This window comes from Nicotiana tomentosiformis, chromosome 3, assembly GCF_000390325.3.
Source record: "Nicotiana tomentosiformis chromosome 3, ASM39032v3, whole genome shotgun sequence".
In the NCBI taxonomy this organism is placed as follows: Eukaryota; Viridiplantae; Streptophyta; class Magnoliopsida; order Solanales; family Solanaceae; genus Nicotiana; species Nicotiana tomentosiformis.
The window spans coordinates 127,851,369-127,923,457 of NC_090814.1; the positions used below are offsets into that span (position 1 = coordinate 127,851,369).

The following is a 72,089-nucleotide window of genomic DNA, read 5'->3' on the forward strand; positions in this document are numbered from 1 at the left end:
TTATAATTTTAAATTGGGTAGATCATTGTTGTGCATTTATTAAATTATTTTATCTTGTTATATATTCTTCATCATTGATCTGAGATATATATCTTAAATTTGTTTGACCTTTTCCTGCTAATTGTTATACCTGTTTAGTTAAAACTTGGTTTCTTTTATTCTGTGCATTATTTGAAGGGTGATTTTCTTTAAATCAAACATTATTAATATGGAGTATTTGACATTTTAAATTTGATATTGAAGCAACGTATTAAAGATTTTGAAATATTATTTTCCTGAATTATTTATTCTTGAATATTTTGTAAGATTTTTGTACTCATTGTGATGGAGCCGTGAGCTCTTTATTGTAGAAAAATATTGTTGTTGAATTATTTTGGCAAGTTATATTATTTGAGCACTTGAGGTGCAAATTGATATATTGTGATATTGATACGCATGCGGTGGTATAAAGTCTGGGTATTAAAACGCATGCGGTGAGATAAGGATGGCTTGATACGCGTGGCTAGTAGGGGGAACTACTAGAAATGACCGTGTTTTTAGTGTTGTTGGATGTGATTTGAAGACTCGACTAAGTTCGTATGATAATTTAGGACTTGTTGGTATTTTCGGACGGAGTCCCGAGTACCCCTAGTGCGATCCGGATCGAAATCCGATCAATTTTTAGACTTAGGCAAATTCTGAAATTTTACAGCTTCTGGTGTCATCGCACTTGCGGAGGGACTGACCGCAGGTGCGGACTCGCACAAGCGAGCTGTGGCTCGCAGAAGCGGACGAAGGGCTGCCCAGTTGGAGCCGCAGATGCGGCTCATGTTGCGCAAAAGCGCTTGCGCATAAGCGAGAGGAAGGGCGCAAGTGCGGGCAGGTCCGCAGGTGCGATAGAATTTTCCGCACCTACGAAGGCGCAGATGCGGTCCAAAGCTCGCAGAAGTGAAGGCAGCTGGGATGAGTAATTTCCGCAGATGCGGTATTTCACCGCAGATGCGAGATCGCAGGTGCGAAAGTACTGACCAGATTACAAAAACAGAGGGGTTCCGATATTTTTGTCATTTGGACATTTTCAACACGGTTTTGGACGATTTTTCAGAGAGAATTCACGGGAAAATTTGAGGTAAGTCACCTGTGATCATTGTTAGTCAGTTATATTGGATTATCATTGAATATTTCTAATAGATTACATGGTGAAATTAGAGGATTTGGGCCTAGGGATTTCAAAATGAAAATTTGAGATTTGGAGGTCAAGTTGATGTCGGATTTTTGTAAAAATGGTATGGTTGGACTCGTAGTTGAATGGGAGTTCATATTTCGTAACTTTTGCCGGATTCCGAGATGTGGGCCCCACGGGCTATTTTTGAGTTAATTTTGGATTTTATTGAAAAATATAGTATTTTCTTAGGGAATTGATTCTATAATTTTTGTTGACTGTATCGAATTAATTATGACTAGATACGAGTCGATCGGAATCGAAAAATCAAGGAAACAGCATACTACTTGGTGAAATTGGAGCAAGGCGAGGTAAGTGACTTGTCTATCCTTGTGTGGGGAAATTTTTTCCTAGAATTGATATTAATGTGATTATTGAAATGTGTTGAAAGTCATGTACACGAGGTGACGAGTGTGTACACAGGCTAAATGTGAAAGATTATAATTTTAAATTGGGTAGATCATTGTTGCGCATTTATTAAATTATTTTATCTTGTTATATATTCTTCATCATTGATCTGAGATATATACCTTAAATTTGTTTGACCTTTTCCTGCTAATTGTTATACCTGTTTAGTTAAAACTTGGTTTCTTTTATTCTGTGCATTATTTGAAGGGTGATTTTCTTTAAATCAAACATTATTAATATGGAGTATTTGACATTTTAAATTTGATATTGAAGCAACGTATTAAAGATTTTAAATATTATTTTCCTGAATTATTTATTCTTGAATATTTTGTAAGATTTTTGTACTCATTGTGATGGAGCCGTGAGCTCTTTATTGTAGAAAAATATTATTGTTGAATTATTTTGGCAAGTTATATTATTTGAGCACTTGAGGTGCAAATTGATATATTGTGATATTGATACGCATGCGGTGGTATAAAGTCTGGGTATTGAAACGCATGCGGTGAGATAAGGATGGCTTGATACGCGTGGCTAGTAGGGGGAACTACTAGAAGTCATGTGGTGTGATAAGGATGGCTAAAACGCGGGATGCTATTTCGGAAAAAATATTTTCTTTCAAATAAATTGTGAAGGCTCCCGCGGTGAGATAAGGAAATGAGATATTGTGAATTTGTTTATGATTTGGGACTACGAGGCGGTGCCTCGAGAGTGCCCTTGTTGATATTGATTTATGGCCGCAATTGCCTTGATTATTTGTTGTGATTTTCTTAAAGTTGAAAGGAAATTCGGTTTTGTTTCCACGAGATATTATTTGCCATTATTTTGCTTAATTAAATGGTAACACACTACTTGATTCATTTCCAATATCATTTTATTTTTCTATATTGTTAAATATTTTACCATGCCATTATTATATTCCAGTAGGGCCTCACCTGACCTCGTCACTACTCTACCGAGGTTAGGCTTGGCACTTACTGGGTACCGCTGTGGTGTACTCATACTACGCTTTTGCACATCTTTTTTGTGCAGATCCAGGTACATCTTGCCAGTCTAGATGTCAGTGAGTTACCTGCGCACGGATACTTCGAGATATATCTGCCAGCGTTCGTAGACTCCGGAGTCCCCTTCTATCATTTTTTATGTTGCTTCCTTATTTTTCTTTAGACCTTGATACATAGAGACACTGAGAATAAACTTTTAGAAGCTTGTGACTTATTTCTACCTGGTTTTGGGAGTTATAATTATTTGAATTATAGTTTATTTATTTCAGATATTTATGATTATTCCGCATTGATAGGCTTACCTAGTCTTAGAGACTAGGTGCCATCACGGCCTCCTACGGAGGGAATTTGGGATCGTGATAAGTTAGTATCAGAGCACTAGGTTCATAGGTGTTATGAGTCACAAGCAGGTTTAGTATAGTCTTGCGGATCGATACAAAGACGTCTGTATTTATCTTCGAGAGGCTATGGAATTGTTAGGAAATATTCACTTCTTTGATTCCTTATCGTGCGCCTTTGTTGATTTCAAAGTTCTAAACAATTGTCTTTCTATTCTCTCACAGATGGTGAGTACACACACAACTGGATCTAATGATCAGACACCCGCGCCCCCTGTTGGAGCCGCAAGAGGCCGGGGACGGGGCAAAGGCCGAGTCAGAGGCCGAGGAAGACCACGTGGTGCTGCCAGAGCACCTGCACGAGCTGCTGCACCAGAGCCAACAGTAGCTCCAGTTAGAGAGCAGGCACCTGAGACGCCTGTTACTACTCCTGCACTTCAGGAGACTCTTGCCCAGTTTTTTTTAGCATGTTTGACACTTTAGCTCAGGTAGGATTATTTCCACTTGCTCCTGCCACATCTCAGGCTGGGGAGGAGCGCAGACTCCCGCCGCCCGTACTCTAGAGTCACAGGCCCAAGTTGACCATGCCCCAGAGGTTATACCAGTGCATCCAGTTATCCCAGTTCGGCCTGAGATTAGGACAACAGTTTCAGACGGGGAGCAGCTTAGGCTCAAGAGGTATAAGAAGTACCATCCTCCCACTTTCAGCGGTTTAGCTTCAGAGGATGCTCAGGGTTTTCTGGAGGAATGTCACCGTATCCTTCGTACTATGGGTATTGTGGATTCCAGTGGTGTTTCTTTCACGGCATTCCAGATTAGAGGAGCAGCCTACCAGTGGTGGCGGCACATGAGTTGGATAGTCCGGCTGAGGCAGCTTCACTTACTTGGACTCAATTTTCAGATATGTTCTTAAGGGAGTATATTCCTCAGAGTCTTAGAGATGCATGACACATAGAGTTTGAGCAGCTGCGCCAGGGTTCTATGACCGTGTCAGAATATGCGGTCCTATTCAATGATTTGGCTAGGCATGCACCAACTTTAGTTGCTACTGTTCGAGAGCGGGTTCGCAGATTTATTGAGGGTCTTCACCCTAGTATCAGATACAGTATGGCCCGAGAGCTAGATATGGACATCACATACCAACAGGTGGTGTCAATTGCTAGGAGATTGGAAGATATGCGGACTCGGGAGAGGGAAGATAGGGAAGCTAAGAGACCCCGAGATTCTGGCACATATAATAATTCTCGTGCCCCAGTTGCAGCCCGTCATGGTAGAGGTTATGTGAGCCGTCCTATTCATTCAGCACTTCCAGCTTCCAGTGGTATTCCGACTACTCCCAGACCTCAGGTTCCATATTATGCACCACTAGTGTCTTCTGTACCTCCTGTACGGGGTGCTTTCAGTGGGCAGTCTAGTCGATCAGGCCCGAGCCAGTCCAGTAGCCACGTCCTCCGAGGGCTTGTTTTGAGTGTGGTGACACTCGTCATATTATGAGAGATTGCCTCAGATTTATGAGGGGTGCACCTCCACAGATTTCTCAGGCCCCACCTATTCCACAGGGTCCTCAAGCTTCTCAGGCCATGATTACTGCACCAATTTCCACTCCACCTGCACAGCCAGCTAGAGGTGGAGGTCGGGCAAGTAGAGGTCAGCCTAGAGGGGGAGGCCATGGCAGATATTATGCCCTTCCTGCTAGGACAAATGCCGTTGCATCCGATTCTGTTATCACAGGTATTATTCCGGTCAGTCATAGAGATGCATCAGTCTTATTTGATCCAGGCTTCACTTACTCTTATGTGTCATCTTATTTTACCCCGTATTTGGGCTATCACGTGATTCCTTGAGTTCTTCTGTTTATGTATCTACACCCGTGGGTGAATATATTATTGTGGACCGTGTGCCTCGGTCGTGTTTAATTATTATCAGTGATTTTGAGACCAGAGCTGATTTATTATTGCTCAATATAGTGGATTTCGATATTATTTTGGGCATGGACTTGTTGTTGCCCTATCATGCTATTCTTGATTGTTACGCCAAGACGGTGACGTTGGCTATGCCAGGTCTACCGCGGCTAGAGTGGAGAGGTACCTCGGATCATGTTCCTAGCATGGTTGTTTCATTTCTTAAATCTCAACGAATGGTTGAGACGTGGTGTGATGCGTATCTGGCCTATGTAAGAGATGTTAGTATTGATACTCCTACCGTGGAGTCAGTTCCTATAGTAAGGGATTTTCCCGATGTATTTCTAGCGAAATTCCGGGTATGCCACCTAATAGGGATATTGATTTTGGTATTGATTTGTTACCGGGCACAAAGCCCATTTCTATTCCACCATACCGTATGGCCTCAGCATAGTTGAAAGAATTAAAAAAACAGTTACAAGAATTGCTTAATAAGGGTTTCATTCGGCCTAGTGTATCGCCTTGGGGTGCTCCTGTCTTATTTGTGAAGAAGAAGGGTGGTTCTATGCGGATGTGTATTGATTACCGCCAGCTGAACAAGGTTGCCGTGAAGAACATGTATCCATTGCCACGTATTGATGACCTATTTGATCAGCTTCAGAGTGCCAGATTATTCTCTAAGATCGACTTACTCTTCAGAGCAGCTAGCTCAGGTATATATTCGCGAGATTGTAAGACTTCATGGTGTGCCGGTATCTATCATCTCTGATCGGGGTACACAGTTTACCTCACGGTTTTGGAGGGTAGTACAGCGTGAGTTAGGTACTCAGGTAGAGTTGAGTACAACATTTTACCCTCAGACGGACGGGCAGTCCGAATGCACTATTCAGATACTGGAGGATATGCTTCGTGCGTGTATGATAGATTTTGGGGGTGCTTGGGATCAGTTCTTACCACTTGCGGAGTTTGCTTACAACAACAGTTACCAGTCAAGTATTCAAATGGCTCCGTATGAGGCCTTGTATGGTAGGCGGTGCCGGTCTCCAGTGGGTTGGTTTGAACTGGGCGAGGCTAGACTATTGGGTACAGACTTGGTTCAGGATGCCTTGGAAAAGGTTAAGTTGATTCAGGATCGACTTCGTACAACCCAATCTAAACAGAAGAGTTATGCGGATCGGAAGGTTCATGATGTTGCATTCATGGTTGTTGAGCGGGTATTACTCCAGGTTTCGCCTATGAAGGGTGTGATGAGGTTCGGGAAGAAGGGCAAGTTGATCCCTAGGTATATTGGGCCTTTTGAGATTCTTGAGAAAGTTGGAGAGGTGGCTTATAAACTTGCACTACCACCTAGTCTCTCTACGGTTCATTCGGTATTCCATGTTTCCATGCTTCAGAAATATCACGGCGATCTGTCTCATGTGTTATACTTCAGTTCGGTTCAGTTGGACAAAGATCTATCTTATGTTGAGGAACCAGTGGCTATTTTGGATAGGCACATTCAAAAGCTGAGGTCAAAGAACATTGCTTCCGTGAAGGTTCAGTGGAGGGGTCATCCGGTCGAAGAGGCGACTTGGGATACTGAGCATGATATGCGCAGTGTTATCCACACTTATTCACCAGCTCGGGTATTTCTTCTAACTTCGTTCGAGGACGAACGTTTGTTTTAGATGTGGAGAATGTGATGACCTAAAATGTCATCTTTAAATTTAATAATTAATTATGTATTCTAAGACCTTGAAAATCACTATTTATCATTACTCGACTTGCGTGCGCAATCCGTAAAATTTTTCGGAAAGTTTTCATGCGAAAAAATGAATTAAAATGTGAATTAGAGCTTTAAAACTCAACTGGGTTGACGTTGGTCAATATTTTTAGCAAACGAACTCGGATCAGTATTTTGACAGTTTCGGTAGGTCCGTATCGTGATTTGGGACTTAGGAGTATGCCCGGAATCAAATTCCGAGGTCCCTAGCCCGAGATATGGAATTTTGAAGAAAAATTAAAAGTTTAAATTCAAATAGTGACCGGATGTCGAATTATGTGCAAACGACCCCGAAAAAGAATTTTGATGATTCCAACAGCTCTGTATGGTAATTTCGGACTTAGGAGCGTGATCAAAATTTTATTTGGAAGTCCGTAGTGAAATTAGGCTTGAAATGGCTAAAATAGGAATTTGAGTTTGGAAGTTTGACCGGGGAGTTTACTTTTTGATATCGGGGTTGGAATCCAGTTCTGAAAATTTTAACAGCTCTGTTATGTCATTTATGACTTGTGTACAAAATTTGAGTTCAATCGGACTTGATTTGATAGGTTTCCACATCGAATGTAAAAGTTGGAAATTCTTAAGATTTATTAGGCTCAAATCTATGTGTGATTCGTGTTTTTAGCGTTGTTGGATGTGATTTGAAGACTCGACTAAGTTCGTATGATAATTTAGGACTTGTTGGTATTTTCGGACGGGGTCCTGAGTACCCTGAGTGCGATCCGGATCGAAATCGAATCAATTTTTGAACTTAGGCAAATTCTGAAATTTTGCAGCTTCTGGTGTCATCGCACCTGCGGAGGGACTGACCGCAGGTGCGGACTCGCACAAATGAGCTGTGGCTCATAGAAGCGGACGAAGGGCTGCCCAGTTGGAGCCGCAGATGCGGCTCATGTTGCGCAGAAGCGAGAGAAGGGGGCAAGCGCGGGCAGGTCCGCAGGTGCGATGGAATTTTCCGCACCTGCAAAAGCGCAGATGCGGTCCAAAGCTTGCAGAAGCAAAGGCAGCTGGGCTGAGCAATTTCCGCAGATGCGGTATTTCACAGCAGATGCGGGACCGCAGGTGCGAGAATTTTGTCCGCAGGTGCGAAAGCACTAACCAGATTACAAAAACAGAGGGGTTCCGATATTTTTGTCATTTGGACATTTTCAACACGGATTTGGGCAATTGTTCGGAGAGAATTCACGGGGAAACTTGAGGTAAGTCACATGTGATCATTGTTAGTCAATTATATTGGATTATCATTGAATATTTCGAATAGATTACATATTTTTTGAGGTGAAATTAGAGGATTTGGGCCTAGGAATTTCAAAATGAGAATTTGAAATTTGGAGGTCAAGTTGATGTCGGATTTTTGTAAAAATGGTATGGTTGGACTCGTAGTTGAATGGGCATTCATATTTCATAACTTTCGCCGGATTCCGAGACGTGGGCCCCACAGGCCATTTTTGAGTTAATTTTGGATTTTATTGAAAAATATAATATTTTCTTATGGAATTGATTTTATAATTTTTGTTGATTGTATCAAATTAATTATGACTAGATACGAGTCGATCGGAATCGGAAAATCGAGGAAAAAGCATACTACTTGGTTAAATTGGAGCAAGTCGAGGTAAGTGACTTGTCTAACATTGTGTGGTGAAATTTTCCCTAGAATTGATATTAATGTGATTATTGAAATGTGTTGAAAGTCGTGAACATGAGGTGACGACTGTGTACACGGGCTAAATGTGAAAGATTATAATTTTAAATTGTGTAGATCATTGTTACGCATTTATTAAATTATTTTATCTTGTTGTATTCTTCATCATTGATCTAAGATATATACCTTAAATTTATTTGACCTTTTCGTGCTAATTGTTATACCTGTTTAGTTGAAACTTGGTTTCTTTAATTCTGTGCATTATTTGAAAGGTGATTTTCTTTAAATCAAACATTGTTAATATGAAGTATTTGACATTTTAAATTTGATATTGAAGCAACGTATTAAAGATTTTGAAATATTATTTTTCTGAATTATTTATTCTTGAATATTTTGTAAGATTTTTGTACTCATTGTGATGTTGCCGTGAGTTCTTTATTGTGAAAAAATATTATTGTTGAATTATTTTGGCAAGTTACATTATTTGAGCACTTGAGGTACAAATTGTGATATATTGTGATATATACGCATGCAGTGGTATAAGGTCTGGGTATTAAAACATATGCGGTGAGATAAGGGTGGCTTGATATGCGTGGCTAGTAGGAGGAACTACTAAAAGTCATGCGGTGTGATAAGGATGGCTAAAACGCGGGATGCTATTTCGGAAAAAAATATTTTCTTTCAAATAAATTGTGAAGGCTCCTGCGGTGAGATAAGGAAATGAGATATTGTGAATTTGTTTATGATTTGGGACTACGAGGTGGTGCCTCGAGAGTGCCCTTGTTGATATTAATTTATGGCCGCAGTTGCCTTGATTATTTGTTGTAATTTTATTAAAGTTGAAAGGAAATTCGATTTTGTTTTCACGAGATATTATTTGCCATTATTTTGCTTAATTAAATGGTGACACACTACTTGATTCATTTCCAATGTCATTTTATTTTTTTATATTGGTAAACATTTTACCATACCATTATTATATTCCAATAGGGCCTCACCTGACCTCGTCACTACTCTACCGAGGTTAGGCTTGGCACTTACTGGGTACCGCTGTGGTGTACTCATACTACGCTTCTGCATATCTTTTTGTGCTGATCCAGGTACATCTTACCAGTCTAGACGTCAGTGAGTTACCTGCGCACAGAGTCTTCGAGGTATATCTGCCAGCGTCCGCAGACTCCGGAGTCCCCTTCTATCATTTTTTATGTTGCTTCCTTATTTTTCTTTTGACCTTGATACATAGAGACATTGAGAATAAATTTTTAGAAGCTTGTAACTTATTTCTACCTGGTTTTGGGAGTTGTAATTATTTGAATTATAGTTTATTTATTTCAGATATTTATGATTATTCCGCATTGATAGGCTTACCTAGTCTTAGAGACTAGGTGCCATCACGACCTCCTACGGAGGGAATTTGGGGTCGTGACATGCGTGCCCCAAGAAACTCCGGGCGCCCTTCACAGAAATGGGTGGAGGTAATTTTTCAATTGCCTTCACCTTTGCCTTATTAATTTCAATGCCGCTCCTAGACACTCTGTGACCCAACACGATGCCTTCATGTACCATAAAATGATACTTTTCCAATTAAATACCAGATTTGTTTCTTCACAACGGGCCAACACCTTGCTCAAATTCTTCAAACAATCATCATAAGAAGACCCAAAGACTGAAAAATCATCCATAAAAACTTCCATAAATATTTCCACCATATCAGTAAAAATAGCCATCATGCATCTCTGGAAAGTAGCTGGTGCATTACAAAGACCAAACGGCATTTGCTTGAAGGCGAAAGTGCCATAAGGACAAGTAAAAGTGGTCTTCTCCTGATCCTCCGGGCATATGACGATCTGGTTGTACCCCGAATAACCATCAAGGAAGCAATAATAATCATGCCCCGCCACTGTCCAACATTTGGTCAATGAATGGAAGTGGGAAGTGGTCCTTGCGGGTCGCTTTGTTGAGCCTTCTGTAATCAATGCAAACTCTCCACCCCGTCACAGTGCGAGTAGGAATTAGCTTATTTGTTTCATTCTCAACCACAGTCATCCCTCCCTTTTTAGGCACACATTGAACTGGGCTAACCCAATTGCTGTCAGAGATAGGAAAAATGATACCTGCATCGAGACACTTAATTACTTCCTTTTTCACGACTTCCTTCATGATAGGATTTAATCTCCTCTACTGCTCAACACTTGGACGGTGTTCATCTTCCAGAAAAATTTTATGCATGCAAAACGATGGACCGATTCCCTTGATGTCAGCAACTGTCCACCCTATAGCCTTTTTATGCTCGCGAAATACTCTGAGCAATTTTTCTTCTTGTACATTAGCCAGGCTGGATGAGATAATTACTGGAAATATTTCAGAGTTCCCCAAATAAGTATAGCGCAAATGTGTTGGGAGGGGATTTAATTCTAGCTTTGGAGCTTCCTCAATAGATGGCTTAGGAAGGGTCAGAGTAACAAGCCTGCCCAACTCCTCAAACTTCCCAAACCCATGGACATAATTGCATGATGTACCAAGTACTTGTTCAATTTCGCCCATCATCTTATCTTCAATGTCTTCTTCATTCCCAATCAAATCTCGTTCAAGAGGATCTATGGGGCTCATATAAGGAACCAATGACATAGCATTGCTTTCCACTACAGAAATCATGGATAACTCTTCATAATGGGCTGGCAATCTGAGTGATTTGTACACATTAAATACCTCCACTTGATCACCTACTCTCATCGTCATCTTTCCTTCGCATACATCAATAATAGCTCGGCCTGTGGCTAAGAATGGATGCCCCAAAATAAATGGGACTTCCTAATCAGGCTCTTAGTCCAAGATAATGAAATCAGCAGGGAATATGAAAGATCCCACTTGAACTAACGCATCTTCAATCACTTCTTCCGGATGAGCAAGGGAGCGATCAGCCAACTGTAAGATTATCGTTGTTGGGCGCGGATCACCCAAACCTAACTGTCTGAACACAGATAGCGACATCAGATTGATGCTCACTCCAAGATCACACAAAGCTCGCACAACTACATACTTACCAATCGAGATTTGGATAGTGAAACTACCTGGATCTTTCAATTTCTGAGGTATCTTGCTTTGGATTCTAGAGCTACATTCCTCAGTGAGTGCCACAATCTCGAATTCAGTCAGCCTCCTTTTATTTGTCACTATGTCCTTGATGTATTTTGTATATTTGGGCACTTCTTGCAGGATGTCTACCAGTGGAATATTTATTTGCACCTGCTTCAAAATAATCAAGAAACGCTTTATACGGGACATTATCCTTTACTTTCTGCAATATTTGAGGGAACGGAGGTGTGGCCTCACAACTAATGGTGGGGGTTGCTTAGCCACCGCCTCTTCAGCTGGCTTCTCAGACTCCTTTGATGTTTTCTGATTCTGACTCTATAGTGGCCAGCTTCTCATTAAAGGTCACTTGTTTTCTCTTTTTCGATTGGACTTCTTCTAATTGTCTCCCATTTCTCAATGAGACAACATTAATAGATTCCTTAGGATTAGCCTCAGTGTCACTTGGAAGATCTCCAACTGGTCAAGTATTTTAGGCACTAGCAAGCTGTCCCATTTGGCACTCCAAATTTTTCATTGTTGTGGCTTGGGCTTGCTGGTCAGCCATCAATTTCTTCATCATTTCCTCAATATGACTTGTTGAGTTTGCCTGTTGTTCAGCCTGAGGTGGTCTATATTGTTGTTGAGGTGCTTGTGGTCGGTATTGATTTTGAGCACCTTGGTTTCCACCCCAAGAGAAGTTTGGGTGGTTCCTCCAGTTGGGGTTGTAAGTATTCACATATTGGTTTGTCTGGCCCCTATTTTCATTACGCACAAAGCAGATAGATACTGGATTAACTGAGCATAAGTCGCTCGTGTGACCCTCTCCACATACTTCACAAAACACTTGAACCTATTGCACTGGTTGAGCTTGTTGCTTGTTAATAACCAAGGTCATCGGATTGACTTGGTTGGTCAATGTAGAAATCTGCGCTGATAATGCCGAGACGACATCTAACTCGAGAATCCGTGAAGATTTTTGCATCGTGTGTCTGCTCATTTCTCCTTGCCAATCTGGATTGCTTTTGGAGAATTTGTTCAATAATGCATATATCTCATCAAAGCTTTTCTCCAACACTTGACCTCCAGCTGCAGTATCTACCACAATTTTTGTCTCAGGATGTAGCCCTTCTATGAAAGTGTGAGCTAACACTTCGTTTGTCTGATTATGATGAGGAAAATCTCTGAGCAACCCCTTGAACCTCTCCCAAGCTGAGTATAGAGACTCCCCCACTTTCTGTTTGAAAGCAACTATCTCACTTCTGATCTTTGCAGTTTTGCCTGAAGGGAAGTACCTTGCCAGAAATTTCCTTGCCAGATCATTCCCATGATGTAATAGAATTAGCTGGTTCTGCCTTTAGCCATCGCTTTGCTTCGCCCAACATAGAGAATGGGAAAAGTGTGAGCCTCACATAGTCTAGAGTGACCCCATTAGTGATGTAAGTATCACTAATCTCCAAGAAGTTCAGGATATGCTGTTGTGGATCCTCGTGTGGAGGACCCATAAACTGCCCAATCGCATGAAGTAGCTGGATCATGCTCTGTTTCAACTCAAAGTGCCCAGTGATTCTGGGCTTCACAATGCTGGAGGTGACATTAGCAATGCTGGGCATCGCCACCTCTTGAACAGTCATGTGTTGCTCATCTTCCATGTTCACAGGAAATTGAATTAGCGCCTGAAGATTATTTGTATCCTTTGCTTTCCTCAACCTCCTATGAAATGTTCTCTCAGGTTCAGGGTCAAAGCCTTTAAGTCTGTCCTGGCTTCTGACCCTGTGCATTCAATCGAAATTCCTGAGATCAGAGCAACAATCAAGTAACGTTAGACTTGACGAAATAAACAATTAAAGCAAAAACTAGAAAGTAGTCGATATCCAAGTACCCGACAACGGCGCCAAAGACTTGTTGGTTCCCCAAGAGCACACGCAAGTATACGTGGTCGTACAAGTAATAAAATGATAAGTCGAGTATCGAACCCACAGAGACTTGTATCAACTACCCACTAAAATCACCAAGATTGTTATTTAGTCAAGCCAAAATCGAGTTCAAGAATGTGATTATACTAAACTAAAATTCGAAGGAGTAACTAAATTATCAAGTAGCAAAATAATTGTGGTGTATTCAGTAGAGATAAATATTCTAGGGTTGTGATCGATTCACCAATCCTATTGTGTTCTAGTTAAGTCTTCCTTTCATACAATTCACTCATGGTTGCCAATTAATCGAATAATTTCTCTCATAGCCTTCTCCCGAAGTACTACTCGCCTATTCAAAATAGATTAACGTCTATATTCCTATGAAATCAGTCTATCAAGAACGCATTAAGATTACGATATTTAATTAAGCACGGTGATTAGATATATTCCTATCCTAACCACAAATTCGCTCCCCCCCCCCCCCTAAGAGTTAAGATCATGCTCTTTTCAATTTTTCTCTAATCTAAACATGGCTTTCCCAAGCATAGCATAGATAGTAAATAAAACCTAACTGCTGGCCAGACAATTAAGCAATTAATCATAGAATTGAAGAAACAACCATATATTAGTAAATTGTAATCAAGGTTAAGTCAACGTAAAACAACAATATTCATGGCTAAATCACAAACCCAGAATTATGGGTTTTAGCCACTCATGTTCGTAGTAATAATTTTTCAAGTATTTTGCATAAATAAATTATAAAGAAAAGATAAAGGGATGAAGAATTTTATGATTTTCTCCTCCAAAAGTTGTTCACGTGATGTTCTTGCCTCCGGTCGCAAAACTAACTCCTCTAAAAATGGTGTTTAATAACTATTTATATGTGTAGGGAAAAGGCCCAAACGAAATAACCAAGTCCAAGACCAAATAGGAGACAAAATAGACTTTAAAAATCCGGAACACGCTCGCTGTAGACCGTGCCTCGCGACCTCTAACGCGAGCGTCACCTCGCTGTTCACCAGGCGACGCGAGCTCTAACGCTCTCTTTTCACTGTGCGAAGCGATAAGTTTCACGAGCAAAATTTCTTGCTACGCTTGTTCTGTTTCTGCTTCATTTCAGTTCCATCTGCTTTGCCTAACTTTTGCCAAATTCACGTTATTGTCTTTCCTTTCCAACTCCTTTGCATTGTTTCTTTAATCATTGCTTAATTTACTGCTTAGTTTCACTTTATCACTTCTTAGCTTTCTTCTTTGCTCCCTATCATATTGTTGTAGAGCATGAATTAGACATTAAATATTTACTTTGCTCAAATTTCATCTCTAATGTACCTACACATAACATAGACTCAATTAAGCACAACTATAGTATAGTTTAGCATTAAACTCCCAAAATATAAGGTAAGTAATGCACTAAAAATATATAATTATAGTCAAACATTAATTTACTCATAATTGAGGTATTTGTAGTCTTCAAGAAGAATTAGTACTAAGGATAAAATATGAAATAAATAATTAATCTAGTTTTGAACTTATAAAATGACAAATAATTTCATACAACTATTTTTAAAAACCACGATAGATAATTTGAGACGGGAGGAGTACTTATTTAAACCAACTAAAAACCAAAAAAGGATAGTGGCCTTTCATTTTTTTAGAAAATAGCAACAATATAACTTTCTTATTTAGGAAAGAAACCCAATTAAAGGAGGGCCACCTGTCCAAGATTGCGTTTCTTAAGGAATTAAGGGTGTGTTTGGTATGAAGGAAAATATTTTCTAATTTTTACATGTTTGGTTAGCTTAAATATTTTAAAAAATATTTTTCTCGTCAATTCATTTTCCTCCAATTGGAAAATATTTTCCTCCAACTGCATAAATTTCAACGTTGTTTTGCGTAAAAAATTAAAGCAACACATTAGTTCTTTTGGGTTTGTGTGAAATTTTAGAAGAATAATTAAATTGTTGAATAAAATAGAGTCTTGAAAACGTTGAGTATTTTGGGGGGGGGGGGGGGGAGGAGGGGGGAGGAGGGAGGGGGGAAGGAAACATGAGGGCTTAGGGGAAGGGGGTGAGGAGAGTAACATAAAAAAAATATTTTCCACTCGTTAACCAAACACTAGAAAATATGTTTCGGAAAAATTTTTTCACTCACCAACCAAACAAGAAAAAATAAGTGATAAAACCACTCATTTTCCTTGAAAACATTTTCTAGGAAAACATTTTTCATGGAAAATATTTTCCTTCTTACCAAACACACCCTAAAATTAAATTATAATTCTTCTCAACATTGAACCGTTTAGATTGGCTTAAATAGTCAACATTCATATCAGCCACCAAAATTTGCCCAATGAAAAAAAAAAGTTAGTGCCGCCATATCCAATAATCAAAATATACACTTGGCTACTCTCAATTGATCCAAGCAATAAAATTTAACTAAACTCTGGTTTAGTTAATTAACTCTAGAGTTGACCACTAAACTCTGGATTAGGCTTACCCCTGTTTCTTTTGTTCCAACACAAAACCATGAAATGAGACATCTTTACTTGGCATAAGAAGATTGGTTCTCATTGGAAATTAGGGAATAAAATTAGGCATAGGTCAGGCCTTTGAATTCTCTGTCATTTGCTTTTTAGGACTTCCCAAATCTTTAAAAGTACTTTTCTAAATATATGCTACTTATAATAATTGACTGCTTTATGCATTGCCTAACTATCAATTTATATAAGAGAGTGATGAGTATTTTGTTTTCTAGAATATGTTATAATACTTTTAGGTCCAAAGCATACTGCAATGATCTGCAAATCGCTTATGCAGTATTAAATTAGGTTTTAGTATACTACGTGGCTTATGTATCATTACTTCTTTCTATTTGTGGATGCAAATTGCCATGTTCTCATGCTCACAAGTGTCACAGCTTTTTTAGTGTTTGACCAGAAATTAACTAAGCACGATCAATCAAATCTCAAGTTTTCTGAATTGCTTGATGCTGTTAGTATAGTTTGACTTCTTCTTCTACTACTTTTTTTTTTGGGTTGAGAAATAAGATTCATCAGGCGGAGCCAGGATTTCAAGCTAACGAGTTTGGAATTCTAATCCTTTTAAGTTACTAGTTTTAAATTAATAATTTATACATATTCAATAATATTTTAAGACAAATACAAAATTTAAACCAAATCTACTAGCTCTGTCCCTGAGCATAGTAATATAATTTTCTCTAAGCGATTATGGATTCAACTCTTATCAACATGCACATAAGAGTTTTAACTTTAAAATTTATATTCTTCTTATATCAGTAGCAGCATGCCATGGTGTATTCTAGACCAATGTTCGACTTTTTATATTAATACTACATGATGTGTGCGAACAATAATCAGCATTTTTCTAACAACTTATAATAACAATAATGATAATGATAATGATGGTGGTGGTGATACTATAATCATAATGATTATCATCAACAACAACAATAGTTTTGGCACCCTCGAGTTAAATAAGTTGCATTCAAGTCAAAGTAAGACTTGGAAAATCTTGGATAACCTCAGAAGGAATTAGGAATATACCAAAATCGCTACAAATAGTAGCTCTTGCTGATCTCATGAATCATGGTCTCCTGTAGTCCTAATATGAAACATATCTACAAGTCTCTTATAAATTAACCAGTATTAATTATATCATGCACTGGAGGAAAATTCATCAAGCTCTCGTAATATATTGCAAAAAGGAGAGAATTATTAAAACAGGAAATTAATTTTTATTTTTTAATTTCAAACTACTAATGCGCTTGTATACCTAAACTTTCAAAGTGACTCGATTAGTTAACTAGTCATGATTTATTGAAAGGAATTTCATAATTCAAGCGACATTTTGTATCTATTGGCAACTAATACCAAAAAATAATTTCTTCATTACAATAATGTTCTGAAAAAATGGCTTATATTATAGTACCAAACATATATGTTCAGTTCTCAGATCTATGAAGGAGCTATTACTTACTGCTCTACCACAACTATTATTTTTTTCCATTATTTTGCGAAATAAATTAAAGGAACATAACCAAGTCTTGAAGAGACAAATAACTAGAAATGGTGGCGACCTGTATTTTTAATTTGAATCAGTTTCATGTGTTGGCACCCGCGCTTAATGCGCGCTTCTGATTTTCTTTTTATTCACTATTGCACTTGATAAAAGCAGCATAATTTGAGTGTTTGGTCCAACTAATCAAACAATGATGTCACTAGTTTATTTAAAAATTCCCAAGACCCTATCCAATTCCAATCCCCGCAAAACTTGGAGGCTTTCGCCTTAATTTACATTTTAAAAAAACCCCTTACGTTTATATGGTTGAAAATGGAGTATCTCAGAAATTAGTTTAGTAAGAGTAGCAACTAGAAAGGCCTGAAAGGAAAAGTTGACTGAAGAACATGAAAGGGATAGTGATCGAGTATATTTGTCTCTAATATATATATATATATGAGTTTTAATTTTTATTCTTGTCACTTTTTAAAAATATTTTTAAGAAGATATTTTCTGGGGTTTAATTATTGTCTGCATGTTTTAGCTTTTGAGGCCATTCATAGAGCTTGTTTTCTTCTTCTGAGCTATAATTGGTGGCGGCTTTGCTTTGAAAAATAGTTTAACTTATATGAACTTAGATAAAAATATAAAGATTTTTTCAATTGGTTGTAATAGGTAACTTGCTTATTTTAAAAATTATATGTAAGTTTCTATAAAAGATTATCTATATATATCTTTGAGTGACCTGACATATGAAAATTTCTTTACGCTTACATGCCCTAATTATGCATGATATAAAAACCAGTTTGGGAAAAAAGCTTCTACTTAGAGGAATTAATAGCGGAAGATCATGACCCATTAATCATGTCATGAACAAGAATGTCGCCTCCTAATTATTCTTCTGAGTTCTATTCTTGTCAAGATTTTAGGATATTTTTTGTAGTACATTATCATATGATTGATCCCTTTTTGCCCTTTTCTTATTCTATGAGTATATATTTAAAGTCATTTCAAGTTAGTTCTGTGGCTTAACTCAAGAAACGTGCAATATCAGGGTTGGCCCTTTTCTTTGGGTTACTTTATCTCCCTTCTTTTTTGCCTAAAAACCAAAAAAAAGTTGCTGGTCATTGTCATAGATTTTTGTTTTTGTCCTTGTCTTTGCGTCACCGTGTTGCTAGTTCTTTTTTACTTCTTAGGATTACAAAAGTTTGTTAACAAATCGCAAGATTTCAATCTGATGAAAAATTTAATCGAAGACAGAAAACTCATTGTAATTTTTTTGTTGAGGCTGCAGAGAAACATATTGCTAATGTTGAAAAAGGCAACACTTGAGATAGGTTCAATGCTCAATTGGGTGTAATTTGATAACAATGAGAAAATGTTCAGAGTAAACTGTTTAACGTATTAACTACAATATTCACAGCTTAACACAATGTTTGGTTGGCCTCATTATACATGCACTCATAAGTTATAATATGAGGATCTGTGTATTATTTTGTGAGGGATATAATACGGAATAAGAGTGCATGTAATAGCAATATATGGATCAGAGTAACTACAGATCTACGAAACAAACTCTTGAAGTACTCCCCGCAATCCCGACATTATTATTCACCGCAATGTAGGTGTTTTAATCTTGAAGTGATGGGCTGGTTAGCTAACACTTGTATTATCCCTGTAAAATCACCCAGATAGAGAATAGGCCTAGCAGAATTGATTAAGTAGAAGAAAACAACATCTAAATCCAGGGCCCTGCTGCTGATGCTTCCCTTCGTTGCCACTTTCTGTTTCACTTTGCGACAGAAGAACAAATCCAAAACAACTGCTATTTGAGACGTAACTGTCTCTATGTCACAAATTGGCCAATTGAATGGGTCCCTTGTAAGTTGTAACCTGAGGAGACCCTCCATCATCTTAGTGCATCAAAGCCTAGACATATCTGATTGGGACTTTTGGATGATTAGAGGTAGCGTTGGCAAGGGCAGGGGCAGCCCGGTGCACAAAGTATCTCGGGTTCACCCAAGGTCCGGGGAAGGGCCGCACCCAAAGAATATAATGTAGACAGTCCATCATAATGCAAGCATTAGAGATAGCAGCGAAGGAAATAAAGAGGAGCTATGGACAAGGAGTATCTGGTAAGTGGATAAATTCTTGAATACTTTTTTAAGATATTAAATGCTTCCATTAGTAGAAGTAAATATAATCCTTCCTTTTCCCTCCTTCAACAAGAATAATTGTCACATTTTCTTGTTTATCTAAGAACCATACACAAATGTAAATGAATACCAATACCACAACAGAGAAAATGAAATTGGTTATAGTTAAAGTCCACCCATAAATTGTAAATGCACTTAACCAATTTCATTTTCTCAAATGTGACAGAGAAAATGAAATTGGTTATACTTAGGGTAGACTGTCTACGTCACACCCCTAGGAGTGCGATCCTTCCCAGACCCTGCGTGAATAGGGGATGCTTTGTGTACCAGGCTACCATTTTTTTGATACTAACTTGAAAGAGATGGAACAACACCATGCCCAAATTATCCGAACAGGAGTAACCTAGAGCATCTGTCTCATTGGCAAAATGTATCATGTTTTGCGCAGTCTCAGGGCACGGCTCTATGGGTTATGCTACCTCGGTTTCTGAACAGGGCCGTGCCCAAATTCTTTCTCTGGTGTCTTGAGTGCATGTAGCCATAGTGGGATGGTTGAAGAAGGAAGCAAACATTTTATAGCATGTCACATTCAACCAAATATGGAACTTATATATGGAACATCGTTGATATATTGTGTCAAGCTGGTTTTGTTGCAGAGGCTAATGATCCAGTTAGCAGAATGCCCATAAAATGCAATGAAATCAGATGGAGAACAATGTTGGCTGCTTGTTGGGTTCACGGTGGAACACAATGGAACCAGATAATGGCACTCATTATGTTCTTCTAGCTAACATGAGTGCGCGTTCAGGCCAATGGATCAAAGAGGAGCAGGAAAGTCCAGAAAACGTCCCCTGCTAATATTCTACTGGAAACTCTAGACGAATAAGGCTGTTGGTCTAACCATGCGACGCTTGTAATGGAAGAGAAAGAACAAAGGGGCTAACAATCTGGGTTGAAGAGGAATTCCCAACACAGAGACTCCTGAAGTCCTGCCGAAAGATTAGAAGTCTCACTGTTTGTTGGACAGGACAGATACTACACATTATTCTCTTCCTTCTGTACATAACACGAACAAGTAAATGAGAGAAGAGTGTTTACTCAATCATGGACTACTGGTACAGTAGGTGCCGCCTATAACCCATCTTATTAAAAGAGGACAATCAAAGGATGTATACAAAACCAAGTTTTAAATTTTATCGACAAAAACCAAGTTAACGTGTACATAAGCAGTTCACATGCGAACCTGACTTCGTTTCATTTACAGATACAATTAGAATAGATAACAGCATCACACGTTCGAACTTAAGATATTTTTTTCTGTTTCTTCTCCTGCCATTCTTTGATTTCAGCATCTATCGTTGCTTTCACTTTTGAATGAAACCCAGGGTATGGTTCATAGTCGAAAAGAGATTGGAGGGCCTGTGAGGAACCAATAAGTCACGAAAAGATTAGATCCAATGCAACCACTGAAAGCACTTGTGTCCTAACATAGAACTAGTATTATTACCTCAAGGAGTACAAAAAATGGTGCCATAAGGAACGCTTGTGTAAGATTGTCCAACAGAGCAGGTGCTCGCTTCTACAAAATTGAACAATGTCATGCAACCAAATTAATGGAAGCTTTGAGAATCATGCATAAAATTACAAAAATGATCACCTCAAACACTCCATGACCTATAAACTGTCCAGTCCAGCAAAATAACTGAGCCGCTAGAACAACCTGGCCATCCATATGTTTGTCATAGTTAGCACCAATAGCTCACATACTTGATTCAAGAATAACTAGACATATCCAAAAGTATTTCCAACCAAAGAGATCATGAATTATACATCTGTATTCACTTCATATGAAATTTTGATGAGTGTCCAACTTGTTATTGGTTCTTGGCCTCTAGTGACAAATAGATGACGGTCAAGTTTGATTAAATCCATTCATGACCAAACAACAGAAGGCTATGTTTATCCACTCCAAAGAACTGCTATAGCTTAAGAAGTCCAGGAATTACGTCGTCGGCGCACATAGAAGACCCAGACACATCCAGACCAAACTATTTATGAAGATAAATGACCAAAGATCAGAAGATATATTGTGTCCATGGTACAAGTTCAAAGTAAGAGAGGAGAAAAAACATATACAGCCAGTTTACCAGCAAAGCTATTGAATTAAAACACTGAATTTGAGAAATGCAGACTGGCGCACGCAATATGGCATGTATAACATGCAGTCATGTAGTGTTTACTGGACACCAGTGTTATCAAAGTCGAAAAGCGCAAAAAAGCTCTAAGGTCCGTTGCGGCTTTAAGCGCAAAGCGCAAATAAAGCGTGTGCTTTAATGAAAAAAGGCACAACTGGAGAAAAAGTAAAAATATGTATATGTAGTCCAAGAGTAATAATTATAAGCATGAATAACAAATATATGGACAAAGAAATTGAAAAAAAATTACGATAAAGTGAAATATCAAATGTTTAATGTCGCATTTTCAGGATTACACTCAGTGGCAAAGAAAAGTATGCCTTAGAGCCTTGATGCGACACTAAAGCGCTCACAAAGCGAGACGAAGCGCTCAACATGTTTTGAGCCTCGCTTCAGGGCTTAAGCGCGCCTTTGACAACACTGCTGGACACAACATGGCAGCTACATGATACTACTATTGCCAGAAGCTTTTGAAATTGGTAAGCAAATTCAGCTTAACGACTAGACCTTTAAATGGTGTCACATTAGTACCAATAGTGCCGTGTGTATTGCTACTTAGAGCTTTATGTTGCTACTTGTGTATACTGGAATAGCAACTAAATGACTGCCTTACCTGTATTAGGAAATACAAGTAACAAGTGCATGGAACCCATAAACAGCATTTGATACAAAAACAAGCAAAACTTAAGATTGCCAGGTGCCAGGGCCGGCTCCAACCTTATGTGTAGTAAGGCTTGTGCCTTAGGCCCCCAAATTTGGGGGGCACCATTTTTAAAAAATAATAGGTATTTAAAAAAAAAAATAGTACTTTTTATACAAAAGTAGAGTTTTTAATACAAAGGAAAGATTTTTTTTTAGATATATAAATAAGATAATAATTTGACTTACTTAAAAATGGGTATATTAATAGTTTCCCGTTTTTTACTCCTCCATTTAAAAATTTGCTATTTCTTCCTTAATTTGTCCAAATCAATCTTTTTTTTTTTTCCCAATCTCTTCATATTTCAGAAAACCCTACATATTTTTCGTGATTCTCGTTAATATTCTTACTCACCTTCTTTCTCCAAGATTTCACTAGTTCAAGTATTCAACAATACTTTTAAGCTTCCATAGTTTTATACTTCTATTGCTTTATAAAATCTTATCTAAGATCAACAATATCTCAAAAAAGATTAAATAAGTTGGCTATATTATCAAACGAGCTAGAATTATTAGAGAAAATCGATTATAACACAAATTATTAACAACTTTATATCTCAAAAAGTTAGAAGAATAGACTTCAAATAAAAACATATCTTATAACTTTCTTTTAAAAATTTAGGCCTCATATTAAACTTTGGCTTTAGGCCCCGTATGTGCTTGAGCCACCCCTGCCAAGTGTAACCCTCGATTAGCAGAGTCCCCCATTTTCTTCAGCTCACAAAAGATTGTCTGTATTCATTTCATTTAACCTGTTTCTGGTTCTCCTTCTTGCATTAACTAACCAGTCCAACTGGGTTAATCAGGAATTGTTCCTGATTGTATGTCAGTACGGGGTAACTCTCACATATAGAGAACCCTCAATTTACCTTAAAAGAAAACTTATTTAAAATTGAAATGACATGAACCCGATTAGGGAAAAAAAGATTCAACGGTCCATGCAGCTGACTCCAAGTTCTTCGGGATTGAGGTTTAGTTGATTGACTGATTAATTGATGGGGGTGCGAGAAACAAATCGAGCAAGGGGTGCTCTTCTATAGTAACAGATCAAGCAATTCATGTGCAGGGTATATATATGTGTTAATCAAGGGAGAACTGGATTCGAAGTACCATAGTTGGTGAACAAAGGAACCACGTGAAAAAGACTGGTAATTTGTCTTTACACAACATCAACAATGGGCTTAATGTGACAAATAGGCCGAAAATTTGGTTAGAGTATGGTGAAGTCCTGAGATCCAATTGCTGGTAAATAGACTGAACGATTAAAGAAGAACAAATAAAGAGGTAAAACTGGAGTTTAAGCTGAGAAAGTCTAAAGCTTAAAGCTTTTCAACATCAAACCAAGGAATCGATGAATCACACACCTATTAATAGATAAAAGTATTTCGTCAATTGGCCATCTCATGTAAACCCGCAAACTTACAAGTGCTCAATATGATTTAGGGAAAATAAAGAAACAAATTATAGTGAAATACCAAAAATAACAGAAAAGGAGAGAAGACCAATTACCTTCCAGGCGAGAGAGAAGCCCAATTGACGAGCAACCATACTGCTGGAAACCCAACAAACAAAACAGAGTAAAGCAGCCAAAGAGCCAGCTTTCTTGTCCAAAGCCACGTAGAACAGTGCATAAACCAAGGCAAACAGGAATCCGAAATTAAGGACCAAGGAACTGTGTTCACAGAGCTGAATCGGAGGTAAATTGAAAAGTGGGGGCGTAAAATCGAAAAGAATAAGACCGGTGAAAAAAATTGGCCAAACAAACACCATGTGAATCAAGATATTCACTGGGTTGCTGTGGTATGCTCCATAAAAAGCGAACTGCTTCTCTAAGTCAAATATTCCCATCCTTTCCTTCACCCTCTCCTCCTTCTGCCTTTGCTCCTATTAGGTAATCGGGTAGTTATGAAGAAATTGGGCTTGAATGATTTGACTCTCTTTTGGGATTATTATAAAGAGGAAAGTTGAAAGGGAATAGGGATGGGGAAATTACTGTGGACGCTTTTGGAAGAATTAGGAATTGATTTGTTGATTTGTTGATTTGTTACGCTTCCTTACGAATTACGATCTTTCTCTTTTTTATTTACCCTATCTGGTCAAAGGCGTGTTCAGCTTCTTTCCTTTTGACACTTCTGAAAATAGAGGTTTATATAATTATTCTAGAAGCAAAAAAGATAAGGAAGAAGTAGTAGTTTGGCTTTAATTTGTCATTTGTTTAGGCATTTAGTACTGCATTTCATGCTTCTCTCTAATTTTTTTTTTAAGCATCTCTACTTTTATTTTGTTTTTAGTTCAAGGAAATTTTTATTTAATTACTAACAAGAAAAGATGAATTTGAATTTTGGCTTGCCGAACCTATTCTGAAGGTTTAGGTGTGACTCACAATCAGTGACTTATAGTTAGGCTCTTCTAGTCCTACTTTTTTTCAATTAAAGAATTGCATAAGTGTAGAGCTACGATTTATAAAAACTGCTTTCATCAAAGTTCAGCTAACAAAAAAATTCGGTCATTGATCCTCAGATTAGAATAACATTATAGGAAAATAAAAAGTTTCATTGTGAGTATAATTATGAGGTTGGATATCCACATCGACATATTTCTATTTTCTTTAGTTAATGAGAAAAAAGAATTATTAAAACGGTCGACTTCAAACATTTGGTTGTTACTCGAGGTATTTATTATAGTTTTGGTAGAAAACGTACAAAGAGTTAGCTGCAGACGTGAAAAAGAACAATGCAAGTATCCGTTTTTACCTTTTAAAGGCAGAAAAACGAGAAAATGGCCCATGCAGGTCTCGAACATGCGACCTTCGCGTTATTAGCACGACGCTCTAACCAACTGAGCTAATGGGCCAGCTATTGATTGACAAATAAAATTTATTAGTCACATTACAACACAGTCGTGGACCCAGATTAATCCCTTATCCAATTACCTACGTATGACTTCTATGGGCCCAAAAATATCTTTGATATGGGTAGACCACGTCACCATTACAATAGTCCTCATCGACCATCACGCGGTATTAGTAAGGTCCCCACAAATATCAGTCTCGAGGCAAAGTAGTCTCAAAGCAATGAAGGATGCGGTTGAAGAGTCAATAAAGATCAAGATCACAAAGTCATCATGAATCAAGGTCGAGGTTGAGCATCTTAGACAGGGTTATAATGGCTAGTTCTAAGATAAGACATAATGGAGAATATTCTAGTGGATATTCTCTGCACATGTACTATTAGGGTTTTCTAGAAAAATGTTCTCTATAAGTAGAAAGAGACACAATGATAGGGGACATGAGATATTCATTTGTAAAGAACACATTGACTTTGTAAGTGAGAATCTTGTCTTATCGCATATATACAAAAACCATCTTTTTACCAAGGTTCTTGCTTAGCATTTCCGCCGGATCCAAGAACAACTCAAATGTTCAAAGGCTTATCAATCATTAATCATTATTAGAAAGAATCTTTTTTGGATCATTGAATATTGTTATTATTGCTTATATTCACCGTCATCCGGATAAATATACTAGTTATTTGCTACGGTCCCGATAACTTCATCTATACTATATTATTTTATACTAAGGTTAACTCTCCATCATTTAAATATAATTGGTTAGACAAAAATCGGTATTTTTGGGTCAAAGATGACTGAGTGGCGTAAACGAAACAGGAATAGCAAGTAGTGTTTAAAATAAATTTTAAGTACTAATCATGTTGCAATTAATTTACTTTTGCGTGTGAATTCTATCATGTTAGAGACACAGTTTACATCATGTTCACTGCTTGGGGTTGCTGTTTCTTTGGTTCTACCAAAGTAAGCTTTAGTTTTCCCTTTAGTTCTGTATTTGTGAATTTTGGTGAAACAAACTAAAGTGGCATCTCTCAAGCTGGTAATTTTTAAAATTAAAAACATTATGTCGTCTGTTTTTACAATGATTCAGAACAGTACAGAGGAGATGGAGGTGATGGTAATGGACATTGGATTTATGATAAGGTACAATATTTCCAAAATTGACGGAAACTAATTTTTCTCATTACATACAAGACATGTTGCTTACTAGTACAATGCGTTGACAAACTTAAACGTGAGTGAAATTTAAACTATGGATGTCTAATATACTCAAGGGCGGATCCACCTTAGAAAATGTGGTTCACGTGAACTCGTAGACTCGTAGTCCTCGGGTTAAAGTATATATATAAAATACATAACGCGCGGGGATCAAAACCCCTACCAAATTTTTTGTTTAATTTTTATTTCTTAAATATTTCTTTTCTTTCTATTTCTACTAATGTAATTTTTCTTTTTATTCTTTAAATCACTAAAACAATCAATTCCCAACTTTTCGGTTCCCGCCCACCTGGAGTTTAGTCGATTTCCCCATTCCCAAATATAATATTATTTCCTAAACTAATCTCAATTCATCCCAAAAGTCAAAAAACATAAAACCATAGTAAGCTAATTCCTATATACTATTGTTCCTGTCTCTTTCGTTGATAAAAGTGAACAAATATTTTAGATCTGAAGCATTTAGAAGATTTTCCTAGTAAGTGGTAAAGCTTTATTTCAGTTTATTTACAAGTTTTAAAAAGAATTCTTTGGTTCTTCTTTTGTTTCAATCAATGGCATGCTTTTTTTGATTGGCTTGATTTGTTTCTCCCTCTGTTCTCTTAGTTAGCATCTGTAGCTTAAACAGAAGAGATTTAGAAGATCTTAAATATTTCTTTTCTTTCTATTTCTACTAACGTAATTTTTCTTTTTATTCTTTAAATCACTAAAACAATCAATTCCCAACTTCCCAGTTCCCGCTCGCCTGGAGTTTACTCGATTTCCCCCATCCCCAAATATAACATTATTCCCTAAACTAATCTCAATTCATCCCAAAAGTCAAAAAACATAAAACCCTAGTCAGCTAATTCCTATATACTATTGTTCTTGTCTCTGTCACGACCCAAAATCCAACTAGTCGTGATGGCACCTAACCCAACCCGCTAGGTAAACCAATTATCAACTATCCAATTCCATTAACAATTATTAAAGCATTTTAAGTAAAGAAAAATTTTAATCTTATACATTCCCCAATAACTGGTAGTACAAATCATGAGTTTCTAAGAATAGAATTTACAAAGCTGATATGAAGTAAATACATATTCTATTTGAAAAGTACATAAACAAAGTTTTTGTAATCTAAGGCTACCATGAATAAGAACGCAAGTACATCTTCAAATCCGGCAACCATCGAGCACAACAGCAATATCATCCAACATCTGCATGCAATGTACAGAAGTATAGTATCAGTACAACCGACCCCATGTATTGAGTAAGTAACAAACCTAACCTTAGGTTGAAAGCAGTGACGAGCTTTTACCAAGGTCGGGTCCAAAAACCAATAGTCCACAACATTCCATAACCACATAGAGCAAATAATACAAGAAGTAACTCAGAGATAAAATACTCAGCTAAATCATGGTTTCAAAAATAATAATTCTTTCTTTCAAGTACATCAGTGAAAACCCAAATCGTTTACCGAAGTTGCCAAAAATATGAATAAGTTTGAAAATAATAATTTTTCCAAAATTCTTTTAATAATAAATAAGATGTTTCATTTTCTTTCCAGATAACCTGTGTAAAAATAAATGCATCACTATGCCCATCTGTCAACATGTATGAGAAATCATGAATGATGTGATACTGTACAACATGAGAAAAATATATCTCTATGTCTGTATGTCATGTGTGCATGTCAATGCGATGCAACTCAGTGATAAAATCATATGCATACTCTCAGAGTATCATTTCACTCAGTCCTCCCCGTCACTCAGTCCTCACAGTCACTCAGTCCTCACAATCACTCAGTCCTCCCAATCGCTCGGCACTCGCACTCGGCACTCGCACTCGGCACTCGCACTCAGTAGGTACCCGCGCTCACTGGGGGTGTGTACAGACTCCGGAGGGGCTCCTTCAGCCCAAGCGCTATAATCTACACGGACAACTCACGTATTGCACGGACAACTCACGTGCTATAATAATATCTGGATCGGCACGGACAACTCACGTGCTATAATAATCCAATCTGGCCTGTTGCGGCGTGCAACCCGATCCCATAATTATCCTCACAATCAGACTATCGGTCTCACTCAGTCATCAATCTCTCTAGTCTCTCGGGCTCACAATGTCATGAAAATAGCCCGAAAATGATGATATGATGTTTCAATAAATAACAACAGAGACTGAGATATGATATGCAATGAAACGAATATGACTGAGTATGAATTTTCAATTTAAAATAAATAATTCATTTCAATACGACCTCTGTGGGTCCCAATAATACTGACACATAGCCTCAATATGATTTTCAGTATGATTCTCAGCTAAAATTCCTTTAACATATGACAATACAAGGAAAATGCCAAGATTAGTTTACTATAAGATTTCACGGAAATAATTATGTCAAAATTTTCATAGTGCACGTCCACACGCCCGTCAACTAGCATGTGCGTCGTCTCCTAACAATTCGCATAATACATGTATTCAGGGTTCATACCCTCAGCTCCAAGATTAGAAGAGTTACTTACCTCGAACAAGCCAAATTCAATGTCGATCAAGTTAAGCAATGCTCCAGAAATTCAATTCTGCGCGTATCAACTTTCAAACGGCTTGAATCTAGTCACAATTAATTTGATTCGGCCCACAAAAATTATAGAAATTAATTCCATATCAAAATACTAATATTTTTTAAAATCCGAAATTACGCCCCAAAAATCACCTATGGGGCCCACATTTCGGAATTCGATAAAACTCACAAAATTCGAACCCTCATTCAATCACGAGTCCAACCATACCAAAATTATTCAAATCCGACTAAAAATCGGCCTTCAAATCCTCAATTAAAGTCTATAAATTCTTTTACTATTTTCAACCCAAAACACTAATTTGTTGATAAAAATAATAATAAATTCATGTAATTTAACCAAAATCGAATTAGAATCACTTACCCCAATCCATATGGTGAAAATTGCCTCAAAATCGCTTCAATCCGAGCTCCGTAGCTCCAAATGTATTAAAATGGCCGAAACCTCAAAATATATCTTCTGTCCAGACATTTAGTCTTCGCGATCGCGGAAAATGCTTCGCGATCGCGAAGAACAAACTCCCCAACTCTTCCAGACAACCTCTAGTATAATGGTCATAACATTTTGTACAAAATTCTAAATTGTAAATGGTTTAACTTTCTAAAGACTAGACACCAAGGGCTATAACTTTTATTTGTTACTCATCTCCCAATTCCTTATAAATTGCTAGATATAAGCTTCCAAAATCTGCCATGTGCAACAAAGATTTCCAAACTCTTCCCAGATAACCTATAGTATATCTATCATAACATTTTGTACACAACTCCAAATGACAAATGGTTTACATTTCGGAAAACTAGACATCAAGAACTACAACTTTTATCTTTGGATTATCTCCAAATTCTTTATAGATTACGAGATATAAGCTTCCAAAGTCGAGTCAGTGCAGCAGAGATTTTGTTCTACGCGATCGCGAAAGAGCTTCCGCGATCGCGATTCACAAGGTTCCAAACTGCTGTTTGCTCTTCGTGAACGCGACTAAATGTTTGCGATCGCGATGCACACCACTGTAGGCAGAAACCAGCAATTAAAAATGGCCTAAAAATGGTCCGAAACCACCCCGAAACTCACCCGAGCCCCCTCGGGACCTCAACCAAATATACCAACGAGTCCTCAAACATCATACGAACTTAGTCGAAGCCTCGAATCACACCAAACAATACTAAAACCACGAATCGCACCTCAATTCAAGCCTAATGAACTTTGAAACTTTAAATTTTTATAAACGACGCCGGAACCTATCAAATCACGTCCGATTGACCTCAAATTTTGCACACAAGTCATAAATGACATAACTGAGCCATAAAAATTTTCAGAACTGGATTCCGACCCCGATATCAAAAAGTCAACCCCCCGGTCAAACTTTCCAAAAATTCGACTTTCGCCATTTCAAGCATAATTCCACTACGGACCTCCAAAATATTTTTCGGATATGCTCCTAAGTCCAAAATCACCTTACGGAGCTATTAAAATCATCAGAATTCAATTCCGAGGTCGTTTACACATAATTGAATATCCGGTCAAGTTTTTCAACTTAAGTTTTTAATTATGAGACTAAGTGTCTCATTTCACTTCGAAATCTTTTCGGACCCAAACCAATTAACCCGATAAGTCATAAATCAACTGTAAGGCATAAATTGAGCAGTAAATAGGGGAACGATCTTATAATACTCAAAATGATCGGTCGGGTCGTTACATTCTACCCCACTTAAACATACGTACGTCCTCGAAAGTGCCAAGAGTTGTTCTTAACCTTCAAATCTCTATTCCACCTTACCACGCACGTACTCGGGGTGATCTCACGTCACCCTATTCTATATAGGCCTGACCACACAACATAACTGATAATCATTAATTTAACCTTAGCCCAAAAACCATGTAGCCAAATTTCTAACATCTAGAATTCTTTTCAAGACCCGAATCTCACATCTACACACTGTATAAGCCTGAACAAGCTGTATCCAACCATAACCATAATCCCAGATATAATCACATAACACACTACATAACTCGCATACTCGTAGCACCATTTCTGATTACAATAACTACTCAAAACCAACCAAGTACTAGTGTAAAACCCCGCATTCGACAGAACCTTATTCCGAAACCTTCGTACACTGTCAATGATGAAAGAAACATTCAAAAACTCATAACTACTCATCAGATCAACTAGCCATGGAGCTCCCTCATCCCAACCAGAACCATAATCCCCTCCTAAGCGGACTTTTAATATTATGCTCCCGAATATACCGTAATCGAACCTGATAATACCTATTCTAGGTCCAATGACCATATATTATTAAACAAACTATCCCCCGACATGCCGCACCAATATAACTCAGATCCACAAACTGTGCAATCTGTGTACCCAAATATGGGAGATGTCTCAAGGAAGAGAACCATATTGCAAGTTCAACAAGCACCACCACAACCGCAATGTTACAACCAACTCCTCAAGTTTCGTGAAGAGGATAATTGTAGGTGCATGTGTACAATTGTAGAGGAAGAAAATTAATAGATAAGATAAATTATTATAGAAATAGAATTCTTACACACGGTACGGACAACTCACGTGCCAATAATATGAATCGCCCGGCATGGTCACAGGCCTCCAGTCCCAACATATCATACATGAGCAATTAAATAAGTACACTTGTATATGATAACGAAATAAGATTCTCATGCTCCTGAACTGGTATAAATAGCATGCCATAGTGTAAGCATATGCAAAGTCTGCTATCATACTTCACATCAGTAATTTTTTTAACGCAGAATTAATAACTATCCAGTTTATATAGGGAATCATCTTCTTTGTAACCTCAAGTATAGCCCAGATAGTTCTCAACAAAGGTACGAATACGGAAAACATTATAACTTTACGCTTAACAGTCAACTCTAGGCATATTATAGCCCAAGCATTCTTCCGAGTATGAATACTTGTTCTAATGCCCACACATGGGCTCAAACCTCACATATATGCACACTCATAGCGCATAGCAATTACAAATAATTAACACAACTAGTGCCTCCACCGAGTTTTAAATAAAATAGTCACCTCAAATAGGTCGCAACCCCGAAATAATATACTTCTGAGAACTCCCAGTCTCCAAATTCATCGAACACATGAATCACCGTAACTGATCCCAACTCCAGCACTAAAATGACTAACACATATTCCATTCACGATAATCCTATCAGGAATACTTTCATAATTCTTCCGTGCCACATAGCAATAATTTGAATATCAAAAATCTATCAACCAGGTGAGTACTGCAATATCGATGAACATATGTAAGTCAAAACACAACGCGCCTTCTGAAATGCGCACCCTTCTCAGGAATTACCGAGCAGTTATAACATTCATCGAAATATCTGAAACTGACCATACTGTCCAACATTCGTTACCTTCTCTTCAAGACTGAACTGTCACCCTGTACATGTAAATCCTAATCCCACACAACACAACACATCTATCATACCATTATATGAAAAAATACTAGAACCTCATAATCATTCTGAGTCACAAGTATAATACATATCTGATCAGCCAAAAGCCTTCCATTTGATCCCATCTAGTAGAAAATCACAATACTCAACATGCTCCTCAGGCCGGTAGAAAAAGACCCATCTCAAACCGTGGTAGAAATCCTCGAGAATACTTTGGAATCCATTTGCACATAATCAAGCCATCAGAACTGAATCTCTCTAACTCAATCAAGCCACGCAGATTACCAAAACATTTATAAAGTCTTACCACATCGTAATTACCTAAAAGACCGATCCTACCATTAACATACTAGTCCAGTCTACTACCCAGTTGTCCTATTTCTCTGAGTCCCTTCCGAATTTGTCTTCAGATTGATACTTCTCCTTGCTAAAACACCACGATATTTAACCACAATTTACTATAAGACACCCTAACATAAAACTACACCGCCCTAAGGCCCATAAGTCAATGTATTCTTCTTGAGCACCTCCATAATTGCCACAACTGTAACACTCACTCTAAAAATACCTTATGTGAATTTGAAATTGTTCTTCTTACCTTCCTTATACTAAAATATAGAATCCATAGTCATATAGAATTTTCGCAAGTCCAGGAACCATCAAATGCAAATCTCAGATTTTATCCATACACAAGTCAGGAGAAATTCTCAATTGCTCTATATAAACCTTAAACCTATTGGAACTTTCTCGAGAGTCACCCACTTTGTTCAAATCCAAATTGCACCGCTCAAATGGGCTGAAAGACACATGCCTCATTAGCACAACATCACTCAAATAGGTAATCCTGCCTTAACACCACTGATCAAATTCATACTCCGTATATACTACATCATTCACAATTAACAACTTACTCATCCCATGATTTTCATATTTTAATAAAGTGCCATAACCCGTATCCAGAAATTTCCTTACTCGAGTCATTCTCGAACTCCACCTTTGCAAGTTATAACTAATCCACAAGTATACTTCTGACCAGAACAAACAAATTTTGACACAAAATCATAAATTGAATTGTCAATAGTAGACTCCCCCGCTTGGCTCAAAGCCATAATTTTAAACACTCGATAACTCACAATATCCATACTCTATTGCCGCCATAATACCATAGTCAGTACAACAAAAATTCTTCTCAAGCTCATGCAACACCAATCATAAAATACCTCAATTATCCGCTAAGCTCGAATTTATTCTCTTAACACTTAAGTCAACTTTCTCAACTAGATTCAAATTCAAATCTCATCATATATGCCCTGCTGGCAGAAGAGAAACTCTCCATTCACATTATAAGGAACACACCTACGTAGATTACTCCGCGAGAGATAACCCACCTGCTTAGCCTCAAATTGGTATCTTGTTATACCCTTTCGCAGTCACAATTACTATGCAATCACTTAATATTTCCAAGTCCAATCTTATTAACAAGACATGAGAATTTAGTTTGTCCCAGAATTTAACAGCATGAAAGATCCTTCAAAACATTCACTCGAGACTGTACGTCACATCAAATCGAAAATCAAGCACCCAATGGCCTTCTTTTACACTTCAAGGAAACATTTCTCGCCACATTCACATCATCATAACACATCCTGCAGTTACATCATACTTATCACAAAGCCATTTCACCGCTCATCGAGTCACAAATTCCACTCGTAGGGGCATTACCAGACATATGAGTCCAAATGTACAAGTTACAACTGAAGCTACTGAGCTCAAGCTGCGGTCTAACCATGGCCTCAAGTCCTCCAGACTGGCCCATCACCAAAACACTGAATACACATCTCGAACCTCGTTCATAGAATCACAAGCCGGTGATGCACATCTGATACCGAGCGCTCATGTGTGCATACGAATACGTGGAATGAATTCAAAGAGTTATATTTCAAGCTGAATCAATTCCGCACGATAAGGAAAGAAAGATGGGAAGTATATATTCTAAATGCCTTGTAGCCTCTCGAAGATAAGCATGGACGTCATCATACCGATCCGTAAGACTCTACTAGACACTTGCTCATGACTCGTAGAACCTATGAACCTAGGGCTCTGATACCAACTTGTCACGACCCAAAATCCAACTAGTCGTTATGGCATCTAACCCAACCCGTTAGGTAAGCCAATTATCAACTATCCAATTCTATTAATAATTATTAAAGCAGTTTAAGTAAAAAAAAATCTTAATCTTATACATTCCCCAAGAACTGGTAGTACAAATTATAAGCTTCTAAGAATAGAATTTACAAAGCTGATATGAAGTAAATACATCTTATGTTTGAAAAGTACATAAACAGAGTTTTTGTAATCTAAGGCTGTGATGACCCAAAAGGTCATCTTATGTTTTAGAACTCGAATATGCACTTTTAAGCCTTAAAATCATTTTTACCCTCCTCGATTTACATGCACAGTACGAGCATATTTTCGGAAAGTTTTCATGTTGAAAATTAATAAAAATAATAATTTTTGCCTTAAAAGTTGATTTTAATTGACTTCGGTCAACATTTTTGGTAAACGGGTCCGGATCTGTATTTTGATGGTTCCGGTGGATCTGTATCGAATTATGGGACATGGACATATGCCCGGAATCGAATTCGGAGGTCCCTAGCTTGAGTTATGAATTTTTGATAAAAATTAAAAGTCTAAAAATTAATTATTTTTAAGAATTGATTGATGTTTGGCATTTGTGAGTACCGGGTCCGTATTTTAGTTTTGAAGTTCGGTACAGGTTCATTATGATATTTAAGACTCGTCTGTGAAATTTGGTGAGAAACGAAGTTGATTTGACGTGATTCAGACCTTTGGTTGAGAAAATAGTAACTTTAAAGTGTTCTTGAGAATTTTATTTGATTTAGTGATAAATTTAGAGTTTTAGGTGTTATTTGGCGATTTGATCACGCGAGCAGGTCCGTATGATATTTTTAAACTTGTGTGCATGTTTGGTTAGGAGCCCCGCGGGCTCGGGTGAGTTTCGGATAGGCCACAGGATATTTTGAACTTGGGAAAAATCTGGTTTTCTGCAGATTCTGGTGTCTGGCATATCCTTCTTTGCGTTCGTGAAGGTACTCTCACGAACGCGAAGAGTAAATTGATGAAGCCGGGATTTCTTCTTCGTGAAGGCGAAGGATTGGTCGCGAACGCGAAGCGATGGGGGCATTACCCTTCGCGAACGCGTAATGTTAGGCATTGGGGGGGGGGGTCAGCCTTTTCTTCACCGCGAACGCGATCACTGTCTCGTGAACGCGAAGGCTTGGAAGCCTATACTCTTCGCGAATGCGACAGTGCTCTCGCGAACGCGATGAACACTGTCGCCCAACACTTAATAGAATCCAAACACGAGATTTAGCCAAAAATTTATTTTTCTCAAAAACCAAACGGTGTGAGGCGATTTTTCAAGAGTCATTTCTTCCCCAAAGTGTTGATAAGTGATTCTAAATCATTTTATTTCAAGTACCCATTACGTTTCTTGAATTATCAACCTAAAATCTAGAGTTTTCATGGTAGAATTAGGGGTTAGGGTAGAAACTAGGGATTTCGGAAATTTGGGGATTTAGACCTCGATTTGAGGTCGGATTCCAAAACCAATTATATATTCGGGCTCGGGAGTGAATGGGTAAATGGATTTTGGTCCAAACCTCGGGTTTTAACCAAGCGGGCCCGGGGTCAATTTTTGACTTTTTGGAGGAAAATTTGGAAATTTAATTTATGCAATATAATTGATTCCTTTAGTAATATTTGATATTATTGAATCATCTTTGAATAGATACGAGTGGTTTGGAGGTGAATTCTAGAGGAAAAGCTGTGATTGAGAATTAAGTGGCTTTCAGAGCATGATAAGTATCGTGTCTAACTTTGGCTTGAGGGAATATGCATTATGTGTTCATTTGCTACGTGTTTGATTGTTAAATAAGATGTATATGTGAGGTGACGAGCATCTATGCGTCGTTATCGAGTCATAGCATGCGAGTGAAATTCTATTCTTGTCTATTTTGTAGCCTTAAATTCTACTATCCATACTTAGCGGGTTATTTGAAATGTTGGGTGACTTATATCTGATTTCACTGAGATTTGGTAACTTTCGAATATTGATTCAAGGTTGAGGTTACATTGTGCTATTGATTATGGGTAAAATACTGGTTTCTTTGTGGTACTCCTATCTATCAGTTGTTATTGATTTTATGATTTGTGAGGAGGAGTGTAAAGTACGAAGGGTGATGCCGTGCATGCATTATTTATGTTGTGAGGAAGAGTGTAAAAGCACGAAGGGTGATGCCGTATATATTATGAGGTTTAAAAGCACGAAGGGTGATACCGTGCCATTTTATTTATTTATTTGGTGAGCTTGAGAGTAAAAGCACGAAGGGTGATGACGTGCCGTTCTATTTATTTATTTATTCGGTGAGGTTGAGAGTAAAAGCACAAAGGGTGATGCCGTGCAGTTTTCCTTTGCTGTTTTATTTGCTCAATTCGTTTAAGGATTTTCGGTTTAATTCTGTCTTTTCATTATTCTCACTCTTTATATTGTATTACCCCACTGTATGTCCCTTTCCCATTATTTCTACGTTATTTTTTTATTCACTGTTGTTGCCACTAGCATGATTATATTGTTCAGGTTATATGTGAGTGTTTTGTCCTAGCCTCGTCACTACTTCGCCGAGGTTAGGCTCAACACTTACCAGTACATGGGGTCGGTTGTACTGATGCTGCACTCTGCACTTTTTGTGCAGATTTTGGCACGACTCAGATTGATCGAAATTTTGCTATTGGTCCGCTGTTCGGAGACTCAAGGTAGATCTGTCGGCGTTCACAGACCTTGAAGTCCCCATCTACCTTTTATGTCCTACTGTTTTCTTTCATTGAGACAGTTGTATTTTTTTCAGACTATTACTTGTAGTAAATTCTTGAATGCTCGTGAATTGTGACTCCAGATCCGGGTGGTAGTAATTAATACAGTTTTATAATATTCCGCACTTATTATATTTCATCTTAGTTAATTATTGTTATTTATTGAATGAAAATAAGGAATTAGTTTAATGATTCTCTAACGTTGGCTTGCCTAGCAAGTGAAATGTTAGGCGCCATCACGGTCCCGTCGGTGGTAAATTTCGAGTCGTGATAGTGGAAAATGCTTCGCGATCGCGAAGCACAAAACTTTTCAGCCCCAAAATTGCTCTTCGCGATCGCGGAAAATGCTTCGCGATCGTGGAAAATGCTTCACGATCGCAAAGAACAAACTCCTCAACTCTTCCAGACAGCCTCTAGTATAATGGTCATAACTTTTTGTACAAAATTCTAAATTGTAAATGGTTTAACTTTCTAAAAACTAGACACCAAGTACTATAACTTTTATGTGTTACTCATCTCCCAATTCCTTATAGATTGTTAGATATAAGCTTCCAAAATTAGCCCTGTGTAACAGAGATTTCCAAACTCTTCCCAAATAGCCTATAGTTTATGCATAATAACATTTTGTACACAACTCCAAATGACAAATGGTTTACAATTCTGAAAACTAGACATCAAGAGCTACGACTTTTATTTTTGGATTTTCTCCAAATTCCTTATAGATTGCGAGATATAAGCTTCCAAAATTCGGTCAGTGCAACATAGATTTTGTTCTATGCGATCGCGAAAGAGCTTCCACGATCGCGATTCACAAGGTTCTAAACTGCTGTTTGCTCTTCGCGAACGCGGCCAAATATTCGCGATCGTAATGCACACCTCTGTAGGCAGAAACCAACAATTAAAAATGGCCTGAAAATGGTCCGAAATCACCCCGAAACTCACCCGAGCCCCCTCGGGAGCTCAACCAAATATACCAACAAGTCCTAAAATATCATACGAACTTAGTCGAAGCATCGAATCACATCAAACAACGCTAAAATCACGAATCACACCTCAATTCAAGCCTAATGAACTTTGAAACTTCTAATTTCTACAAACGACGCCGGAACCTATCAAATCACGTCCGATTGACCTCAAATTTTGCACACAAGTTATAAATAACATAACGGAGCTATGAAAATTTTCAGAAGTAGATTCCGACTCCGATATCAAAAAATCAACCCCTGGTTAAACTTTTCAAAAAATCGACTTTCGCCATTTCAAGCCTAATTCCACTACGGACCTCCAAAATATTTTTCGGATACGCTCCTAAGTCTAAAATCACCATACGGAGCTATTGAAATCATCAGAATTCAATTCCGAGGTTGTTTACACACAAGTGAATATCCGGTCAACTTTTCAAACTTAAGTTTTTAATTATGAGACTAAGTGCCTCATTTCACTCCGAAATCCTTCCGGACCCGAATCAACTAACTTGATAAGTCATAAATCAACCGTAAGGCATAAATTGAGCAGTAAATGAGGGAACGGGACTGTAATACTCAAAACGATCGGTCGGGTCGTTACAGTCTCTTGCGTTAATAAAAGTGAACAATTTTTTTAGATCCGAAGCATTTAGAAGATTTTCCTAGTAAGTGGTAAAGCTTTATTTCAGTTTATTTACAGGTTTTAAAAAGAATTCTTTGGTTCTTCTTTTGTTTCAATCAATGGCATGCTTTTTTTGATTGACTTGATTTGTTTCTCCCTCTGTTCACTTAGTTAGCGTCTGTAGTTTAAACAGGAGAGATTTTATGTAACTCAACTAACACAAAATTTTACATAAACCAAACTTTGAAATCAAGTATTTCCGTTGTGTCAAATTCATGAAATATGAAAGTGAAAAATCATGAAATACCCAACTCAGGGTAATTAGGTTGGGAAAAAGCCATCAAGATTTGATTACATAGTGAAGGATCTTTCATTTTGACATTTGCAAAATGAATTCTTATTTGCAATTTTATGCTATTCTGGTGCTTCTACTCGTTCAACTCTACAACAAAGTATAAATGGTGGGATTTTTCATTAAATATGTTGGTGTTGGTGATGTTAGTACCATAAATGAAGATGTAGTAGCAATTTGAATCTTTGTTTGCTTAGTGAGTTTATTTAGGGATGGCAATGGGCGGAGCGGGTTTTGTCTTAATTCACGAAATTTCAACTCGCCTCTCCCAACATAGTATTTGTACCCGTGTTCACTCGCCCTGTTCCGCTTTTTTTTTTCTCTTTCATTTTTTTTTATCTTTTGGTTGAAAATAGTCATAGTAGCCACCTGAACTATGCACCAAATCCCTCTTACACACTTTCTGACGATGAATATTATCTTACACACTCAACCTTTCCATAGCTTTTTTCTTGACCAATTTTTTAAATATGTGTAGTATCACGCACCAACAAAGTTGTGACACGTGTCGTTATTTTTATTAAAAAAATAAAATACTTAAAATTACAACTATACCCCTTAACCATCTTCTCCCTTTCATCTCTCTCTTCTCCGATGAATTATCCATTACCGCTGACAACTAGAATAATCCAGGTCACCACCTTCCGATTCAAACCAAAATTAAAATAGAAAATCTCAAGTAAGCGCGAAGAATCAGAAATCTTGAGATAATAGCAAGCTAGATTATAACGTAAGACCAAAAACCCACTTCAAAATTGGCTTTAATTCGGTGTAGACATTTGAGTTCACCGGAAGATGATTTGGGAAAGGAAAATAAAAAGCAAATTAAGAAGTGGGTTCACCAACACTATTAAATTTTCTTTCGACGAAGGTAATTTGAAGATTGAAGTGCCAAAATTGGAAGGTGATTTCCCAGTCTTGATTTCCTGAAGAACAGTTCGTCGTAAGGTGATTTAAATAAATCCGTCCAAAATAACTGAAAGTATCATAGAAAGAGACTCCAAAATTAAAAAATAATTAACCTAGCCGTGAAAATTATCATAGAACGAGACCCCAAAATTGCTTCACCTGAAAACCCCAAAACTCCATAGCCACCGTCCCTTTCAATCAACCGCCGTGAAAAATAAAAACATAACAGAAAGTACCATAGAAGCTTAAATGGGGACGATAGGGCACAAAAGATTAGATCTTGCTTTGGAGAAAAAATGAGGGAGAAAGAGAACATGCACTTAATTAACGATCGGAAAAAAATGAAGATGAAAAGAAAAGAAGAAATACAAGAGAAAAAGAAGAAATGAATAGAATAACGGGGCCCACTAGTGCCATGTGTTAAAAAATTATGACACATGACATTTAATTAAGGATCTGGACTGAAATTTAGAGGTTTTAGGCGCTTACTTTGTTTGTTAGACATGTGCATGCTATCTGTGCCGAAGTAGTGCGTATTAGGCCCATTCTGAAAATATTGAGTGTGTAAGATAATATTTGTCGTCAGAAAATATATAACAGGGAATTGGTATATAGTTCAGGTGGCTATTTATGTATTTTACCTATTTTTTATTAACTTTAAAGATTATGGAAGGCTTCAGCTAAGGAAAGAACATGATAAGATACGTATGAGAATTACAATATTACATCTTGCACATTTAAAATAAAAGTTACTTAACAAAAATCTTTGATATCATAATAACTTTTGATTTTTAACTTTCTATATTTGATATATATGCTATTTTTTTCTGTATTCAAGCTTATATAAGAAATTGGAAAAGAACCTATGTCAAGATCAATTAATGAATATTTGAGCAAAATTAATGGGTAATACTTTAATTAGTAAAACAGATCTAGAATTAATTGAGAACTCTATGTTAGATAGTAGGGGTGTACAAATAAAATTGACAAATCGCATCAACCCGATAATCCGAGTCAAACCGAGAAAAAAAAACCCGACTATGGTTTGGTTTGGTGTTGGAAAAAGAAACCCGACCATATTTGGTTTGGTTTGGTTTTAACTAAAAAAAGTCAAACTGAAACCAAACCAACCCGACATTATATGCATAGAAGTTTTAAATATATTTAATACATAAAAATATTTATGTTAGTGTAGTTTATAAATATTTCTCAAGATTTTTTATAATTTTATCTTTTAACGTATTATTTCAAGCTTGAGCTTATAATTTTTAGATGCTCCAATAAGTTTTATAGTCTATAAATGTTAGTAACTCAAATAAATCCTAAACCAAAATCAAATCAATACTAATACTAATAAAAGACAATCAATTCAATTGTACTGTGCATGAAAATAGTGTTGGATATCTATTTTTTAGTTTTTTCATGGTTTAGATAAAATGTATAACTTATTTTTCTTTTAGTGGTTAGTCATGTAAATAATATTAGTACTTATTAGTCATAATTTTAAATTATGTTTGTTTTCATTGTGATTTATTAATAATATTTATTTTATGCGATTTTATTATATTTATTGTTGAATATTTTAGTACAATGCCATGACTCATCTCATATTTATGTTATTTACACCTTATATAGTTCTGTCTTACTACAATTAAAGAAATATTTGGAGTATAAATTTTACGTTTTATGTTATGAAGACTTTATGAAAATAAACTCGAAAAAATCCGAAAATCCGAAAAATTCGAGAAAAATCGAGATTTAAAAACCCGACTTTTATTGGTTTGGTTTGGTATTTAGATTTAATAACCCGATACAATTGATTTGGTTTGATAATTAGAAAATTCGAATCAACCCGACCCATATACACCACTATTAGATAGTACGGTTTTAGAACTTCCATACAAGGACGAAAATCTGAAATCTGACGTGCAAGCATTTCTTTCAAATATTATGTAACTTTGTTTATTTTAATATGTTATACGTGGGCCGGTTTCATCTCCAGAAGACTCGAAAGAAAACCACGCCTTACATGAGAACGGGACGAAGGGCAGTCTACCCTTCCGGTGAAAGTGACGCTGAAAATTTTTTTTTGATTGACCCAAGGCTTTAGGGCTATCGGCGCAAGTTAAGCAAACGCACGCCGACGGCGGCAGCCATGGACAGAGGGCGAGGACGACCGAAGAAACAAGCAATTATAATAGTGGGAAGCTCAGTCAGTGCTAGGGTGATAGCTGAAACCCTAGAAAATGGTAGCAAACAACAATGATTACACCTTTGGCAACTCAATTTCCACTTCTATCTCCGCTGATCTCGGCAAGCAAAACGACCACCGGAGCTAAGAAATTGAACTTAAGTGAACTTCTGCAACTGCAATTGACAGGAATTAATGAGCAACAACAATCAACGCAGATCAAACAACTAGATTTGAGGAAACCTGAGCAGACTGCAAAAGGCCAAGCTCCAGATCCCACCTGGTCTGGGCTATTCAATCGGAATCGTGCAGCAACTAACGGTATGTCACTCGATTACATACCACCAGAATTGGTTGAAGGTAGTCTAATGGTCAAGCTCGATAAGGAAGAAACAAATAGGGAAGTTGATAAATGAAAGGCTGCTTTAGTAGTATATGTGATAGGTGAAATACCAGACTATAACTATATGAAACGATATGTGGCTCAAAATTGGAATATGGTGGCAGAACCTGAGGTGTATTATCACGAAGAAGGCTATTATATTATTAAATTCCAATTGATAGCAGATCTGAATGAAGTACAGTATGCAGGTCCATATAGCATCAACAACAAACCTATGATATTGAAACAATGGTGTCCAGAGTTTGATTTTAATGTTGAGTTCCTTACAGAGCTGCCTTTATGGGTTAAATTTCGTAGCCTACCTATAAGTTGCTGGAACCCGGATTCATTGAGCAGGATAACTAGTGCGATTGGAGTGCCAAAGTATGCAGATAAATGTACATCAAAGCAAACCAGAATCTCATTTGCTAGAATGCTTATAGAGGTCAATGTCACCAAGCCACTACCAGATGAAGTGACTGTGATGGATCCATCAGGGAAAACATTCCTGTAATGACCCGACTTGTCATTTTAAGAATCTATGCCCCATTCAGCTACATAAGGTCTCGAGCAATTTTGTAATATGTATTATGACCCGCGTGTATTGTCGAATTTGGTTTTCAGAAGATTCGAAATTTAATTTAAAGAACAATTCTCATTTTTGAAGCTTAAATGGAAAGAGTTGATCGGAGAGTTGACTTTTGAGCAAACGACCCCGTAATAGAATTTTGATAATTTCAATAGCTCCGTATGGTGATTTTGAATTTAGGAGCGTGTCCGAAAAATATTTTGGAAGTCCGTAATGAAATTTTGCTTGAAATGGCGAAAGCTGAATTTTTGGGAAGCTTGACCGGGGAGTTGACTTGTTGATATCGGAATCGGAATTCATTTGTAAAAATTTTCATAGATCCTTTATATCATTTATGACTTGTGTGCAAAATTTGACGTCAATCGGAATTGATTTGATACGTTTCGGCGCAAAATATAGAAGTTGGAAGATTTGAAAACTCATAATTCGATTCGATGCGTGATTCGTAATTTCGGCATTGTTTGACATGGTTTCAAGCCTCATCTAAGTTCGTATTCTATTTTAGGACATGTTGGTATATTTGGTTAAGGTCCCGAGGGTCTCGGGTGGATTTTGGAAGGTTAACGGAATGGATAACGGACAAAAAGAGCTGCTGGAATTTTTCTGCTGCAGAAGTTGTTTTTGGACAGCAACTGGTGCAATCACAGAGCTGACTTTGGAAGCTTATATCTCGAAATCTATAAGGAATATAAAAATTATCAAAACACTAAAGTTGTAGCTCTTTGATTCTAGTTTCCAGAAAATTAAACCATTCATCATTTGGACATTTGTAAAGAGAGTTATAGTCGACTGAATATGAAAAATACTTTCATTATTGATTTTACCTACAGATAATTTAAATAAAAAAATTTAGTTAATAAGATGAATAAATCTATTTATTTCTTGAAGTTGTGATTTAAAAGAGGTGTTGTTCCTTGATGAATTACTTTTCAATTCACGTTGTTGAAAATTTGGAATTGAATTATAAAGGTCGTGAATCATATTGAGGCAAAGTGCCAAATTGTGAAATATTATTCGGTTGAGTTGTTCACTCCCGAACATTTTGTTAAGATGTTGTACATATTAGGATCGAGTCGTGGGCTCCTTACTGTGGAAAAATAATGTATTATTGATTTCTGTGGAAAGTTATAATATTTGAGCACTTGATGTGCAATTTGTGATATGTTATAATATTTGAGTACTTGATGTGGAATTTGTGATATATTGTAATATTTGAGTACTTGATGTGCAATTTGTGATATGTTGTGATATGTGAGTACTTGAGGTGCAAGTTGTATTATGCTAAGATATTTGGGCACTTGAGGTGCAATTTGTGAAATATTGTGATATTGATATGCATGCAGTGATATAAGGCCAGGGTGTTGAAATGCATGCAGTGAGATAAGGGTGGCTTGAAACGCGTGGCTAGTAGGAGAACTACTAAAAGTCATGCGGTATGATAAGGGTGGCTAAAACGCAGGATGCTATTTCGGAAAAAATAATTTCTTTAAAAAAATAAAATGTGAAGGCTCCCGTGGTGATATAAGAAAATGAGATATTGTAAATTTATTTATGATTTGGGACTACGAGGCGGTACCTTGAAAGTGCCCTATTGATATTTCTTTATTTATATTCTTGTCTTGGGTGATTTTGTTTTATTTAATATGTAAATTCTTGTCTTCTTCCGTGATGTACTAGTTGACTTTATTATTATGTATTTTGTGCTCCTAGTTGTATTGTGTTGGCTTTGGCTTTTTAGCACGAGACTCTAAAGAAGAATATTTCTTGTTTTTCTTACTGATTTTTGATGATTGAATTGATTTAAATAAAAGAAATTATTATTATGTTTTAAATTAAATAGTTTTACATCCAAGTTAGTAGTTTATCTGATGCTTTAATTTAAGTGCAGTGTTATTTTCTTCACTCAAATAATTTCTAAAATAAATTCATTTCTTTGTTGATTTCTTACTTGATTTAAAAATTATAAACTCACTTTAGTGGAAATAAATTGATCATGTGGATCTTATATACATTGATATTATTGGCACGCGAGTTGTCCGTGCAGTTGTGATAGAAATATGGGCACGAGGTGCCGTGAAAATATAGAAGTGGGCTGAGACCCATATGTTTATGATTTTGAAATGAGGTGTCACAAGGTGATTTTTATTTGAAAGAATTATATTTAAAATATTATTTCAAAGAATTATATTCGGAAGGTATTTATTCGAAAGAATTATATGTGAAAGATTTATATTTGAAGGATATGTTTAATTGGTTATACTTGTGTTCCTTATTCGTCTGAGCAATAATTATGATGTTCTTGTTGCCTTGTTGTTATATCACTAGTTGATTTTGTTTTTATCATTGCTAGTTATTTTCCAGTACTATTGTATACTGCTATATTGCACAAGTTATTTGACTAGGGAGTGTCTTGACTGTACCTCATCACTACTCCACCGAGGTTAGTCTTGATACTTACTGGGTACCGACTATGGTGTACTCATACTATACTTCTGTATATTTTTGTGCAGAGCCAGGTATTGGAGATATCGGACTCGAGTAGAGTTAGTATGTTGATCGCAAGGATTCAAGGTAGAGCTGCTTAGTCGTCGCAGTCCCTTTGAGTCTTTTCATTTTATTGTACCGTCAACTCTTATTCGAACAATGTTGTATATTCGATTTTTGAGATTCATTACATGTATTCAGATAGAGTTCGTGACTCAGTATTACCAGTCTTGGGAATGTGCGATAATTATTTTCGATGTGGGTTTCGACACGTGTATTAAATTATATATATTTTTTTTAAAAAATGGCTTGAATTATAATTATAATTGAATTACCTAGTCTTAGAGACTAAGTGCCATCACGACGCCTGTGGTAGGATTTTGGGCCGTGACAATTCCAACAATCAGTAGTATTTGAATGGAAACCATATTACTGTGAAGAATGCCTAATGATAGGGCATAACTGTACAAAGCAGAAAATAAAGGATTTAAAAAAGGGGGAACATATGAATAACAATAGTCAAAAGAAGAAGCAAGGACCTAAGAAGGCGGTATAAACCTGAGTATCAAAGGAGGATAAAAGAGATTCAGCTGAAGCTAATGATGAGCAGAAGGAAGCTAAGTATGCAACAACCAAAAGAGAGAGTAGATACAGAGGAATTGAACCCACAATCTAAAGATAAGCAATTACTAAAAGGGAAGGCAGCCAAAAAAATTAATGGTCGACCTGTAAATCAACTGATTGAGGCTGCTATTCCAGTGAGAAATGAATTTGATATACTGCAATGTGAAGATGATATGATGAGACAACTCCTACCTACTGATATAGGTAGGGGATTTATATGTCATGGTTAATATGGAATATGAGGGGAATAAATAAGAGATATAAACAGAAAGAATTAGCTAATTATCTCAAAGAAAACAGAGTTAAAGTAGCAAGATTCGTGGAGACAAGGGTGAAAGAGCATAGAGCACAAGCAGTATATAATAAAATTGCCCCATGTCGGGAATTTGAAAACAATTATAATCATGCACAGAATGGTAGGATTTGATTACTCTAGTACAATACTGCTTATAAGATTGAAGTTCTGAAGAAAGAAGCACAACTTATTCATTGTAAAGTGATGAGCATGAATCAATAAATAGATTGTGAAATGACAATAGTCTATGGATACAATACAATGGAGCAGAGGGAAGATTTATGGCAGCAATTGAGTAATTTGTCTCAAGCAAAAACTAAACTATGGATTATTTGGGGAGATTTCAACTCTATCTTGAGTCCACAAAATAGATTGAAAGGAGCAACAACCACTAGCTATGAGATAAAGGATTTCACAGAATGTATCCAACAACTGATGCTAAATAAATTGCCCTTGAAAGGAGACTATTATACTTGGACAAACAAGCAGCAAGGGGGTGATAGAATATGGAGCAGAATAGATAGAGCACTAGGAAATGCTAAATGGATGGTAAAATATGGCCACTTGATTAATGAGTATAAACTCCCACATATCAGACCATTGTCCTATGACGATAGCCACTAATGTTAGGGAGCCAAGGGTCAGAGCTGCATTCAAATTTTTTAATGTGTGGGCAACTCATGAGGATTTTCTCCACCTAGTGGAGAAAAACTGGAAACAGAAACTTTACTTGCATAAGATGAGGAATATCTGGTTGAAACAGAAGGAATTAAGGGAGAAACTAAAAAGATTAAATGAGACTAAGTTCAAAGGTGTAGCAACAAAAATTAACCAAGCAAGAGAAGATCTCCAAGAAATACAACTCAAAATAAGACATCAATACTCAGATGAGTTAGCAATGGCAAAAAAGAAGATTATATGTCAACTTGAGAAGTGGTCTATGATTGAAGAAAGTGCATTGCAACAAAAAGCCAGGGCAAGATGGATAAAAATTGGAGATGCCAATACTAGCTATTTTTCAGTTGTTATAAAAGACAGAAAGCAAAGAAACAAATACTAGAGTTAGAGTCTCAAGAGGGAGGAAGATTAACAGAAGCAAGAGATATCAAGATAGAGATAATATAATTTTATAAATCACTTATGAGATCAGCTCTGTATAATGTGATAGCAGTAAGAAAGACAATCATGAGAAGGGGGAATGTACTGAATCATGCTCAACAACTCTAAATATGTGAGGATGTGACAGAGGAGGAGATCTATGCAGGGCTTCAGTCTATAGGAGATGTCAAAGCTCCAGGTGTGGATGGTTATAATGTTATATTTTATAAAAGAGCCTGGTCAGTCATTAAAAGTGAAATCATTGAAGCTGTGCAAGATTTCTTCACAACAGGCAAAATGTACAGAGGAATCAACTGTACAGTAGTCACCCTGATACCAAAGGTAGCCAATCCTGCTACAATCAAGGAGTATAAGCCAATTTCGTGTTGCACTGTCCTATATAAGATCATAGCTAAACTCCCTGCAGGCAGAATCCAGAAGGTGATTGCAACCATTATTACAGAGACTCAATCATGATTTATCCCATGAAAGAAGGTAGCAGATAATGTGATTATGGCTCTTGAATTGGTGAAAACATATACAAAAAAATATATATCACCTAGATGCATGATTAAGGTGGATATTCAGAAGGCATATGACACTGTGGATTGGAGATTCTTGAAGCAAATGTTGATAGAGTTGTATTTGCCTCAAAATTTTATCAGATGGGTGATGGAGTATGTTACCACTGTTAACTACTCCATAGTTATAAATGGTGAATCAACCCCACCCTTTGATACTGCCAGAGGACTTTGACAAGAAGATCCAATGTCTCCCTTCCTATTTGCTATTGTTATGGAATATTTGAGTAGAAGTCTCAGCACCCTAAAGGAAGAGAAGCAGTTTAAGTATCACCCAAAATGCTCTAAACTAAATGTCACACATATGTGCTTTGCAGATGATCTCCTCATGTTTTCTAAAGGTGATAAAATCTCTGTAGGGCTCTTACATAAAAAGTTTGGTATATTTACAAATGCTTCAGGGTTGCAGGCTAATCAATCCAAGAGCACTATCTATTATGGGGGGAGGGGGGTCTTAGAAGCAATCAAGGAAGAAATCCAACATGCAATTGGATATAGACAGGGTGACTTACCATTTAGGGACCTGGGCATACCACTGGCTACTAGAAAACTGAAATTGGTAGAATGGCAGCCTCTAATAACCAAGATCACAATAAGAATTTCATCATAGACAGCTAAGAAGTTATCATATGCAGGCATAGTCCAATTGGTAAAGTCAGTGCTCTTTGGTATTAATCTTATTGGGCACAAATGTTTATCATACAAGCTAAGGTGATGAAAGCTATATAAAGATATTGCAGAAGTTTTATCTGGTTAGGAGCAAATGAACTCACCAGAAAATCACTAGTAGCTTGGAGTAGGATGTGTATGCCAAAGAAAACAGGGGGATTGAATCTCACAAACCTTAAACTGTGGAACAAAGCATTCGTAATAAAGATTTACTGGGACTTGAAGACTAAGAAAGACATTCTGTGGATTAAGTGGATCCATAAATACTACATAAAAGTACAACCTTTGGAGAGTATGGCTATCCCCCAACAAGCTAGTTGGATGGTCAGGAAAATACTCAAAGCAAGAGAAGAATTGAGATATGTACAACCGGATCACCTGAAGAACAAAAGTCTGATCAGAAGCATTTACTTGAGAATGGTAGGGGATCTACCCATAGTTTCATGGAAAAACATCATTTTTGGCAATGAAGCACGGACAAAAGCAATATTTATAATATGGCTCCAAAAATAAGACAAGCTACTAACTACTTCAAGACTGGAAAACTGGGGAATACAAGTTGTTGTGTAAAGAGATAGCTGAAATCGGGGACCATCTGTTTGCGGAATGTGCAGTTGGAAGACAGGTGTGGAATAAACTAATGAAGTGGCTGCAAATCACTTGGGTGGATATGAGCTCATGGAACTAGATGCAACAATGGATCGAGCAGAATACAAAAGGGAAAATTATGAAGGCAAAACTAGTGAAGCTGGTGTTTACAGAGTTTGTTTATGCAGTCTGGATAGAAAGGAATAACATGTTGTTTTTCCATAAGGATAACACATGTGAAACAATAGCTAGAGAGATTGTATATACATGTCATGTTAGAGCCAATGATACCATTAGGATACTACTCCAAAAGTATAGATTTTCTAGATAAGAAGTAGATATAGATAAAAAAGGCTTTTAGTGTTAAAGAGAACTACTCTTGATAGAAGTTATAAGCAAAGCAGATTGTGTTATAAAGTCTAGCTGATTTGTACATGATATTTTGGTTATTAATGAAAAGCTTATAGTTACCACAAAAAAAAAGAGTTTCCTTCCTTATAAAAATTTTAAACCAGCACCGCACCTGCAGAATATTTTAAAAAAAGTAATTTCAACCCGCCCCGCAACTGCATATGCTTAAACCCACACCACCCCACATATGTCTAAACCCCTCCCCCCGGCTCCACACCCGCACCACCCCATTTCCATTCCTAAGTTCATTACCTTCAGAGAAGTCAAAACTGTAGGTTAGTTGCAAACTTGATACGACAAAGTATAACTGTAGATTGATCCAATTGATCTTATTAAGTACTTTCATTTATTTAAGTTTCTCTGGTGTTTGTGGGAGGATATGAGCTGTCTATTTGTTTAAAGATTTTTTTTTTTTTTTGGGGTTTTGTTTTAACAAAGGTCCTTTAATATGAAAATTTCAGAATTATGTTTTGATATAGTTACACTATAAAAATCAAGTTAGGAGTTGGGCAGATATATCTATATAATCCCAAAGACAATTATCACAGATTGCGAAAGTATTGGTAAGTTTTCATTTTATTTTAATTTAAGTTGAAAGGGGTGGGATTCCCCCTTTTTTTTAAATAAAATTGAAGGGTGTGATTCCCTTATTTTTTGAATATGGAAGGGGTGAGATTCTCCTATTTTATTATGAATTTGAAAGGGTGTGATTCCCTTATTTTATTATGAGATTCTGTTTTGATTATGAATGATATTTAAATTTGTAGGAACGTTTATCCTCCAACATCAAAATGGATAAATTTGTGATCAGGTTTGACGTTGGCCAATTGAGTTCTAGTTGTAGTAGTCAGCCATTTGTTAGTTCGAATATAGCTCCTGAAATTCAAAGAGAGACACTTTCATCTCCTTCTTCAAATATTGATAGTGTTCTTGAGTTGCGATCTCCCAATCCCATTCCTAAAGAAAGAATACTGATTTTCAAGTATGCCCCTAATATTCGAGATGAAGTGAGGAGACATTATATTCAACAAGGGCCTTGTCAACTTAGTGGTCATGTTTTCCCTAAAAATAAGTTTGGGAACAAAATGTGTCAATTTAATCCCGATTGATTTAAGGGTCCATATTCTCAATGGTTGGAATATAACATAAAAGCTGATGCTGCATTTTGTTTGTGTTGTAATTTGTTTAAGAATGAACTTGAAACACGTGATAATGCGGGGGATGCATTTACAAAAGATGGTTTTAAGTGTTGGAACAAGGGTATGAAAAGACTTAAAATGATGTTGGTGAAGTAAATAGTATCCATCACAAATATTTCAATAGGATGCAAGATTTGAAAAATCAAGAACAATCGATTCAATCTTCTTTTCACAAGCAAAGTGAGAAAGCAAAAAGTGATCATGAGATTCGCTTAAATTTCTTGGTTGGTGTAGTAAGATATCTCTTAAGAAATGGATTGTCATTTCGTGGCCATGATGAGAGTGAATATTCTGAATATAAAGGTCTTTTTCTTGAACTTTTGGAATTTCATGAGGATAAGCATTCGGATTTAGGAAAGGTAATATTACATAAAGCTCCAAAAAATAATATGATGATTTGTCCAGCAATTCAAAAAGATATTGTGGATGCTTGTGCTAAAGAAATAATTAAAGTTATTATCAAAGAGTTGGATGGTGATTTCTTTGGGATATTAGTATGAATCAAAGGATATCTCACATAAAGAGCAAATGGCCCTAGTTATACGATATGTTAACAAAAGTGGGGAGGTGATAAAGCGCTTTTTGGGTATTGTCCACGTGAATGATACATCTGCACTATCATTACAGAAAATAATTAATAATTTACTTTTGGTTCAGTCGTTAAGTTTATCCAAGTTACGTGGACAGGGTTATGACGGAGCTAGTAATATGCAAGGAAGAATAAATGGCCAGAAGTCTTTGATTTTACAAGACGTCCCATCTGCATATTGTGTTCATTGTTTTGCCCATCAGTTGCAATTAATACTTGTAGCTCTTTCTAAAAAGTACCCGTATGTGAACTTTTTTTATTGTTGTCACTAATGCATTGAATACTATTGGACTATCTTTTAGACGCAGGGAATTACTTCGAAAACACCAAGTTGAGAAGCTAGATGAATTACTTAAATCTGGAGAAATACTTACTGGGTAAAGATTGAATCAAGAACGTGAACTTCAATAGTCGGGTGATACTCGCCGGGGATCCCATTTTAAGACCTTGAAAAATTTCATGATTATATTTTCTTCGATTATTAATGTGTTTAAAGATATGCAACTGTATAGTTCTTATTTTCTTGAGAGATTTGCAGCAAAAATTCTTTTGGGCAATATTCATGAATTTGAATTTGTGTTTTTGTTGTACTTGATGTTCAAGATGTTGCTTCTTACAAATAAATTGGACAAAGCTTTACAAAAGAAAGATCAAGACATCGTCAATGCTATGAGCTTGCTTGACCTTACAAAGACAAGATTGCAAACGATGAGAAAAAGTGAATTGGAGTCTTTGATGAATGAAGTTTACTCATTTTGTGGCAAACATGATATTATGATTCCCAAAATAGATGATAACTATCCAAGGTCGAAGCGTAAGAAGTCTGAAGTTTCTTATGCATATCACTTTCGTGTGGAAGTATTTTATGCAGTTATTGATTTGTAATTTCATGAGCTAAATAGATGTTTTGAAGTAGTGACCAGGGACTTACTTCTTGTATGGCTTGCTTGAATCCGTTAATTTATTTGCTAATTTTGGCAAAGATAGAATAATGAAGTTGGCCGAGTATTATCCAAGTGAGTTTGATGACAACAAGTTTCGAGATCTCAATTTTTAGGTTGATAGTTTCATTGTCTATGCTCGAACGTATGATAACAAGTTTGTCAACTTGAAGGGGAATTATGGATCTTGTTATAGTGATGTCAAAGACAAAATTGGATCAAATTTGGTGTCATGTTTATTTACTTGTGAAGTTATTTTGATTCTACCTGTTGCTACTGCAAGCGTGGAAAGAACATTCTCGTCAATAAAGCTCATAAAAAATGATCTACGTAATAGCATTAGTGAAGAATTTTTGAATGGTTGTTTAGTTTGCAATATAGAGCGTAAGGTATTTGCAACCGTAAGTAATGATGCTATTATAGATCGTTTTCAAATATGAATACTCGTCGAGTATAATTTTAAGTTGATGATGTTTTCTTTTTTGTGATAATGAAACTAATTATTTTTTGCTCCCTAAGTTATTGTACTGTAAAAATGTATGTCATCAAACTTAATATTTATCTTAAAAGCAATGGTGCACCCATCTTTCCGGAATCTTAGATCCGCCTCTGCTACATTAATTTTGGACAAATGAAAGAAAAGTTAGTTGTTTGAAAACATGGACTCCTCTCATATATCAAATCTTTGTTTCGACAATTGAAGATTGACACTTGCATTGTCCAGAAGACCAAAACTAATAGATCTCTTTTCATTTTTTTTTTGCTTATGTTGGTAAGGCATCCTCTTTAACAGATACTTTCCATTTGACATGACACTCACTTCAAGATGCTTAGCTCTCTTTGATGGACTACTTCAGTATATAGGCAATGTAAATTTTTTCCATGTCACTTGATAAACAATTGTAGATAATCATCTATATATTATTAAAAGTCAAAAAAAAGGTACCACATTAATCCAAGTGGCAGCCTAAAAAAAGTCACATGGCATAATTAGTTATTGAAAATTAACAAATAAATTATCTACGTAAGTTAACTACTCAAACATGGGTGAGGGTTGGTTTTAAGTTAGTTAATTTCTTTGTTTTTAAAAAAAAAAAATCATTTTCGTTTTTCATTTTTGAAATAAAAGTGTATTTATTCAGTAAAATTCAAACAATATAATGAAATCTAAAATAAAAAAATATTTTAAGAATAATAAAAATATATCTTCTACTTATATTACAAAAAAAAAGTAGCAGACAAAAATATTAAACAGTAATATACTAATAATTTCTATTAACAATGTAATTATACTAAACGTTGGATAATATAATAAAGAAAAATACAGAACAAAAAATTTATTCGATGATTATAGAAGTCACTTTAATTTAATAGAGTTTAATTCATTAAAATTCTGATAATATCTATTCTATCTAGAATAAGAGAAGCTAATCAATGTGATGATTCCAAGTGTAACAGCAAAAATTTAACAAGTATCAAATTTTAGGACAAATCTCCAACAAATTTGGAGATTCAAAAATTATTATTTTTTAAAAATAAAAAACAAAATGATTAAAATAAAATAGGCAAAGAAATTAACTACCTAAATTTAACTACTCAAAATGGGTGAGGTTTGTTTTAGGTTAGTTAATTTCTTCGTTTCTTTAAAAAAAAAAATCATATTCGTTTTTCTTTTTTAAAATCAAAAGTGTATTTATTCATTAAAATTTAGATAATATTATTCAGAATAATAGAAAATATAAAATTAAAAAATATTTCAATTAATAATAATATATATATATATATATATATATATATATATATATATATATATATATATATATATATATATATATATCTTCGTTGATCAAAGAAAATAAAGCGATCAGACAAAAATATTAAACAAAGTAATATGCTAATAAAAGTTTTTATTAATAATATAATTATACTAAATATTGGATAATATAATCTATCTATATAGAATAGGAGAAGCAAATCAATGTGATGATGCCAAGTGTACAACAACAACAACCCAGTAAAATCCCACTAACAAGTGTCAAATTTTAGGACAAAGCTCCAACAAATTTGGAGATTCAAAAATTATTTAAAAAAATGAGAATGATGAAAAAAAAACAAAGGCACAAAGAAATTAACTACCTAAAATTAACTACTCAAACATGAGTGAGGGTTGGTTTAGGTTAGTTAATTTTATTATTTTAAAAAAAAATCATTTTCGTTTTTCTTTTTACAAATAAAAAGTGTATTTATTCATTAAAATTGAGACAATATTATTAAGAAAAATAGAATAAAATATAAAATAAAAAAATATTTCAAGAGAAATAAAATATATATCTTCTATTATATTACAAAAAGAAAGCAACAGGCAAAACTATTAAACAAAGTATATGCTAATCGAAATTTTTATTAATAATGCTATTATACTAAACAATGGATAATATAATAAAGAAAAATACAGAATAAAAAAAGTTATTTGATGATTATATAAGTGTCTTGTCTGGAATGTAAATAAGAAAGGACAAAGTAAATAGTACAAAGGAGATTCTGTAGGCTGCGATACGTAGCCTGGAATGTAGCTCATCATAAAGTCTCCTCAGCAGCTGCGCCTATGCGCCTAGATGGCCATCAAATGAACCTGTCACATCCTGCACATTTAGTGTAGAAGGGCAGCATGAGTATGTAAATCAACGCGTACCCAGTAAGTATCTAGCTTAACCCCGGAGATGTAATGACGAGGGATCGATCTCGACACTTACTAGAGGTCCAATAAAGCAACATGATAAATCGTAAGCAAATATGAAGCACCACATAATAATGGGATAAAACGGTAACCAACATATTCTTTCAAAATTCTTTTAATGATATAAACTTCTCAACCTCGTATCCTATCTCAAAAGATCGGAATATATCAAGTGCAAATATCAAAGGAATGAGGACTACAATATAAAATGCCAGGCATCAATGGAAGTATAATCTCGTGAATATTCAGACTGCTAGCAATATAACGCATGATTATGCCGAGGTCGTACGACCCGATCCCGAATAATATATACACTGCTGAGGGTCAAGCGCCACGAACCATATATGCATCTATTATACTGCCGAGGAGTTCGGCCCGCTCTACAAGAAAGGAAGGAACTTGTCGAATTATGAGACACGTGCTTACAATATAGTACGTGAGCATAAAGTGAATATAACCTTTACCCATTCTCAAATAACTTGCCAAAAACTTAAGGTGATAAGGTTCGGTCTTATATATATATATATATATATATATATATATATATATATATATGTATATATGTATGTATGTATTTCTAAATCAATTTTACTTATAAATTCAATTAATTAGGCCAGCAGAATGAGTTCAAGTAATTTAAATGTTACATAAATTGTCGTAAGTCTACCCGCACATGAACATATTTTAGCTACTTTGATAACCCAAAAGGTCATCTTTAAATTTAATAATTATTTTTGTGTTCTAAGACCTCAAAAAAAAACTATTCATTATTCCTCGACTTGCGTGCGTAGCCCGTATAATTTTTCGGAAAGTTTTTATATAAAAAATTGATTAAAATGTGAAATAGAGCTTTAAAACTCAATTGGGTTGACTTTGGTCAACACTTTTAGGAAACGGACCCAGATTAGTATTTTAATAGTTTCGGTAGGTCCGTATTGTAATTTGGGACTTGGGGGTATATTCGAAATTGAATTCGGAGGTCCCTAGCTCGAATTATCGCATGTTGTCAAAATTTTGAAAGTTAAAGGTTTAATGACTTAAGAGATTTGACTAATATTTGATTTTATTGATACCGGGTTCGTATTTTAGTTTCAGAACCCGGTGTAGCTCCATAACCATATTTATGACTTGTCTGCCAAATTTGGTGAGAAACGGAGTTGGTTTGACGTGATTCGGGCGTCCGGTCGTTAAAATAAAAATTCTAAAGTTTTACTAAAACATTCATTTGATTTGGTGTCCGATTCATAATCCTAGGTGTTAAATTGGTATTTTGATCACGCGAGCAAGTTTGTATGATATTTTTGGACTTATGTGCATGTACGACTTAGAGCCCCGAGGGCTCGGGTGAGTTTCGGATAGCCTACGGACAATTTAAACTTAGGAAAAATCTGGTTTTTAAGCTTCTTGTAACGACCCGGCCGGTTGTTTTGAGAGTAATAGCCCCGATCCTCTATTTACTGCTTCTCCCATATCTATTTATGCTATTGTGACTTGCCGGGAGGTTTCGTTTTGGTTTATGGAGTGTTTTGGGTCACTTAGTCCCTAAATGGAGGTTTAAGCCTTAGAATTTGGATCGTAGTCGGAACAGTGTGAAGACGACTCTAGAATGGAGTTCCGTCGGTTCCGTTAGCTCCGTTAGGTGATTTTGGGCTTAGGGGCGTGTCCGAATTGTGTTTTGGAGGTCCGTAGCTTATTTAGGCTTGAAATGGCGAAAGTCGAATTTTTGGAGATTTGGACCGGTAGTGAAAATTTTGATATCGAGGTTGGATTCTGATTCCGGAAGTTGGAGTAGGTCCATAATATTGAATATGACTTGTGTGTAAAATTTAGGGTCAATCGGACGTGGTTTGATAGGTTTCGGCATCAGTTGTGGAAATTTGAAATTTCAAGTTCTTTAAGTTTGAATTGGAGGGTGATTCGTGATTTTATCATTGTTTGATGTGGTTTGAGGGCTTGACTAAGTTTGTATGGTGTTTTAGGATTGGTCTGTATGTTTGGTTGAGGTCCTGGGGGCCTCAGGTGAGTTTCGGATTCCCAACGGATCGATTTTTGGACTTAGGAAGTTGCTGAAGTTTTCCCGTGTCTGAGTTCTGGTTTCCTTATACGCGATCGCGTGGGGTGATCCCTGATCGCATTGGCTTAGCTGGGCAGAGGATGGAATTGTTCTTAGCATTCGCGGACAGGGGCATGCGAACATGTAGTGAAGTGAGGTGGTGCTTCGCGAACGCAAAGCCAAGGTCACGCGCTTTGCTCATCGCGAACACGTTGGGGTGTTCGCGATCGCATAAGTATGAGAGCCAGAGCATCGCATTTGCATGGTGTTTTACACATTTGCGTAGAGTTAATTTCTGGGGCAACAAAGTTGTTCTTCGCGATCGCGAGGCTATTTCCGCGATCACGATTCACTGGGCAGTATTAAAGTTTCCAAAAAAACGGGGGTTTTGCCATTTTATTAAAAACTTGAGTTGGGAGCTCGGATTTGGACGAGATGTTAATGAAATTTTCAAAGATATCGATTGGGTAACAATTCTTAATTCCTTGATGATTATATTTCACTAATCCATCATTAATTTTCTCTTTAATTTCGGATTTTATGGTTGAAATTGGGAAAACAATTGGGGGAACTTTTTCAACAAAGATTTCGAGTTTTGGAAGGGGATTTGTGATCGGATTTGAGTAATTTTTATATGGTTAGACTCGTGAGTGAATGGGTATTCGTATTTTGTGACTTTTACCGGATTTCGAGACGTGGGCCCGGGTCAACTTTTTAGGACGAATTTCGGAATTTTTATTAAAATCTTGATTTCATTAATTAGATTAGCCTATTATAGTTGTATTTATGATATGTAATTGTTTTGGCTAGATTTGGTCCATTCGGAGTCGGATATTCGTGGAAAAGACATTCTTACTGATTGATTGAGCTTGGTTCAAGGTAAGTGGCTTGTCTAACCTTGTGTGGGAGAACTCCCCGTAGAATTTGTATTGTTTTTTTATACATGAGCGCCGTGTACGTGAGGTGACGAGTACGTACACATGCAAATTGTGTTAAAAAACCGATTTTTCTACTAAGTAATAACCTGATTTCCTTCTTATTTGGGTTCCATCAGCATGTGTAGTATCTGGCTAGACTAGAATAGCAGCCTACTTGCCTTAACTGTTTACTTGAACTACGTGCAGCATGTTTAGTGAATTTACTTGTATTTCCTTAACTTGTACTTAGGTTGAACTGTAGAATTTCGTGCCGTAACTATTGAATTCTATTGTTTGGTTGCATATTTACTTTGGGACAACGGAACGGTATTCCGGGAGATCCCCCTGTACTGCACATTTACGTTTGGGACTACGAGGCGGTATCTCGGGAGATCCCCTATTGTATTTCTGTGTACTGAGGTGTTACCTTCTATGAATTCTTCCTTGTTAAATTTTAGTCTTTATTTTACTGCGATATTTTAGTCTTGCCTTGCTTTATTATTATTTATACCAGTAGGGTCGTGACCTGAATTCGTCACTACTCGACCGAGGTTAGGCTTGACATTTACTCGGTACCGATTGTGGTGTACTCATGCTACTCTTATGCACATGTTTTCATGTGCAGATCGAGGTGCTCCTTATCAGCCGCACTATCAGTGAGCCGGGATAACTTTGGAGACTTCAAGGTATATCTGCCGTGTCCGCAGACCTCGGAGTCCCCTTATACTCTTTCCCATGTCCATTATCATCTATATTGTTCTTTTGTTAGGCACTGATATATAGAGACACTAGATTTTCCTTCCGGAGTTTGTGATTCGCGATGTTCCGGTTTTTGGGATTTTTTGTGTATTTTTTAATAATTGGTTATTGTACATGCCAAGCGGCATGGTACCTAGTTATATTGCTATTGCTACAGTTAGTTGTTAAATTTTTATTTTCATTTTATTATTCCGCAAATGTTAGGTTTACCTAATCGTAGAGACTAGGTGCCGTCACGATGTCATACGTAGGGGAAATTGGGTCGTGACACTTCTGCTGTCATCTGGTGCATGGTACTTCGCGATCTCGAAACCATATCCGCGATCGCGAAGAGTAAATTTTGAGCCGTGAGTTTTACCCTTTGCATTCGCGAAGATAGACACGCGATCGTGGAAGGATAGCTCCCAGTGCACTGCGAATGCTTAGAGTGGGTCGCGTCCGCGTAGAAGGAATGAAGGCAGAAGCTGGGCACGCCATTTGTGCTACGTGATCGCAAAAGTCAGTATGCCATCGCTTAAGGTTGAGGAAATGTTCTTCGTGATCGCATGACCATTTGCGCGATCGCGTAGAGTTAAAATTCTGGGCAACCAAAACATGATTCGCGATCGCAAAGAGTAAAATGAAATGGATAGGCAGAAATTGTTCTACGCGACCGCGAACGAATTCCCACGATCGCGATGAGTAAAAATCTGGGCAAATAGAACTTAAGTTCTAAAAATGGGATTTCGTCCCATTTTCCACCATTTTCGATTTTATGCTCGGGTAAGACGGTCTTTGGGCAATTTTCAAGGGGGAACATCGTGGTAAGTGTTCCTTATCCTACATTGATTATATTTCATGATTCCATACTCATTTACATCATGAATCCGTGAATTTAGGGAAGAAAAATCAGATTTTTATAAAATCTTCCAAATATGTAAAATAAAGATTTGAAAGCCAATCCGATGTTGGAATTCGATAATATTTGTATGGTTGAACTCGTATCAAAACGGGTGTTTGGATTTCGTGAGTTTTTTTCGAGATTCGAGACTTGGGTCCCACTGTTGATTTTTAAAATAAAATTCGGATTTTTATTCGAAAAATTTATAAATTCATATGGAATTAATTCCTACGGTTTGTATTGAGTATATTGAATTGTTTATGGCTAGATTTGAGGATTTCGGACACAAATATTTGAGGCAAAGGTTTATTGGATTCTTGAAATTTGGTTGCAAAGCGAGGTAAGCGTCGTAGTTAACCTTGACTTGAGGGAATAGAACCCTTAAATTATTTGTTATGTGAAATGCATGTGAATGACATATAGGCAAGGTGACGAGTGTCTATACGTCGTCAAATTAATTGTTTGCATAATTACTTGAAAAATCATAAATCGTTTTAAATCGTGAATTAATTATTGTATTAATTGTTTCTCTCGTGTTCTTTGCTCAATATCATGCCTTGAATCCATGCTATAATTGCTACATGCTTATTTGATTTATGTGACTTAATTGCCACTTGACATTTAGCATACTAATTATTAAAATGCCTATTACATCCTTAATTTCCACAATTAATTGCTACTTGTCATTGTTTGTTCATAATTAAATTATAATTATTGTATGCTTGTTGTCTTATAATTTCATATTAATTGTTGCATTTATTGGAGTAATTTCTTTTATAAGAATTGGTAAATGAATATATTGGAGGAGCGGGTTGCATGCCGCAACAGAAATGAAAGTGAATATATTGGAGGATCGGGTTGCACGCCGCAACAGAATTGATTGAAATGAATATATTAGAGGAGCGGGTTGCACGCCGCAACAAAAATGATTGAAATGAATATATTGGAGGAGCAGGTTGCATGCCGCAACATAATTGAATATGAATATATTATGAGATCGGGTTGCACACCGCAACAAAAACTGATTAAAATAATAATTATTTATGACTGCCGAGTTGGCTTCACTTGTTGAAAAGAGATATCTTTTTTATTTCTATTATTGTTATTATTATTATTATTATTATTATTATTATTATTATTATTATTATTATTATTATTATTATTATTATTATTATTATTATTATTATTATTATTATTATTATTATTATTATTATTATTGTGTACAGGGTAATGTAAGTGACCCTTAGCCTCGTCACTACTTCGTCGAGGTTAGGCTCGGCACTTACCAGTACATGGGGTCGGTTGTACTGATACTACACTTTGCACTTCTTGTACAGATTTCAGAGTTGGTCCCAGCGGCGTACCATAGACTTGCTTGGATTCATCTACCAGTGGAGACTTGAGGTATAGTTGCACGATGTTCGCAGCTCTAAAGTCCCCTTCTACTGTATTTTAGCTGTGTGCTTTCTTTCAGATAGCTTTATTTCGTTCAGACCCTTGTTTGTATTATTCTAGAAGCTCGTGCACATGTGACTCCAAATTCTGGGATGATATTTAGATATTGCGATTATTATGGATTATTCTCTTTATTCCAGACTTTATTTCCGCATTTGTTTTCTTGTTATTAAATAAATTTAAAATTTTGTTTAAATGTATAATTATATTCTAATGTTGGCTTGCCTAGCAAGTGAAATGTTAGGCGCCATCACGGTCCCGAGCAAACTTGGTGGGAATTTTGGGTCGTGACAAGTTGGTATCAGAGCACTAGGTTACATAGGTCTCACGAGTCACGAGCAAACTTAGTAGAGTCTGAAGGATCGGTACGGAGACGTCTGTACTTATCTTTCAGAGGCTATAAAGTTTAGGAACAATATCACTTCTTTCTCATCCTATCATGCGATTTTATTCTATCATCGATAATTGAACCATTCCATTCTTATTCTCTCGCAGAGGGCGAGAACATATAATACATCTACCGACGGACAGAGACCAGAACCCCCGATGGCGACTATGGCCAGGGGTAGAGGTCGAGGCCGAGGTCATGCTAGAGGCAAAGGCAGAGGCAGAGGTAAAGCTCAGTCTAGAGCTCGAGCAGCAACACCTGTTGTAGAACCTCAGGTGGATCTTCAGGAGGAGGTTCCAGTTCAGACTATACCGGTTGGACCAGTTCAGGTTCCGGAAGGGTTCATAGCTCTATAGTACTTCAGGACGCTTTAGTCCGTTTGATGAGCCTAATGAAGGGCTTGGCCCAGAATGGTACATTTCCAGTGGCACCAACCGTCTCACAAGCTGGGGGAGGAGCACAAACGTCCACTACTCCCACTCCGGAGCAGATGGCTCCCCAGAATCAGGCTCCAGCAATCCCGCCAGTTCGGGTAGTTCAACCAGTTATTGCGGCACATGCCGGTGATAGGCCAACCATGTCTTCTGAGGCCTTATTGAGACTGGATAAGTTTACTAAGCTCTTTCTAGTTCACTTCAGTGGTACACCTTCTAAGGACCCTCAGGATTATCTTGACTGTTGCCATGAGGTGCTGCGGAACATGGGTATAGTTGAGACAAACGGGGTCGATTTTGCTGTATTTCAGATGACGGGTTCCGCCAAGAGGTGGTGGAGAGATTATACATTGACCAGACCAGTTGGATCGCCTGCACTTATCTGGGAGCAGTTTTCGCAGCTATTTCTGGAGAAGTTCCTTCCTATCACACTGACAGAGGATTACCGCAAGCAATTTGAGTGTCTACAGCAGGGCAGTATGACTATTACTCAGTATGAGTCCTGTTTTGTGGATTTAGCCCATCATGCTCTCCTTTTACTACCTACTGAGGGAGAGACAGAGTGAGGAGGTTTATTGAGGGACTCACTCACCCTATCAGGCTTCAGATGGCCAAGGAGGCCGGAAGTGAGATTTCCTTTCAGGCGGCTGCTAATGTCGCGAGGAGGATCGAGATGGTTCTTGCACAGGAGAGAGGGTTGAGGTCTGATAAGAGGCCTCGTGAGTTCGGTGGTTTAAGTGGTACCTTGCCTGGAGGCAGGGGTAATTTATGTACGGGTCATCCTCCCAGACCGTTTCATTCAGCACTTCAGGAATCTTCCGGTGCTTCAGAGAGTCACGATCCTATTATGCCTTACTCTGGGCAGCCAGCATTTAGTGCACATTCAGCTCCTATCAATGCACCGCCACTGCAGAGTTACTACAACAGTTACCAAGCCCGTTCGGTTCAGCTTCAGCTTCAGCAGCCACGACAGCAGGATGGGTGTTATGAGTGTGGGAACATTGGTCACATCAGGAGGTATTGCCCTAGGTTATCGAGTAACAGATCTCGGCAGGATTCTCGTGCCATTATACCGGCACCAATTGCTTCACAGCCTGCTCAGTCAGCTAGAGGTAGGGGTCAGGTAGTAAGAGGTAGAGGTCAGGCCATTAGAGGTAAAGGTCAGGCCGTTAGAGGTGGAGACCAACCAGTTAGAGGTCGTCCCAGAGACACAGTTCAGCGTGGTGGGGCCCAGCCCCGATTTTATACTTTTCCAGCTAGGCCTGAGGCCGAGTCATCCGATGCTGTGATCACAGGTATTGTTCCAGTTTGCCATAGAGATGCTTCAGTTCTATTTGATCTAGGATCCACTTATTCATATGTGTCCTCCTATTTTGCTTCATATTTGGTTGTGCCTTGTGATTCTCTGAGTGCTTCTGTATGTGTATCTACATCGGTGGGAGACCCTGTTGTAGTAGATCATGTCTATCGTTCGTGTATGGTTTCTATTGGTAGTCTTGAGACTAGTGTGGATCTTCTACTTCTTGATATGGTAGATTTTGATGTCATCTGGGGTATGGATTGTTGTCACCTTATCATGCTATATTAGATTATCATGCCAAGACAGTGACCCTAGCCATGCAGGGGTTACCTCGGTTAGAGTGGAAAGAAACTCTTGGTCATTCTACCAGTAGGGTTATTTCTTATATGAAGGCTCGGCGTATGGTTGAGAAAGGGTATTTAGCCTATTTGGCTTATATTCGCGATCCTAGTGTGGATGTTCCTTCTATGGACTCAGTACCAGTTGTTCATGAATTTCCAGAAGTATTTCCTACAGATTTGCCGGGGATGCCACCCGACAGAGATATTAACTTCTGTATTGATTTAGCTCCGGACACTCGGCCCATTTCTAACCCACCATACCGTATAGCCCCACTGGAGTTGAAAGAATTGAAGGAGCAGTTATAAGACTTGCTTGATCAGGGATTCATTAGACCTAATGTCTCGCCCTGGGGTGCACCAATATTATTTGTAAAGAAGAAAGATGGTTCAATGCGAATGTGTATAGATTATCAGTAGCTAAACAAGGCTACTATCAAGAACAAGTATCCACTGCCAAGAATTGATGACTTATTCGATCATCTTTAGGGTGCCAATGTGTTTTCAAATATCGACTTGAGGTCTGGTTACCATCAGTTGAAGGTTAGGGCATCCGATGTCCCTAAGTCAGCTTTTCAGACTCGGTATGGGCTTTACGAATTCCTAGTAATGTCATTTGGGCTGATAAATTCTCCAGCAACATTTATGGATTTGATGAATCAGGTGTTCAAGCCTTATTTGTATTCCTTTGTGGTTGTGTTCATTGATGATATCTTGATTTACTCCAGCAGTCGAGGGGAGCATGGGCAACATCTTTGGAGTGTGCTGCAGAATTGGAAAAATAATCAGTTATACGCCAAATTTTCAAAATGTAAATTTTGGTTAGACTCAGTTTCCATTTTGGGGCATGTTGTATCGGTAGAAGGCATAAAGGTGGATCCTAAGAAGATTGAGACTATTCAGAATTATTCTAGACCTACTTCAGTTACAGAGATCTGGAGTTTCCTGGGTTTGGCAGGTTATTATCATCGGTTTGTGGAAGGGTTTTCATATATAGCAAGCCCATTGACCAGACTGACCCAGAAAGGTGCCCCATTCAGATGGTCAGACGAGTGTGAGTTGAGCTTTCAGAAGCTCAAGACTGCTCTGACTACGGCGCCAGTATTAGTATTACCCACAGGTTCAGGATCTTATACGGTATATTGTGATGCATCTCACATTGGGCTTGGTGCAGTATTAATACAAGATGGCAGGGTGATTGCATATGCGTCACGACAATTGAAAGTTCACGAGAAGAATGATCCTGTTCTTAGAATTGGCAGCCATTGTTCATGCGCTGAAGATTTGGAGGCATTACCTCTACGGTGTCTCGTGTGAGGTATTTACTGATCATCGTAGCCTTCAGTATCTGTTCAAACAAAAAGATCTTAATTTGAGGCAGAGAAGATGGTTGGAGTTGTTAAAAGACTATGATATCACCATTTTGTATTACCCCGGAAAGGCCAATATAGTGGTCGATGCTTTGAGTAGAAAGACTGTGAGTATGGGCAGTCTTGCGTATGTTCCGGTTGGTGAGAGGCTATTATCTACAGATGTTCAGACTTTGGCTAATCAGTTCATGAGGTTAGATATTTCAGAACCCAGTCGGGTTCTAGCTTGCACAGTCACTCGGTTTTCTTTATATGAGCACATAAGAGAACGACAATATGATGATCCTCATTTACTTGTCCATAAGGACACGGTGCGGCACAATGATGCCAAACAGGTTGCTGTGGGGGAAGATGGAGTTTTGTGAATGTAGGGACGTATTTGTGTGCCTAATATTAACGGGCTTCGTGAATTAATTCTTGAAGAGGCACACAGTTCCAGGTATTCTATTCATCGAGGTACATCCAAAATGTATCGAGATTTACGGCAACATTATTGGTAGAGGAGAATGAAGAAGGATATAATTACATATGTAGCTCGATGTCTGAATTATCAGCAAGTTAAGTATGAGCATAAGAGACCTGGTAGTTTGCTTCAAAAGTTAGAAATTACTGAGTAGAAGTGGGAGCGTATCACTATGGATTTTGTTGTTAGACTCCCACAGACTCAGAGAAAATTTGACGCAGTTTGGGTCATCGTAGACAGGTTGACCAAGTCATCACATTTCATTCCAATGACAGTTACCTATTCTTCAGAGCGGTTAGCTGAAATTTACATTCGTGAGATTGTCCGCCTTCATGGTGTGCCCGTGTCTATTATTTCAGATCGAGGTACACAATTTACCTCACACTTCTGGAGAGATGTACAACGTGAGTTAGGCACGCGGGACGAGTTGAGTATAACATTTCATCCACAGACAGACGGACAGTCAGAGCGCACTATTCAAATATTGGAAGATATGCTTCACGTTTGTGTTATAGACTTTGGAGGTTCTTGGGATCAGTTCTTGCCACTTGTGGAGTTTGCTTATAATAATAGCTACCAGTCGAGCATTTAGATGGCTCCATATGAGGCATTATACGGAAGGCGATATCGTTCGGCAGTTGGATGGTTTGAACTGGGAGAGGCTCGGTTGTTGGGTACCGATTTGGTACAAGATGCCTTGGATAAGGTCAAGAATATTCAGGATCGACTTCGCGCAGCTTAGTATAGGCAAAAGAGTTATGCCGACCGTAAAGTTCGTGATATTGCATTCTTGGTTGGAGAAAGAATATTGCTCCAGGTTTCACATGTGAAAGGTGTAATGAGGTTCGGAAAGAAGGGCAAGTTGAGCCCTAGGTATATTGGACCCTTCGAAATTCTTGAAAGGGTGGGGGAAGTAGCCTACAGGCTTGCATTACCACCTAGTTTAGCAGCGGTTCATCCGGTGTTCCATGTGTCTATACTCCGAAAATATCATGGTGATCCGTCCCATGTGTTTGATTTCAGCTCAGTCCAATTGGATAAGGATTTGACTTATGAGGAGGAGCCGGTAGCTATCCTAGCCCGGCAGGTCCGACAGTTAAGGTCTAAGAGTTATCCTTCAGTTCGGGTGCAATGGAGAGGTCAGCCGGTAGAGGCATCTACCTGGGAGTCCGAGTCGGACATGCGGAGTATATATTCACACCTTTTTACCAGCTCAGGTACTTTTTCTAACTCCGTTCGAGGACGAACGTTTGTTTTAGAGGTGGAGAATGTGATGACCCAAAGGTCATCTTTAAATTTAATAAGTAATTCTGTATTCTAAGACCTCGAAAAGCACTATTTATCATTTCTCGACTTGCGTGCGTAGTCCGTACAAATTTCTGAAAAGTTTTTATGTGAAAAATGGATTAAAATGTAAAATAGAGCTTTAAAACTCAACTGAGTTGACTTTGGTCAACATTTTGAGCAAACGAACCTGGATCAGTATTTTGATAATTCTGGTAGGTCCGAGTCGGATATGCAGAGTAAATATCCACACTTATTCACCAGCTCAGGTAATTTTTCTAACTTCGTTCGAGGACGAACATTTGTTTTAGAGGTGGAGAATGTGATGATCCAAAATGTCATCTTTAAATTTAATAAGTAATTCTATGTTCTAAGACCTCGAAAAACACTATTCATTATTCCTCGACTTGTATGCGTAGTCCGTATAATTTTTCGGAAAGTTTTTATATGAAAAATTGATTAAAATGTGAAATAGAGCTTTAAAACTCAATTGGGTTGACTTTGGTCAGCATTTTTAGCAAACAGACCCGGATCAGTGTTTTGATAGTTCCAGTAGGTCCGTATTGTGATTTGGGACTTGGGCGTATGCCCGGAATTGAATTCGGAGGTCCCTAGCTCGAATTATCGCATGTTGTCGAAATTTTGAAATTTAAAAGTTTAATGACTTAAGAGATTTGTCTAATGTTTGACTTTGTTGATACCGGGTCCTTACTTTGGTTCCGGAACCCAATGTAGCTCCATAACCATATTTATGCCTTGTCTGCCAAATTTGGTGAGAAACGGAGCTGGTTTGACGTGAATCGGGCGTCCGGCCGTTAAATTGGTATTTTTATTTGATTTGGTGTCCGATTCGTAATCTTAGGTGTTAAATTGGTATTTTTATCGCGCGAGCAAGTTTGTATGCTGTTTTTGGACTTGTGTTCATGTACGGCTTAGAGCCCCGAGGGCTCGGGTGAGTTTTGGATAGCCTACGGACCATTTGAACTTTGGAAAAATCTGGTCTTTGTGCTTCTGCTGTCATATGGTGCATGGTGCTTCGTGATCGCAAAGCCATTTCCGTGATCGCGAAGAGTAAATTTTGAGCCGTGAGTTTTACCCTTCGCGTTCGCGAAGATAGGCACGCGATCGCGGAAGGTTAGCTCCTAGTGCACTGCGAACGCGTAGAGTGGGTCACGTCCGCGTAGAAGGAATGAAGGCAGAAGCTGGGCACGCCATTTGTGCTACGCGATCTCAAAAGTCAGTACGCAATCGCGTAGGGTTGAGGAAATGTTCTCCTTGATCAAATGACCATTTGCGCGATCGCGTAGAATTAAAATTCTGGGCAACCAAAACATGATTCACGATCGCAAAGAATTATCCGTGATCGCGAAGAGTTAAATGGATAGGCAGAAATTGTTCTACGTGATCGCGAATGAATTCCCGCGATCACGATGATTAAAAATCTGGGCAAACAGAACTTAAGTTATGGAAATGGGATTTCGTCCCATTTTCCACCATTTTTGATTTTGAGATCGGGTAAGAATCATTTTGGGCGATTTTCAAGGGGGAACATTAGGGTAAGTGTTCCTTATCCTACATTGATTATATTTCATGATTCCATACTCATTTACATCATGAATCCATGAATTTAGGGAAGAAAAATCAGATTTTTATAAAATCTTCCAAAAATGTAAAATGAAGATTTGAAAGCCAATTCGATGTCGGAATTCGATAATTTTTGTGTGGTTGAACTCGTATCAAAACGGGTGTTTGGATTTCATGAGTTTTTCGAGATTCGAGACGTGGGTCCCACTGTTGATTTTTAAAATGAAATTTGGATTTTTATCCGGAAAATTTATAAATTCATATGGAATTAATTCCTACGGTTTGTATTGAGTATATTGAATTGTTTATGACTAGATTTGAGGATTTCAGACACAAATGTTTGAGGCAAAGGTTTATTGGATTCTTGAAATTTGGATGCAAAGCGAGGTAAGTGTCGTGGTTAACCTTGACTTGAGGGAATAGAACCCTTAAATTATTTGTTATGTGAAATGCACGTGAAGGACATATAGGCAAGGTGACGAGTGTCTATACGTCGTCAAATTAATTGTTTGCATAATTACTTGAAAAATCATAAATCGTTTTAAATCATGAATTAATTATTGTATTAAATGTTTCTCTTGTGTTCTTTGCTCAATATCATGCCTTGAATCCATGCTATAATTGCTACATGTTTATTTGATTTATGTGACTTAATTGCCACTTGACGTTTAGCATACTAATTATTAAAATGCCTATTACATCCTTAATTTCCACAATTAATTGCTACTTGTCATTGTTTGTTCATAATTAAATTATAATTATTGTATGCTTGTTGTCTTATAATTTCATATTAATTGTTGCATTTATTGGAGTAATTTATTTTATAAGAATTGGTAAATGAATATATTGGAGGAGCGGGTTGCACGCCGCAACGGAAATGAAAGTGAATATATTGGAGGAGCGGGTTGCATGCCACAATAGAATTGATTGAAATGAATGTATTAGAGGAGCGGGTTGCACGCCGCAACAAGATTAAATATGAATATATTGTGGGATCGGGTTGCACGCCGCAACAGAATTGGATATGAATATATTGTAGGATCGGGTTGCACGCCGCAATGGAAACTGATTGAAATAATAATTGGTTATGACTGTCGAGTTGGTAATCTATTATTGGTATTATTATTGTTATTGCGTACAGGGTAATGTAAGTGACCCTTTGCCTCGTCACTATTTTGTCGAGGTTAGGCTCGGCACTTACCAGTTCATGGGGTCGGTTGTACTGATACTACACTCTACACTTCTTGTGCAGATTTCGGAGTTGGTCCCAGTGGCGTACCTTAGACTTGCTCGGATTCAGCTACCAGTGGAGACTTTAGGTTTAGCTGCACGACGTTCACAACTTTGAAGTCCCCTTCTACTGTATTTTAGCAGTGTGCTTTCTTTCAGACAACTTTATTTCGTTCAGACCCTTGTTTGTATTATTGTAGAAGCTCGTGCACTTGTGACTCCAAATTCTCGGATGGTATTTAGATATCGCGATTATTATGGATTATTATCTTTATTCCAGACTTTATTTCCGCATTTGTTTTCTTGTTATTAAATAAATTTAAAATTTTGTTAAAATGGCTAATAATATTCTAACGTTGGCTTGCCTAGCAAATGAAATGTTAGGCGCCATTACGGTCCCGAAGGTTAGAATTTCAGGTCGTGACAGCTACGTACGGACTCTCATCACCTCGTGTGTACGTAGCACCCAGAACTAGTAGCTCATAACAACTACATCACCTAGGGGGTAGTTTTTCCCTCACAAGGTTAGACAAGAGACTTACCACGCTATAACTCATGTATTTAACTCACAATAGGTGGGAATAGCTTACCTCACAATGGATCACAAAACTATCCTCTTCAAGAACCTCAAAAGTCGCCCAACCAAGTGAAAAATGTGAGAGAAATGGCTAAGTCTCAAATTTAAACATCCCACTGCCCAGTGACTCATGCATTTGGGGACGAGTAGCCGCTTCTGCGGCTCTGCACCTGCGAAAATTCCCATCGCAGGTGCGGTTCCCATTAACCTCAGCTAAGCCTGCTTCTGCGAAAAAACATTTGCTCCTGCGGTACAGCATCGCAGGTCCAGATTCCGTATCTGCGGTGCCTCCTCTGCTTCTGCAGATGCACATCTGTGTGCCCAAACTCTGCACCTGTAGCCCTTCCCCTAGATGGCCTCTTTCGCTTCTGCGACGATCTTCTTCGCACCTGTGTGTCCGCACCTGCGACCAAACCCATCGCAGGTGCGATGACAACAGACTTCATCACTCTTCAACTTTACCTCAAATCGAAATTTCAATCTGTTTCAAACCTGAGGCCCCCGAGACCCCATCCAACCATACCAACACTTCCCAAATCATGATATGAACTTAGTCAAATCCTCAAATCATGTTGAACATCATCAAAATTATGAATTGACGACCGAAACCTTTCTTTAATCTTTCAAACATTCCAACTTCGCCGAACACGTCCGAACTATGCTTAAACATCCCGGAACGATGCCAAATTTTATGCACAAGTCATAAATCCCAATACGGACCTATTCTAAGGCTAGGAATCCCAAACGGACATCGATAACACCAAATTCCACTTCAAACCGAACATAAGGAATTCTCCCGGACCACCCGATACTCAACCCCAACATACGTCCAAGTCTGAAATCATCATACGAGCCTATTGTAATCTTCAAATCCCGATTACGAGGTTGTTTACTCAAAAGTCAAACTTTAGTCAACTCTTCCAACTTAAAGCTTCCGAATTGAGAATTTTCCTTCCGAAACCATCCCGAACTTCCCGAAATACAACTCCAACTATGCGTACAAGTCATAATACATAAGGTGAATCTACTCAAGGCCTCAAACTACTAAAGGACGTGCTAGAGCTTAAAACGACCGGTCGAGTCAATACAATAAGTTTCTTTAATTTAATAGAGATTTTATGTAACGACCCGTCCAGTTATTTTAAAAGTTGTAGCCCCACTCCCCTATTTACTGCTCATTCTTTACTTTATAACTATTATATAACTTTCTGGTGTAGTCGGTTCGGGTCCGGTAAAGTTTGGAATGAATTTTAACACTTAGTTTCAAGTTTTAAAGCTTAAGTTCAAATAGTGATCGGATATCGACTTATGTGCAAACGAACCCAGAAAAGAATTTTGATGATTCCAATAGCTCTGTATGGTGATTTTGTACTTAGAGACGTGTTCGGAATTTTATTTGGAAGTTCGTAGTTAAAATAGACTTGAAATGGCTAAAATAGGAATTTAAGTTTGGAAGTTTGACCGGGGAGTTAACTTTTTCATATCGGGGTCGGAATCCAGTTCTGAAAATTTTCATTGCTCCGTTATGTCATTTCTGACTTGTGTGCAAAATTTGAGGTCA

General features: G+C 37.3%; 3 protein-coding genes and 2 non-coding genes across 5 annotated transcripts; 2 read left to right on the forward strand and 3 right to left on the reverse strand.

Annotated features, from left to right (window-relative positions):
* Positions 1 to 11,076: 11,076 nt before the first annotated feature.
* Positions 11,077 to 11,538, reverse strand: LOC138908472 (uncharacterized). The gene has a single exon (XM_070199140.1). The coding sequence runs from the start codon at positions 11,536 to 11,538 to the stop codon at positions 11,077 to 11,079; it is 462 nt and encodes a 153-aa protein (XP_070055241.1).
* Positions 11,539 to 12,490: 952 nt separating this feature from the next.
* LOC117275264 (small nucleolar RNA R71) lies at positions 12,491 to 12,595 on the forward strand. Its single transcript, XR_004505425.1, has one exon. It is a non-coding gene; the product is annotated as a small nucleolar RNA R71 (small nucleolar RNA).
* Positions 12,596 to 20,580: 7,985 nt separating this feature from the next.
* On the reverse strand, positions 20,581 to 24,425 carry LOC104090250 (2-hydroxy-palmitic acid dioxygenase MPO1-like). The gene is made up of 4 exons (XM_009595310.4): positions 23,814 to 24,425; positions 21,068 to 21,130; positions 20,918 to 20,989; positions 20,581 to 20,829 (listed from the first exon to the last, which is right to left on the reverse strand). Exons 1-4 carry the CDS (start codon positions 24,150 to 24,152, stop codon positions 20,713 to 20,715), a joined length of 591 nt encoding a protein of 196 aa, XP_009593605.1. The 5' UTR covers positions 24,153 to 24,425; the 3' UTR covers positions 20,581 to 20,712.
* Positions 24,426 to 25,083: 658 nt separating this feature from the next.
* On the reverse strand, positions 25,084 to 25,157 carry TRNAI-AAU (transfer RNA isoleucine (anticodon AAU)). The gene has a single exon. It is a non-coding gene; the product is annotated as a tRNA-Ile (tRNA).
* Positions 25,158 to 42,273: 17,116 nt separating this feature from the next.
* LOC138908473 (uncharacterized) lies at positions 42,274 to 43,205 on the forward strand. The gene is made up of 3 exons (XM_070199142.1): positions 42,274 to 42,367; positions 42,499 to 42,630; positions 42,754 to 43,205. Exons 1-3 carry the CDS (start codon positions 42,274 to 42,276, stop codon positions 43,203 to 43,205), a joined length of 678 nt encoding a protein of 225 aa, XP_070055243.1.
* The last annotated feature ends 28,884 nt before the right edge of the window (positions 43,206 to 72,089 follow it).

Bases quoted from the DNA above. Each gene is read 5' to 3' on its own strand.
- LOC138908472 (XM_070199140.1), bottom strand. From the start codon at position 11,538: ATGTCCCGTATAAAGCGTTTCTTGATTATTTTGAAGCAGGTGCAAATA.
- LOC104090250 (XM_009595310.4), bottom strand. From the start codon at position 24,152: ATGGGAATATTTGACTTAGAGAAGCAGTTCGCTTTTTATGGAGCATAC. The intron at 21,131-23,813 runs GTAATTGGTCTT...ATGGATGGCCAG, and splicing joins GCTTCTCTCTCGCCTGGAAG to GTTGTTCTAGCGGCTCAGTT. The intron at 20,830-20,917 runs GTAATAATACTA...GGTTCCTCACAG, and splicing joins CATTTTTTGTACTCCTTGAG to GCCCTCCAATCTCTTTTCGA.
- LOC138908473 (XM_070199142.1), top strand. From the start codon at position 42,274: ATGGACAGAGGGCGAGGACGACCGAAGAAACAAGCAATTATAATAGTG. The intron at 42,368-42,498 runs GTAGCAAACAAC...TGCAATTGACAG, and splicing joins AGCTGAAACCCTAGAAAATG to GAATTAATGAGCAACAACAA. The intron at 42,631-42,753 runs GTATGTCACTCG...TATATGTGATAG, and splicing joins GAATCGTGCAGCAACTAACG to GTGAAATACCAGACTATAAC.